At 38.4% G+C, this 72,089-nt stretch overlaps 1 protein-coding gene across 1 annotated transcript; it reads left to right on the top strand.

Moving 5' to 3' along the window:
- The first annotated feature begins 42,720 nt into the window (after positions 1-42,720).
- LOC112770813 (uncharacterized) lies at positions 42,721-47,908 on the top strand. Its single transcript, XM_025815221.2, has 12 exons — positions 42,721-43,119; positions 44,044-44,112; positions 44,759-44,847; positions 45,204-45,250; positions 45,329-45,409; positions 45,507-45,672; positions 45,772-46,000; positions 46,075-46,140; positions 46,234-46,344; positions 46,557-46,620; positions 46,707-46,747; positions 47,509-47,908. The coding sequence occupies exons 1-12, from the start codon at positions 42,896-42,898 to the stop codon at positions 47,576-47,578; spliced, it is 1,257 nt and encodes a 418-aa protein (XP_025671006.1). The 5' UTR covers positions 42,721-42,895; the 3' UTR covers positions 47,579-47,908.
- Positions 47,909-72,089: the final 24,181 nt, after the last annotated feature.

Below are 72,089 nucleotides of genomic sequence, written 5' to 3'. Positions count from 1 at the left end.
TGGACATTCAAGGAACTCCCATAACTCCATGTGGACAATCTAATGAAGAACGTAGCATGAAGCAGATACTAGAACTTCCAGTGGACAGAACAGAGCATGACTTCGTACTGGAACAAGTAGAGGAAGCTGTCATTATAGAAGAAGAAGAGTAGATTGAAGACTTAGGAGACGCTGAACCTCCATGGGAATCCAGAGTTGTGGAGAATTCTGTCAAGAACGTTACAATTGATGCTAAGGAGGATAGTGCGCAACCCCCAAGGCAGATCTTTTATGAAGAACTAGACGGAATAATCCAAGAAGCAAGTTTCCTTGATGATGATAGTCACAAGTCAAGTTCTCCTAGTAATGAACTTGCATCCACAAGTGAATTCTCCGAGATTGAAGAATCCTCCACAAATGAATACGAAGATGATGCTAAGGTAGATTTTTCTCAACCTCCGACTTATGACTTAAGTGATGAGGAAGACATAGAAGACTTTGGTCAGGACGTGGTTGCAGTTGAAGAACCTCGCAGAGAAGTGGAGGAATTCACAGAAGATTACAAGGGAGTAGAACTTACAGAACTACTGAAAACACCCACCCCAAGGCCATTACCACCTAATACAAGCTTCAAATGGGGAATCCTTAACCTTTATCTTCACTTTTCCACTTGAATACGGTTTGCTTGAAACAGATGGCCAGCTTAGAGCTCTCTGCGGCTTTAAGAGTAAGAGGAAAATGGCTCGCACTCAGAGCTGGTGTACAAGATCCAATAAGGTTCCACGCTTCAATTTGAAGTGCAAGGATTGGTATCAAGTTCAATTGAATGGATCACGGATGACGTTTGGTCATCTTGGTGAGAATACAATTTCTAAACCGCCTGGATGGAAGCATATAGATCAAGACAAAGGCGGATTTAAAAGCAAAGTTTGGGATCCTGGAATCTATTCTAATATTCGTCACCCAGGGAATCTGAGAACCTGTCTGAAGCTGCTCAAAAGCTTCACATGCCTAGTTTGGGATCCCGGAGGCTGTTGGCATTTCAAACATTAGTGGAAATTTCTGGATGAATTTAAGCATAAGCCACCATAACAGGAAGCTCACCCAATGTCCAACTTAAGGACTTTAACTAAAAGTGCTAGGTGGGAGACAACCCACCATGGTATGGTCGTTTATTTTTCAATTTTTATTCCGTACTGTTTGATTTTATGTTATATTATTTTTATTGAACCTGGATGTTATTCATAGCATTTGCATTAGCATTGCATACTGCATAATTGCATACTTGCATAAAAAAAAAGAGAAAGAGGAAGGCGTGTGACATGACTGCATCGCTAAAGCGATCGCGTTAGTTACGAAAAACATCTCCCACGCGTCCGCGTCACTCACGCGAACGCGTGATCTGGAAATCGGCGTAAAAATCCAACGCCCAGAAATCTGGGCTGGAATCGTGCGGCTGTTGTGCGTTTAGCACAAAACGACTCACGCGTTCGCGTCCATCACGCGAACGCGTCACTTGCACAAAAACTCATCCCATGCGAAAGCGTGAGCGACGCGTCCGCGTCGCGTGGATATTATGGCACCCCAATGGAGACTGAGAGTTGCACTGAAACGACGCTGGAATTGTGCCTTTAGCACAATTTCCAGCAACACGGTCGCATGCCTCACGCGACCGCGTCATTCATCCTTTCACCCATTCTGTGCGATCGCGTCACTCACGCGATCGCGTCAACCCCATTCCACCCTAGCCACGCGACCGCATGCCTCACGCGTTCGTGTGGATTCGAATTCACTAACCCCTAGTGACGCGAAACCCTACCCATCGCGCCCCCTCATTCCCCTTCTTCTTCCTTTCTTCTCTGCAACCCACCCCCCAACCACCACTACTCCCAGCCGATCACCTCCGACCGCCACAGCACCCTCAACCACCCAGCCACAACCGCGACACCACCCACACCCCCCTCCTTCTCCCCTCCCCTTCTTCTCCCTTTTCTTTCCCCCACTCCGCCACTGCCCCTCACCCCCGCAGCCAGCCACCGCCACCGTGCCATCACCGCCGCGCCTCCCACCACCAACACCCTCACCCCCTCCCTTCCTTCCTCCTTAACCTCCTCTCCACCATCACCCCTGCCCGAAACCCCCACCACCGAACAGCCACCCATCGCCGCGCCAACCACGGTTCGCCGCTGCGCCGCCCTACATCACCGCCGTATTGCCGCCAACACCACCCCACTCCCACCACCTCTCTTCGTTCCATTCTTGTGCCTCTAACCACCAGGTTCCGCCAAACGCCACTTTTCCTCCATTCGTAGTTAGTTGCATATTTTTCAGTTTACATTTAAAATTAGGCTAGTTAGAGATGCATGTTTGTAGTGGATTCTAGGTGGTTAGGTAGCTAGGATGTGGTTAGTGGATTTAGGCCTGATAATTGTGCTGTTCGTGCCTCTTGTTTTATCAATTCCGCAATTCTAATGTTGCTGTGATGTTACTACTGTTCATATGCTGTATTTTTACTGTTTCATGCTACTTTTTACACTGCTTTTTCATGTTCATATTCTGCATATGTAATTGCAGCTTTATTTTAATTTATATGAACTATTCTGCTTGCTGTTTATTTCCCGGGAACATCCAATTTTAGCCGGAATGCTGTCCAATTTTCTGTAAATTGTTTTGATTTTCATTCATGTTTTGGTTTTGGCAATTTGAATTTGGCATTCCTTAGCTTTTCCCAAACCACTTCATGAATGCACGGGCCAGCATTCTTATTCCTTTCGATTTCCTGGTTAATAAATTGCACTTTTGATGATTCGATTTTAATTTTTGCTATTTTTATATCTTTATGAATCATCATCAATAACCTGATATTTTTGAATATGAGTTGACTAATCTTTCAATTTATGAATTTCTTGTTACTTAAGAAATAATTCTCAATGCCACTTACTTTAACTTTCTTTCTCCTCACTCACTGCTTTCCACCTTTTCACTTTGAACCACTTTTAACTTTCTCACTTTTCCCTTTGCCCTTTTTCCTAACTCCTTTAACTTTTTACTTCATGGCATGATTATTGTTTCTCCTAATTAACAGGTGTTCTACTTATTATATATTTTGGATTGTAATTTCTCATCTCAGTTTTTTAACTCTGAAACAATCCAAAATGCACAATTCTTCAACTCATTTCATAATTCTACTGCTCTTTTGCCACTATGTGCTTATCTTGTTATCTGCCTACTTGTTTTCCTATTTTTATTATATCCTAGTTTCTATTTTTCAGGATGTCTGATCCTCAAAGAAAAGGAAAAGGCAAAGCCACAACTGGAAAATGGAAAAGAGGTGAATCCTCTATGTCCATCCTGGACATTATGCATGATGACTCCTGGCGGAAAAAGTACTTTACCCTGCAGGAGAAGGCTGACCATCTCCTCCTTGCCAATGATCCCATTAAATTTGCAAACAGATACTGTGAGCTAAAGTATCCAGTGTTTGCCACCTCCAGGAACCTATACTTGGAGAGGACTCTGAAAATTCCAGAAGAACTACAGTAGTACACTTCCGATCAGATCAAACAAAGAGGCTGGTTCTTCTTGGAGAGAAACCTGACAGATGTCAATGCTTCCTGGGTAAGAAAATTTTACTACAACTATTTCAAGACTTCCATGGATGCAGTGAACCTCAGAGAAAAACAGATACTGGTCACTGAAGAGGCCATTGAGGATATTCTGCGCCTTCAGCCTAAGTCAGATCAGCCTGACGATTACCAAAAGGCTGAAGAGGACATGCGCTTTATGAGATTTGACTGGGATGCTGTCAAGCAGAGGATAGCCCTTGATCCGACTGTCCCATGGGTCATGGGTAAGAACACCACAATGCCTAAAGGAATCAAGCTTTTGTATCTGAATGATGAGGCTCGGCTCTAGCACCAGATCCTGAGCAACTTTGTTATGCCGAGCACTCATGAGACGGAGCTGCCTGCCACTATGATCACTCTTCTCTGGTGTGTGCTGGAGGGTAAGGACCTGTATCTGCCACGATTCATCCGGCACTATATGGCTAGGGCCCATGTCAGAGGCACCCTTCTTTTCCCTTACCTGGTCACCCAGCTAGGCTGTCGAGCTGACATGCCTTGGAAGGATGCCGATGAGAAGCCACCTGTTGCAGACTGTAAGAAGATCATTCCTCACAGCAGGAAGTTTCAGGCCTTGGGTTACAGACCTACATTCCTTACTACTTCTGATGAGACAGCCACACTTTCAGCTGCCCCTTCTTCTTCCACTGCTGCACCAGCCCCACCCATTGCACCCCCACCTGCTCATGAGCCTATTTATCATTTGGTGCATCGACTCTTCGCCCGCTTGGATCGTATGGAGCGTCGCAACAAGCGACGTTATGAGCACGTCAAGTTGATGATCCGATCCGGCGGCGACATCCCCTCCGAGCCTGACACCCCTTCTGATACATCTGAGGTGGAGGAGGACGATCACGTGGAGGAGACACCTACCCAGGCTGCACAGGCAGGACCAGAGCAGGCTGCACCACAGCAGGAGGTGCCACAACAGATTCAGGCCGCAGATGCAGAGATTCATATCCAGTCAGAGCCTCCACTGCAGCAGACAGATCCTCCTACCCTCATCCAGTCTGCAGACCCTCAGGCCACCACAGAGACTCGAGCAGCCCATCCTTCCAGTGATGACACTCCTTCACACCCAGCTTGAGTGAGCATCGAGGACGATGCTTTATTTTAAGTGTGGGGAGGTCGCCATCCCTGGCGTATTTCTTTTTGGTGAACCACTACAAACTCTTTCTATCTTATTTTGTTTATTTTTCTGTACTTTTATCTTTATTTTTATTTCTCAGTACTTATACATTGCTCTTTTGCTGTATTTATACCTTATTTCCGCATTTTGCACTTTAGTTTATATTTTAGCCAGTTAGTTTAGTTGCAATTCTAACTTATTAGTTATAGAATATGTGGATTAATTAGTGTAGTTTACCCTTTTAGCATATGATAAATTAGTTTAATTGAAAATAAAAGGAGTAAAACTAGAGACTTTAGTAATTTAAAACAATCCACACACCTTGTATATATAGCATAACATGTTAGTTAGTTAACAACATTTCATTAAGGAGGAACACTAAAACTTTAAAGGCACCCTAAGATTTACATTGAGAATAATGGGAACTCTTAATTTTTACTTGCATGACATGTATAACTGATATATGATTTTTGAGCTAGAGAACACACAGCATGTGAGTTTTGAGCTTAATTATATGGTTACATTCAAACCATAATTTTTATTCCTGTGTGTTTTGCCCTTCTTTTTTATTCTGGTGTTCTTTACTTTGTTTTAATCTATATGTCCAATTATAGAGTATAGATACATACTAAAAGATGATTGAGGCCATCATTTGAAGTTTTCCTCACTTATCCCAAATTAGCCTACCTTTTACATCACCCTTGTTACCCCCTTGAGCTTTTTAATCCTCTCTTGTTCTATAAACCACATTACTAGCCTTAAGCAGAAAAACAAAATAAAAATCCCAAGTTGAATCCTTGGTTAGCTTAAGATAGAAATTGTGTATTGTTTAAGTGTGGGAAACTTTATGAGAACATGGATGATAGAAACAAAGGTAGAAGGTTAAAAAGAATAAAAATATTCAAAATAAAAATTTTGGGAAACATGCTCATGTGAAATAAAAAATAATTGAATTACCATGTGCATTAAAAAAATTTATTTTCGGTATTTAATTAAGGGGATACAAAAATTCCCCAATTGCAAAATGAAAAGAATCAATGCACATGGGATAAAATTAAAGTTAATGCATGAGCTCGCACTACAAGTGGGAAAATTTGGGTAAATAGGTAAAGAAACTTTAGATCATATAAAGTATGTATGTTAGGTGAGATCTTAGACTAATCAAGGATTTACTTATTAGCTCACTTAGCCTTATACATATACCCTTACCTTTACCTTGGCCCCATTACAACCTTGAAAAGACCTCATGATTTTTGTATGACTGTATTCTATAATTGTTGATTTGTTAGATGAAGAACAAAGTTATAGAAAGTAAGGATGAAAAGAAGAATAGAGTGATTAGCCCAATAAACACTGAGTGACTAGAGAGTAAACACAAAATCCAGTGAGGGTTCAATAGCTCATCACCATATATCTCTGCTTAAATTGTTAATTGTCTTGCAAGTTTGTAAAATATTTTTACCCATCTCAATTGTAAAATGCTTTAACAATATCTAGGATTTGGCTATGCATATATGATTCCTTGAGAATGTGAATTAATTTAACTACATGTAAGTTTTATATACAAGTGAATAACAATTAGAATTGCATGATTCATTTAGGTAATTTGCATTTAGGATAGATTGCATTGCATGAGATTCCACCACTTTAACCTTACCTTACTCTTTATCTTGGACTTAGCATGAGGACATGCTATTGTTTAAGTGTGGGGAGGTTGAAAAACCCATATTTTATGATATATTTTGTGCTCAATTCAAGAGATTTATTCAATCTTTCACCCACTTATTCATGTAAATTGCATGGTTTCACTTTCCGTTCCTTATTATGTGATATGTGTGAAATACATGTTTCCTATGCTTTGAAATTATTTATTTTAATTACCCTTTATTACCATTCGATGCCGTAATTTGTGTGTTGAGTAGTTTCAGATCTTCTAAGGCAGGAATGACTTAAAGGATGGAAAGGAAACATACAAAAATGGAAGGAAAGCACAAAATGGAGTTTTTGAAGAAATTGGCAGCGACGCGAACGCATGGACGACGCGGTCGCATGCCCAGCGCGAAAAGGCAGCAACGCAGACGCACGCCATGAGCAGAACATAGATGACGCATACGCATGACCGAAGCGAACGCATGACAAGGAAAACTCCAGATGACGCGACCGCGTGACCCACACGGAAGCGTGACAGACGCCACGCACCAGAAATTACAGAAAATGCTCCCAGCGATTTCTGAAGCCCTTTTTGGCCCAAATCCAAGTACAGAAAGCACAGATTAGAGGTTATAAAGTGGGGGAATGCATCCATTCAGGATCATGTCTCCAATTAGTTACTCTTCATGATTTAGATGTAGTTTTTAGAGAGAGGTTCTCTCCTCTCTCTCTTAGGACTAGAAATTAGGATTTTTCTCGCCTCCATGATTGTCTCTTTTTATCAGGTTCAATGTTCCTTTTTAATTATTTTCTCAATTTAATTTATGAACTCTTCCATGTTACATATGATTCTCTTAATTAATGTTATTTGAGGTATTTCAGTTTATGATTGCTTTCTTTTATTTATGTTATTGTTGCTTCCAATCTGAAGACATTTTTATTCGAGTAAGTTTACTTTTTCTCTTTTGGCCTTGGTTAAGTAATTGGTAACTCATGAGTTATCAAACTCAACGTGATTAATAATTATTGTCTTTGCTAATTGAATTGAACTTCAATAACTCCAGTCCTTTCTTAGGAATTGACTAGGACCTGAGGATCAAACTAATTGGTCCACTTAACCTTCCTTTGCTTTAGTGAAGGCTAACTAAGTGGGATTAAAACTTAATTCTCATCACCATTGATAAGGATAACTAGGATAGGACTTCCAAATTCTCATACCTTGCCAAGAGTTTATTTTATAGTTATTTATTTATTTTATTTGTCATTTAAATTACTTGTTCCTTACTTTCAAAACTCCCAATTTACAAAATTCATAACCAATAATAAGAACACCTCCCTGCAATTCCTTGAGAAGACGACCCGAGGTTTAAATACTTCGGTTATCAATTTTAAAGGGGTTTGTTACTTGTGACAACCAAAACGTTTGTGAGAAAGGACTTTTGTTGGTTTAGAAGCTATACCTACAACGAGGATTTATTCTGCGAATTTCTAGGCCACGCAAAAGTTCTCTCTTCAATGATCTTCCTTTGAGATAAGTTTGTCATCTTATCTTATCTTTTGTGGGTGAGATCATTATCTTTAGCTAACCGCCTTCTAATGGGCAGTGGTTCTTTTTACTTTGGGCCTTCTTGGGCCTCTATGGCGATTTGTCCTACATCTTTATGAAGAGGTCGACGGTGGGCCAACCTTTCATGAGGTCGGTCCCTTTGTCTTCAGCCAACTCGGCCCTATACCTTGGACCGGTGTATGAACAGTGCCCTGCTTGAGCTTCGATCTTTGAGGAAGTCTTGCTCGAGCATTAGTTCAGTCGGGTTCGAGTAGCTCCTTCCCGTGTGGGTCCAGTGTTGTTCTGCTTAAAATGTGAAGCGTTTTTTAGCTCTTTAATTGCGTTTTTTAGCTCCTTCCCGTGTGGGTCCAGTGTTGTTCTGCTTTTGGGGTATCTTTAATTGTCGTCCTTCTTTGTGCTTTACTGCTGCATACTTTCTTTTTGCGCAAATTTTTTATCTTGCTGAGCTTCTTTTGAAAAGGTTGAAGCTTTCTGGTGATTTATTGCATTTCTTAAAGGTTGCAATTTTTATTTCTGTTGCTTCGTTTGGGGGAATGTAGGTGCTTAGGTGAACCGTTTTTAGTTGCGCTTTTCTCTTTTTGGTGAAGGGGCTAGGGTTTTGATTCCAGCGTGTTTCTTCCTTTCTGTATCTACCTTGCCTCCAAAGGGTGCCCCTGGGTTTTTTGGTGATGGTTTTTCTTGTTGCTTTTATGAATCCTGGGGTGCCCTTTTGCTACTATACCTGTTGTTTGCTAGTTGTTTCTTCATTTTCTGTTTCTGTCCGAGTTGTTTGGTAGTAACCCCTTTTCTTTTTTGTTACTGTAGGTATAGTTGTTCTATGTCTTCACGTAAAAATATTGTCGAGATGTCTACAAAGGTCCCAACGGGTATGGCTGACTGGTTAGATTCCATAGTTTTGATGTGTGTTACTATAGCCGACCCTGAGTACTGTGAGAAGCTTAGGAGATTTCATAGGATCTATAGTAGTAGGGATGATGAGAAGAATTATGAACTGGTATCATCTGATCTTGAGGATAGAGTTAGTTTCCCTCTCTTAGGTCTGGCAGAGCGTCCTTTTTTCTATACCTACGACTACTTCTTTACCCAGGTAGGTATTACCCTTCCTTTTACCAAATTTGAGAATGAGGTTTTGTGAAACTGTAACGTGGTCCCGTCGCAACTTCACCCAAATTCTTAGGCCTTTATGAAGATCTTCTAGCTGCTGTGTCAGGAGCTGGGTATCCGACCTACTTTGCATCTTTTCCTTTTCCTATTTGTGCTGACCAAACTGGGGTGGCCAAGAAGAAGGCTTCTTGGATCTCCTTTAGGGCTACCCAAGGGAGAAAAGTGTTTTCTATGTTTGATGACTTTTTTTGGGACTTTAAGAATTTTTACTTTAAAGTCCTCAGCTTCAGTTATTGCAGCCCCTTCTGCCGAGGTGGTCCCTCCTGGCCTTGAACCTGATTTAGAGATCCTAAATGGGCCTGATGGAGTTGTTAGTGCCACTCCGATCTCAACTGTCCCACCTTCTTCCCATGATGTAGCTACCGGGGCGAACTTGGATCCCTTATGATGTTCTTTTTATATCTTTGTTTTGATTATGTGTTGCCTTTGGTCCGGTTTGTGGACCTTTTAAACTTTGGCTATGTATGTTTTTATAGATGACTCTCTAATACTTGTGCTAGTTGCTTCTTAGCAACTTTTTGCTTTTAATCAAAAACACTTTGAACTCTTAGGTTGCTTTCGAGCAGTCCTTGAGCCTTTAATATTTTTAACCTTTTTGCTTGATATGCGAAGTTGACCTTTGGCGAGATGCCTTTGGTTTTTAGGTTGTTCTTTTAACCCTTACATGGATTTCTGTGTCTTGACGATATGATCCTTTTGTGGGCTCTTTTTGGTTATGTCTCCCCAAGGTTTGCCGTCCGGACTTTTTAGTCAAGTTCCAAACAACTTCGTAGGTAGTGTTCTCATATGGAACCTTTTCTTTTTAGTTTGTTTGGACGATTTTTAACCTTCTTCCAACTTGTGTTTTTGCTTTTAAGTAATGTATTTTTTTTCAAGACTTGTACCTTTCAGCTAAGCACTTCAGGCGTAGGTTTTTCAACCTTTTTTCGGCCTTTGTGTGGTGTTGTTCCCTTTTTAGTGATCTTTTCATTGGGCCGACTTCTCTGTCGGGCCTTCTTCAAGTTATTTTTAGCAATCCCATTTCTAGTCTGACCTTGTCAGGTCGCTTTATATGAGTTACTTTTTATAACTTCTTGCATTAACTCGAGCTTTGTCGCTTCACCTTGCCGACCTCTTTGTTCTTGGTCGGGCGATGAATTTTGTGTTTTTTTAGCGTAAATTAATGCGTCTTGGTTGGAAAAGCTTTTAGGGAATTGGCAAATTTTATTCAAGTAATTAAAAATAGGAATAAGAGTGTGTATATTTTAGTGTTTACCCTTCTATTTCAGGTAGATTTTAGATCTTGGCTTGGAACCTCATTAAAAAACCTTTTAGGAAAAAGAGTGCACCTTGGCCTAAGATCTTTTTTCTAGCTATAATACCTTCTTAGGTTACAATCATGCCATGACCTTGGCAGCTCCCTGATGAGAGAACTTTTGCGTGGTCTAGAAATTTGCGGATAAATCCTCGTTGCAAGTATAGTTTCTAAACCTTCAAAAGTCCTTTCATACAAACGTTTTGGTTGTCACAAGTAACAAACCCCTATAAAATTGATAACCGAGTATTTAAACCTCGGGTCGTCTTCTCAAGGAATTGCAGGGAAGTATGTTCTTATTATTGGTTATGAAGATTGTAAATTGGGGGTTTTGGAAGTAAGGTGGGAATATGTTATATGACAAGTGAATTAAAACAATAATAATAAAATCTCTTGGCAAGGTATAAGAAATTGGAAGTCCAGATTTAGTTATCCTTATCAATAACAATGAAAGTCGAATCTTAATTCTACTTAGTTAACCTTTACTAAAATAAAGGAAAGTCAAGGGACTAATTAGTTTGATCTTCGAATCCTATTTATTTCCTAAGAAAAGGTTGGGATTATTGAAGCTCAATTCAATTAGCAAAGATAACAGTTATCAATTATGCTGTTGAGTTGGATAATTCCTGAGTTACTGATTTCTTAACCAAGACCAAAAGGGGAAAAGTAAATCTACTGGAATAAGAATGCCTTCAGATGGAAAGCGAAAATCATGTAAATAAAAGAGAGCAATAATAACTGAAATACCTCAAATAACATTAATTCAAGTAATCTGGAACAGTTCATAAACTAAATTGGGAAAATAAATAAAAATAAAGAACCTGGGATTAAGAGTTACTCCTAAAACTAAGAGAAGTCCTAAATCCTAATCCAAAGAGAGAGGAGAGAACCTCTCTCTCTAAAAACTACATCTACTCCTAAAATTGTGAATATTGAGAGCCTCCTCATGAATGGATGCATTCCCCCACTTTATAGCCTCTAATCTGTGTGTTCTGGGCTGAAAACTGGGTCAAAAGCAGCCCAGAAATCACCCCTTGCGATTTTTGTTATGTTCAGGTCGCAGAAAGGTGACGCAGCCGCGTCGTCCATGCGGCCGCACGGATTGGGTGTTGGCCAGGTCACGCGTCCTCGTGACCCACGCATTCGCGTCGCCTGGCATCGGGGAAACTATGGCAAATTATATATCAAATCGAAACCTCGGACGTTAGCTTTCCAACGCAACTGGAACCGCGTCATTTGGACCTCTGTAGCTAAAGTTATAGCCGTTTGAGTGCAAAGAGGTCCGGCTGGACAGCTTAGCAATTTCTCCAACTTATTGTATTCCTTCCACTTTTGCATGCTTCCTTTCCATCCTCTGAGCCATTCCTGCCCTATAATCTCTGAAAACACTTAACACACATATCAAGGCATCTAATGGTAATAAGAGAGGATTAATATTAGCAAATATAAGTCCAAAGAAACATGTTTTCAATCAAAGCACATAATTAGGAAGGCAAATGTAAAACCATGCAAATAGTATGAATAAGTGGGTAAAGAGTTGATGAAAACCACTCAATTGAGCACAAGATAAACCATAAAATAGTGGTTTATCAACCTCCCCACACTTAAACACTAGCATGTCCTCATGCTAAGCTTAAGAGAACTATAAAGATGAAGAGGAATGGTAGGATATATGAAATGCAACCTATCTATATGAATGCAACTACATGCAAAAAATGTTCCTACCTACTTAGTTAAAAATAAATAAGTTCCCCCAAGACAAACATAAATCAGATTTCACTAATTAAAATTATACAGTAAAAACAAGTAAACTTGTAAGAAGATAGCTCATGAAAGCAGGAATCATAGAATTAAGCACTGAACCCTTACAGGAAGTGTATATGCACTCTAATCTCTCAAGTGTATAGGGTTAATCACTCTACTCTTCTCTAGTCATGCTTTCTAAACTTTGTTCTTTATCTAACCAATCAACAAATATTTAATGTACCAATGCAAACATCATGAGGTCTTTTCAAGGTTGTAATGGGGCCAAGGTAAGGGTGAGGGTATATATATAAGGCTAAGTGAGCTAGTGAAGTGAATCATTGAGTAGTCTAAGATCTCACCTAACATATACATACTCTATTAAAATTATACTTAGCTACCCAAATTTTCCCACTTTTGTATTACATACTCATGTATCAAACTTATTTTTTTTCTTTTGAATTTTGTCCCATGTGCATTGGTTCTTTTTATTTTGCATTTGGGGTAATATATATATATATATATTTTGTATCCCCTTATTTAATTACTTAATTTTTTTTTTCAATGCACATGGTAATTTGATTATTTTGATTTTACATGAGCATGCTTCCCAAAAACTTTCATTTTGAAATGTCTTTATTCTTTTTAATTTTCTACCTTTGTTTTTATCATCCATGTTCCCATAAGGTTCCCCACACGTAAACAATACACAATTTCTATCTTAAGCTAACCAAGGATTCAACTTGGGATTTTTATTTTGTTTTTCTGCTTAAGGCTAGTAATGTGGTTATTAAAACAAGGAGGGATTTAGAAGCTCAAGGGGGCTAACAAGGGTGATGTAAAAGGTAGGCTAATTTAGAATCAAACAATGGCCTCAATCATATGCAAGCATGTAAATACACTAAATAATGGACAATAGATTGGAATAAAATATAGATTACAATCATAGGGAAGGAAACACACAAGAATAAAAATTTATGGTTAAATAATGTAACCATGTAAATAAGTTCAAAGTCTCACAGGTTGTGTGTTCTTTGGCTCAAAAACCATGTTCCAAATACAACTTCAAACAAGTTTAACACAAAAATTTTCATTTTAAATTAGTGAAATTTTTCAAAAATAGGGTCCTAAAAAGAATTTTATTACTTTAACCAAGTAGTAACTAAATGCACAAAATCAAATAAACATGCAATCAAATATGCAGATGCAACAATGAACAAATTAACTAACCCATGGAGATCGGTATCGACCTCCCCACACTTAAAGATTGCACCGTCCTCGGTGCATGCTAAGATGTGCAGGTGGACGGGTTGCTCCAACTGATGCTTTTCTTCAAAAGATTGTGCAGGTGGACTTGTGTGTCTCTCCCATGTAAACGTCTTCCGGTTCCCTTCCTGGTGGCCATCCTGAAAGAAAAAGGGAAGAAAAGTAACCCAAAAATAAAGATAGGAAATAATTTAAAATATGGGTGTTAATGCCAAATAATAAGGGTCTCAATTATATGGTAGCCACGACATGCAAGTGAGAAAACAGTAGAAGTAAATGGCATATCAATAGTGCAAAAAAAATTTGCAAAAATAGGGAAGAGAGTGTGGGTAAGGAGAGATAATATAAATTCATGTCAATGTAAAAGTAATACAGGTAAAAAAGATTGGTATTGATATAAATAATATTACCTATCTAGAATAAAACAAGTCACTAAGCACCTAAAATAATTCGAGAGAAGATGCAACAGTTAAATAAGAAAATTTTAACACCAAAGGAAAAATAATTAATTTAGAAAAGAAAATAAAAATATGCACAAAATTAAGATGCAATGAATGAAATATGCAAATAAATTAAGTAAAATAAAATAAAAGATAAGAAGAATGACAAGGGAAAGAAGGGAAGAAGAAGTAAGTAAGAAAGGAGGGAGGAAAAATTAGGATTGGGGGAAAAGATAAGATATTTGGCAAATTAGGATAAGCTGTGCGGCGCAAGCGATGCGGTCGCGTCAGGCACGCGGTCGCGCGGCTTGCGCTTAAATTGATTGGCGCGGTCACGTCGGTCACGCGGTCGCGTGACCCGTTTTATGCTACTGGCACAAGGGCAGCCTCGCTCTCGCACAACTCTCTGTTCAAAAATCATTAATTGCCAAATATTGGGTGACGCGATCGCATGGGGCATGCGATCGCGCGAGTGGCCACTTAGTAGGATGTGACGCGGCCGCGTGGAGCACGCGGCCGCGTGGAGCACGCGGTCGCGTGAGATGGACTGCGCGTCCAGCGCCAGTCCAGCACCACTCTAGCACAACTTTCGGCTGTGCACCATTGTTACATCGAAATCCTGGTCACGCGGCCGCGTGGGGCACGCGGTCGCGTGGGAGGCCATTATTCCCATATGACGCGGTCGCGTGGGGTGATTTGTGCCATTGGCATGCCTCCAGCCCTGCTCCTGCGTAACTCTCTGTTCATAGTATTATTGTCTCCCATCTCCTTGCGACGCGGACGCGTCAATGAGGCGGTCGCGTCGTGTGATTTTTTTTTAATCTTAAAAGATGCAGAATGCAGTGTTAGTATGAATGTGATGAAAAACTCCAGGTTCAATATAACAAAATAAAACAAAACTCGAAAACAAATAAAACTAAATAAAAAATGAAAAAGGAACGATCATACCATGGTGGGTTGTCTCCCACCTAGCACTTTTAGTTAAAGTCCTTAAGTTGGACATTTGGTGAGCTTCTTGTTATGGTGGCTTGTGCTTGAATTCATCCAGGAATCTCCACCAATGTTTATGATTCCAGTAACCTCCAGGGTCCCAAACTAGGCACGTAAAGCCTTTGAGCAGCTTCAAACAGATTCTTAGGCTCCCGGGGTGTTGGATGTCAGAACAGATTCCAGGATCCTAAATCTTGCTTTTACACCCATTTTTATCGGGATCTATATTTTTCTAGCCGGGTGATAAGTAATTTAAATTCTCATTGCAGCTACCAAACAGCTTCCTAGACCCATTCAATTGAGCTTTATACCAACCTTTGCGTTTAAACTTGAGGCTTCCAACCATAATGAACCTTGCAGGACAATTCTTACCACTGACCATCTTCCTCTTACTCTTAATACCACAAAGAGCTCTAAGTTGACCATCCGTCTCCAGTAGCCCATATTCAAGTGGAATTAGAAAGCTAAGGGATATGAATTTTACCCACTTGAATGTTGTGAAGGATGATGGCAACTTAGGGGGAGGTATTTTTAATGAAATTGCAAGCTCCACTCCCTTGTGCTCTTCTCTGATAATTACCACCTCTTTGCAAGCTTCTTCAATTTCAACCTCTTCCTCTTGGTAGCTTTCTTCCAATTCAATCTCCTCTTCATTGCTTTCCAAGGGCATGGGAGGTTGTGCTTCTTCTTCTTGAATCTCCATCTCTTGATCAACCTCTTCCAAGTCTTCAACTGTGATATGCCTTGGAGGTTGTACACCCTCCTCAGCATCAATTTCAAACGTCTTGGAAGGGGGTTCTATGACTGGAATTTCCCATGGAGGTTCTGCATCTCCTAAGTCTTCAACCACTTCTTCTTCTTCAATAATTCCGGCTTCCTCTACTTGTTCCAGTACAAAGTCATGCTCCGTACTGTTCATTGGAGTTTCTAGTATCTCCTTCATGCTACGTTCTTCATTAGATTGTCCACATGAAGCCATGGGGGTTTCTTGAGTGTCCGAACGTCGGGAAACTAATTGAATTATCGCTTGCTCCAATTGACGAATGGTTGCATGAAATCAATCCATTGTTTCCTTGAAACGATCCTTTGTCTCTTGATGCACTCAGCTTTCATAAATAGGATCATAGTGCTCTTGGATTGATGGATATGGAGATGGTGAATATTGAAGTGGTGGTTCTTGTGAGTAATTAGGTTGGAATTAGGGTGGTTCTATATATGGTTCATATGGCTCATAAGGTGGTTGGTATGGTGGTTGAGGGTTAGGGTCATATGGAGGTGAATGGCGGAAAGGAGCTTGTGAGTTTGGTGGTCCAAAGTTATGTTGAGGAGAGGATTCATAGGCATATGGTGGTGGTTGTTGATAGTCCATTGGAGGTGGTTGTTGCCATGAGGGTTGATCAAATCCTTGTGGCTCCTCCCATCTTTGATTGTTCCAACCTTGATGCCTGTTCTCATTGTAGTTTCTTCTTCCTGCAACATTATTGTAACCAGACTCATAGCCAAAGGGGTGAGAGTTCATAGTAGGAAATAAAAATTAAAAATGAAAATAAAAATAAATTTAAATTAAAAGGTTATTTAAATTTTGAATTTGAAAATTAAATTTTGAAATTTTTGAAATTTGAAATTTGAAATTTAAAAATTTTTAAATTTTGAAAATTTTTATATTTGAATTTTGAAATTTGATTTTTGAAATAAGATAAGATAAGATAAAAAAAATTTTAAAATAAAAACCAATAACCTCTTAATTTACGAAAAATAAAAATAAAAATAAAATTAAAAACAAATAAACAAGTAAAAAGTAAATATTTACAATAACCAATAATAAGGCACACGTTCGCAATTTTCCGGCAACGGCGCCATTTTGATGAGAGAACTTTTGCGTGGTCTAGAAATTTGCGGATAAATCCTCGTTGCAAGTATAGTTTCTAAACCTTCAAAAGTCCTTTCATACAAACGTTTTGGTTGTCACAAGTAACAAACCCCTATAAAATTGATAACCGAGTATTTAAACCTCGGGTCGTCTTCTCAAGGAATTGCAGGGAAGTATGTTCTTATTATTGGTTATGAAGATTGTAAATTGGGGGTTTTGGAAGTAAGGTGGGAATATGTTATATGACAAGTGAATTAAAACAATAATAATAAAATCTCTTGGCAAGGTATAAGAAATTGGAAGTCCAGATTTAGTTATCCTTATCAATAACAATGAAAGTCGAATCTTAATTCCACTTAGTTAACCTTTACTAAAATAAAGGAAAGTCAAGGGACTAATTAGTTTGATCTTCGAATCCTATTTATTTCCTAAGAAAAGGTTGGGATTATTGAAGCTCAATTCAATTAGCAAAGATAACAGTTATCAATTATGCTGTTGAGTTGGATAATTCCTGAGTTACTGATTTCTTAACCAAGACCAAAAGGGGAAAAGTAAATCTACTGGAATAAGAATGCCTTCAGATGGAAAGCGAAAATCATGTAAATAAAAGAGAGCAATAATAACTGAAATACCTCAAATAACATTAATTCAAGTAATCTGGAACAGTTCATAAACTAAATTGGGAAAATAAATAAAAATAAAGAACCTGGGATTAAGAGTTACTCCTAAAACTAAGAGAAGTCCTAAATCCTAATCCAAAGAGAGAGGAGAGAACCTCTCTCTCTAAAAACTACATCTACTCCTAAAATTGTGAATATTGAGAGCCTCCTCATGAATGGATGCATTCCCCCACTTTATAGCCTCTAATCTGTGTGTTCTGGGCTGAAAACTGGGTCAAAAGCAGCCCAGAAATCACCCCTTGCGATTTTTGTTACGTTCAGGTCGCAGAAAGGTGACGCAGCCGCGTCGTCCATGCGGCCGCACGGATTGGGTGTTGGCCAGGTCACGCGTCCTCGTGACCCACGCATTCGCGTCACCTGGCATCGGGAAAACTATGGCAAATTATATATCAAATCGAAACCTCGGACGTTAGCTTTCCAACGCAACTGGAACCGCGTCATTTGGACCTCTGTAGCTAAAGTTATAGCCGTTTGAGTGCAAAGAGGTCCGGTTGGACAGCTTAGCAATTTCTCCAACTTATTGTATTCCTTCCACTTTTGCATGCTTCCTTTCCATCCTCTGAGCCATTCCTGCCCTATAATCTCTGAAAACACTTAACACACATATCAAGGCATCTAATGGTAATAAGAGAGGATTAATATTAGCAAATATAAGTCCAAAGAAACATGTTTTCAATCAAAGCACATAATTAGGAAGGCAAATGTAAAACCATGCAAATAGTATGAATAAGTGGGTAAAGAGTTGATGAAAACCACTCAATTGAGCACAAGATAAACCATAAAATAGTGGTTTATCATTCTCGCCCTTCGAGGTCGGTCACTCTATAGTAACCCTTTCCTAGTACTTCTGTAACTCGGTATGGCCCTTTCCAGTTGGCTGCTAGCTTCCCTTCCCCTGACCGTCCTGCCCCGATATCATTTCGGATTAAGATAAGATCGTTGGTGGTGAAGCTTCGCTGGATTACCTTTCGATTATATCTTAAAGCCATTCGACGCTTTAGAGCTTCCTCTCTGATCCGGACTCTTTCTCGGACTTCTGGAAGTAGGTCAAGCTCTTTCCTTTGTGTTTGGGAGTTGGTATCTTTATTATAAAGGATCACCCTAAGGGACCTTTCCTCTATCTCTACGGAAATCATTGCCTCCATTCCGTAAGCAAGTCGGAAAGATGACTCCCCGATGGTGGAATGTGGCATTGTCCGATATGCCCATAGGACTTGCGGGAGCTCTTCGATCCAAGCTCCTTTTGCGCTCTATAGCCTCCATTTTAACCCGGCCAATATAACTTTGTTGGCGGCCTCCGCCTGTCCATTGGCTTGTGGGTGTTCTACAGAGGTGAATTGGTGTTTGAATTTTAGGTCGGCTACCATGTCCTGAAGCATGTGTCTATGAACTGAGTGCCATTGTCTGTGGTGTAGAGCATGGAATTTCAAACCTTGTGACAATGTTTCTATACAAGAACTTCCAACTTCTTTGGGCGGTGGCAGTAGCTAGTGGCTCTACTTTAATCCACTTTGTGAAGTAGTCTATACCTACAATGAGGAACTTGACTTGCCTTGATCCCTGGGGGAATGGTCCGAGGAGGTCGAGCCCCCACTTTGCAAATGGCCAGGGTGAAGTAACGCAGATGAGTTCTTCGGGCGGAGCTGTATGGAAGTTGGCGTGCTTCTGACATGGGGGGCATGTCTTGACAAACTCTATTGCATTTTTTTGTAAGGTCGGCCAGTAGAAGCCAGCTCAGAGTACCTTCTTAGAGAGAGCTCGGGCACCAAGGTGATTGCCTCACATGCCACTCTAGACTTCCTCCAGGACCTCCTTTGTGGCAGAGATCGGGACGCACTTGAGGAGGGGTGTTGAGATCCCTCTTCTATATAGGATGTCGCCTACCAAGGTATATTGTTGTGCCTCCTTTATGAGCCTTTTTGCTTCTTTTTTGTCTGTGGGAAGTATTTCAGATTTGAGGTAGTTGATTATGGGATTTATCCATCCTTAGTCTTGGTCCGATATGGTTAGCACCCTCTCTTCTTCTGAGGTTGACGGGTTTTGCAGTGTTTCTTGGATGAGGCTTATATTATTGCCCCCTGGTTTGGTGCTGGCTAGTTTCGAAAGTGCATCAGCTCGGGCATTTTGTTCCCAAGGTATATGTCGAATCTCGTATTCCATGAACTTTCCGAGCTGTTTTTTGGTTTTATCTAGGTATTTCTTCATGGTGGGATCCTTGGCCTAATAGCTCCCTTCTATTTGTGAGGTGACTACTTGCGAGTCGCTGAATATGGAAAGTTTTTGAGCTCCAATTTCCCTAGCCAGTTTCAAACCAGCCAGGAGGGCCTCATACTCGGCTTGGTTGTTAGAGGCAGGAAACTCGAACCTTAAAGAGAGTTCGAGTTGGGTTACCTGGTCACTTTCTAAGATGACACCCGCTCCACTTCCGACTTTATTTGATGAGCCATCAACATAGAGGTTCCAGTTAGCAGGAGTGCCTGGGGTGTTAGTGTATTCTGCGACGAAGTCGGCCAGGTATTGCGACTTAATAGCTGTTCGAGCTTCGTACTTAGGGTTAAATTCGGACAACTCCACTGCCCATTGTAGGATTCTTCCAGCTAAGTCAGTTTTTTGTAGGATACCTCTTATGGGTTAGTTGGTCCGTATTCTGATGGTGTGTGCTTGAAAGTATGGTCGGAGTCGTCGGGAGGTGAGTATGAGCGCATGGGAAAACTTCTCTATCTTTTAGTAGCTTAGTTCAGCTCCTTGTAAAGCCTTACTGATAAAGTAGATAGGCTGTAGTCCGTTTTCATCCTCCCTGACTAGGGCTGACGCTATCGCCCGGTTTCCGACCGCAAGGTAAAGGATTAATCCTCTCCTTGCTGGGGTCGATTTAGGATGGGTGGCTGTCCTAGAAATGTCTTGAAGTCTTGGAAGGCTTGCTCACATTCTAGGGTCCATTCAAACCTCTTTCCTTTCCTTAATGTTGCGTAGAAAGGAAGGGATCTTAAGGCCGATCTAGCTAGGAATCTAGACAGAACTACCAGTCTTCCGTTGAGATGTTGTACCTCCTCGACACAGGTCGGTGATAAACCCATATTTTATGATATATTTTGTGCTCAAATTAAGTGATTTATTCAATCCTTCACTCACTTATTCATGAAAATTGCATGGTTTTACTTTCCTTTCCTTATTATGTGATGTATGTAAAAATAATTATTTTAATTACCCTTTATTTCCATTCGATGTCGTGATTCGTGTGTTGAGTAGTTTTAGATCTTCTAAGGCAGGAATGACTTAAAGGATGGAAAGGAAACATACAAAAATGGAAGGAAAGCACAAAACGGAATTTTTGGAGAAACTGGCAGTGACACGATCGAATGGACGACGCGGCCGCATGCCAGCGCGAAATGGCAGTGACGCGACCGCGTGATAAAGAAAATTCCAGATGACGCGACCGCGTGACCCACGCGGACGCGTGACAGAGGCCACGCACCAGAAATTACGAAAAACGCTCCTAGCGATTTCTGAAGCCCTTTTTGGCCCAAATCCAAGTCCAGAAGGCACAAATCAGAGGTTATGAAGTGGGGGAATGCATCCATTCGAAGAGAGTCTCTAATTAGTCACTATTCATGATTTAGATGTAGTTTTTAGGGAGAGGTTCTCTCCTCTCTCTTTTAGGATTTAGAATTAGGATTTCTTTTGCTTTCAGGATTATCTCTTTTTATCAGGTTCAATATTCCTTTTTAATTACTTATTTTCTCAATTTAATTTATGAATTCTTCTATGTTACAGATTATTCTTTGAATTAATGTTATTCGAGGTATTTCAGTTTATGATTGCTTTCTTTTATTTATGTTATTGTTGCTTCCAATATGAAGACATTTTTATTCAAGTAGATTTACTTTTTTCCGTTTTGGTCTTGGTTAAGAAATCAATAACTCAGGAGTTATCAAACTCAACATGATTGATGATTATTATCTTTGCTAATTGCATTGAACTTCAATAATCCCAATCTTTCCATAGGGATTAACTAGGATTTGAAGATCAAACTAATTAGTCACTTGACCTTTCTTTGCTTTAAGTAAAGGCTAACTAAGTGGAATTAAGATTCAATCTTCATCATCATTGATAAGGATAACTAGGATAGGACTTCCAATTTCTCATACCTTGCCAAAAGTTTATTTTACAGTTATTTATTTATTTTACCTACCATTTAAATTACTTGTTCCTCATCTTCAAAACCCCAATTTACAATCTTCATAACCAATAATAAGAACATACTTCCCTGCAGTTCCTTGAGAAGATGACCCGAGGTTTAAATACTTCGGTTATCAATTTTTAAGGGGTTTGTTACTTGTGACAACCAAAACATTTGTAGGAAGGGATTTCTGTTGGTTTAGAAACTATATCTACAATGCGACTATTTTTATAAAATTCTTTACTAAAAAAAATCTTAACGTCAACCACCGCCGCGCCAACCACCATCAACCGCCGCGTCAGCTTCCACCACCACCATTCCCCAGCCATCTCTCTGCCCCGCTTTCATTCATACGCCTACCAAGTTCCGCCGAAAGCCACCCTTCTTTCAATTCATAGTTAATACCATATTATTTCTGTTTATGTTCATAATTAGGCTAGTTAGATATGCATGTTGTAGTGGATTCTAGGTGGTTAGGTAGCCTAGGATATGGTTAGTAGATTTAGGCCTGATTACTTGCGCTGCTCATGCTACTTGCTTTATACTTTTCGCAATTCTGCTGTTGCTGTGCTCTACGTATTGTTCATATGATGTTCTTACTATTCATGCTGCTACTGCAAATGTTCCTTCATGTTCATCTTATTTATATCTATTTGCAGTTTATTTTAACTTATATGAACTATTCTGTTGCTGTTTATTTCCCGGGAACATCCAATTTTAGCCGGAATGCTGCCCAAATTTCTGTAAACCATTTTGATTTTCATTCATGTCCTGGTTTTGGCAATTTGCACTCTGCTTTACTCTGCTTTTACCAAACTATTGCATGAATGCCAGGGCAAGCTTTCTTATTCTTTTTAATTTCCTGGATAATAATCTGCATTTTTGATGTTTAGATTCCAATTTCCGCTATTTCTATATCCATATGAATCATCATCAACTTCCTTATTTGAATATGAGTTGCCTGTAGCTTATAATTGTGAATCCTTGTTACTTAGACACCAATCATCATGCCGCTTATCTTAACTTTCTTTTTACTAACTCGCTGATTTTTTTTCTAACCTTTTTTTTTTCAATTTCACACCACTTTTAACTTTCTCACAACCCCCTCTGCTTTTTGACTCACTCTTTACTTTTATTTTAACTCAAGGCATGTTTGTGGTTTTCCTAATTAACATGAATTCTATGGATCTTACATTTTGGATTGTGAATTTTTCTTCTCAGTTTTCTAACTCCTATACAATCCCTAATGCACATTTACTTAACTCATTTTCATCATTCTACTGCTCCTTTGCCATTATGTGCTTCTTTTGTTATTTGCCTCCTTGTTTTCCTGTTTTTATTATATCCTTGATTTCTGTTTTTCAGGATGTCTGACACCCAAAGAAAAGGAAAAGGAAAGGCAACAACTGGCAAACGTAAAAGAGGAGAATCCTCTATGTCTATTCTGGACATCATGCATGATGACTCCTGGCGAGAGAAACACTTTACCTTGCAAGAGAAGGATGACCAGCTACTCCCTGCTACTGATCCCATCAAGTTTGCAAACAAATACTGCGAGTTAAAGTATCAGGTGTTTGCAACCTCCAGGAACCTGTACCTGGAGCGAACTCTGAAAATTCCGGAAGAACTCCAGCAATACACCTCTGATCAGATCAAACAAAGAGGCTGGTTCTTCCTGGAGAGAAACCTAACTGAGGTCAATGCTTCTTGGGTAAGAGAGTTTTACTACAATTACTTCAAAACTTCCCTAGATACAGTGAACCTAAGAGGGAAGCAGATACTGGTCACTGAAGAGGCCATTGAGGATATTTTGAAGCTTCTGCCTAAATCTGATCAGCCAGATGGTTATCAAAAGGCTGAGGAGGACATGCGCTTCATGAAATTTGACTGGGATGCCATCAAGGCAAGGATAGCCCTTGACCCGACTGTTCCATGGGTCATGGGTCAGAACACCACCATGCCTAAGGAAATCAAGCGGATTTACTTAAATGATGAGGCTCGGCTATGGCATCAGATCCTGAGCAACTTTGTTATGCCGAGTACCCATGAGACGGAGCTACTTACCGCTATGATCACCCTCCTATGGTGTGTGATGGAGGGTAAGGACCTGTACCTGCCACGCTTCATCTGGTACTACATGGCCAGGGTCCACGTCCGAGACACTCTCCCCTTTCCATATCTGATTACACAGCTAGGCCGTCGAGCTGACGTGCCTTGGGAGGATGCTGATGAGAAGCCACCTGCTGCAGAATGCAAGAAGATTATCCCTCACAGCAGGAACTTTCTGGCTTTGGGCTACAGACCTCCATTCCTCACAGCTCCTGGTGAGACAGCCACACCGTCTGCTGACCCCTCTTCCTCTACAGCTACCCCAGCTACCCCTGCTACCACTACTGCACCTCCACCTGCCTCAGAACTAGTTTATCACCTAGTACACCACCTCTTTCAGCAGCTAGACCAGATGGAGTGCCGCAATCGGCACCGATAAGAGAGATCTGAGTGTCGCAGCAACCGACGCTATGAACACCTGAAGCTGATGATCCGTTCTGGCAACGACATCCCCTCCAAGCCTGACACACCATCAGAGCCATCTGAGGAGGAGGCGGATGATCACGAGACGGAGATCCATCCATAGAGAGAGGCTGCGCAGGCAGGAACAGAGCAGGCTGTATCACAGCAGGAGGCCCCGCCTCAGATTCAGGCTGCAGACCCAGAGATCCCTATTCAGTCAACACCTCCTCTGCAATAGGAAGATCCTCATACCACCACCACAGAGACTCCGGCTACCCATCCTTATAGTGATGACACCCCTTCACACCCTGCTTGAGTGAGCATCAGGGACGATGCTTTATTTTAAGTGTGGGGAGGTCGCCATCTCTGGCGTATTCTTTTGGTGAACCACTACAGACTCTTTTACTTTATTTTGCTACTTTTCTGTATTTTTCTTTTTATTTTTTATTTTCTCAGTACTTATACATTGCTATTTTCATGTATTTTTACTATATTTCTGCATGTTGCACTTTAGTTCATATTTTAGCCATTTAGTTTAGTTGAAATTCTAACTTATTAGTTATAGAAAATGTGGATTAATTAGTATAGTTTACCCTTTTTAGCATAAGATAACTTTGTTTAAATTGAAAATATAAAAAGGAAGTAAACTAGAGACTTTAACATAATAAAAACAATCCACACACCTTGTATATAGCATTACATGTTAGTTAGTTAACAACATTTCATCAAGGAGAAACACTAAAACTTTAAAGCCACCTTAAGATTTACATTGAGAATAATGGGAACTCTTAATTTTTACTTGCATGACATATATAACTGATATATGATTTTTGAGTTAGAGAACACACAGCTTGCGAGTTTTGAGCTTAATTGTATGGTTACATTCAAACCATAATTTTTATTCCTGTGTGTTCCGCCCTTCTTTTTTATTCTAGTGTTCTTTACTTTGTTTTAATCTATATATCCGATTATAGAATATAGATACATACCAAGAAAGTGATTGAGGCCATTATTTGATTCTAGCTCACTTATCCCAAATTAACCTACCTTTTACATCACCTTTGTTAGCCCCCTTGAGCCTTTAAATCCCCTCTTATTCTATAAACCACAATACTAGCCTTAAGCAGAAAAACAAAATAAAAATTCCAAGTTGAATCCTTGGTTAGCTTAAGATAGAAAGTGTGTATTATTTAAGTGTGGAAAACCTATTGGGAACATGGATGATAAAAACAAAGGGTAGAAAGTTAAAAAGACTAAAATAATTCAAAATAAAAAATTTTGGAAAGCATGCTCATGTGAAATCAAAATGATTGAATTACCATGTGCATTAAAAAAAATATTTATTTACAGTATTTGAATAAAAGCGATACAAAAGAATTCCCCAAATGCAAAATAAAGCAATGCACATGGGACAAAATTAAAACTAATGCATGAGCATGTAACATCGAAAGTGGGAAAATTTGGGTGAATAGGTAAAGAAATTCTTGCTTTACAAAGTATGTATGTTAGGTGAGATCTTAGACTAATCAAGGATTCACTTATTAGCTCACTTAACCTTATACATATACCCTTACCTTTACCTTGGCCCCATTACAACCTTAATTAAAGACCTCATGATTTTTGTATGCCTATATTCTATAATTATTGATTGGTCAGATGAAGAACAAAGTTATGGAAAGTAAGGATAAAAAGAAGAATAGAGTGAATAACCCAATAAACACTGAGTGACTAGAGAGCAAACACAAAATCCAGTGAGGGTTCAATAGCTCATCAACATATATCTCTGCTTAAATTGTTAATTGTCTTGCAAGTTTGTAAAATATTTTTCTTTCCCATCTCAATTGTAAAAGTGCTTTATCATTATCTAAGGTTTGGCTATGCATATATGATTCCTTGAGAATGTGGATTAATTTAACTACATGTAAGTTTTATATACAAGTGAATAACAATTAGAATTGCATGATTCATTTAGGTAGTTACATTTAGAATAGATTGCATTGCATGAGATTCCACCACTTCAACCTTACCTTACTCTTTATCTTGGATTTAGCATGAGGACATGCTATTGTTTAAGTGTGGGGAGGTTGAAAAACCCATATTTTATGATATATTTTGTGCTCAAATTAAGTGATTTATTCAATCCTTCACTCACTTATTCATGAAAATTGCATGGTTTTACTTTCCTTTCCTTATTATGTGATGTATGTAAAAATAATTATTTTAATTATCCTTTATTTCCATTCGATGCCGTGATTCGTGTGTTGAGTAGTTTCAGATCTTCTAAGGCAGGAATGACTTAAAGGATGGAAAGGAAACATAAAAAATGGAAGGAAAGCACAAAACGGAATTTTTGGAGAAACTGGCAGTGATGCGATCACATGGACGACGCGGCCGCATGCCAGCGCAAAATGGCAGTGACGCGACCGCGTGATTGACGCGGACGCATGACTGAAGCAACCGCGTGATAAAGAAAACTCCAGATGACGCGACCGCGTGACAGAAGCCACGCACCAGAAATTACGAAAAACGCTCCTAGCGATTTCTGAAGCCCTTTTTGGCCCAAATCCAAGTCCAGAAGGCACAGATCAGAGGTTATGAAGTGGGGGAACGCATCCATTCAAAGAGAGTCTCCAATTATTCACTATTCATGATTTAGATGTAGTTTTTAGGGAGAGGTTCTCTCCTCTCTCTTTTAGGATTTAGAATTAGGATTTCTTTTGCTTTCAGGATTATCTCTTTTTATCAGGTTCAATATTCCTTTTTAATTACTTATTTTCTCAATTTAATTTATGAATTCTTCTATGTTACAGATTATTCTTTGAATTAATGTTATTTGAGGTATTTCAGTTTATGATTGCTTTCTTTTATTTATGTTACTATTGCTTCCAATCTGAAGACATTTTTATTCAAGTAGATTTACTCTTTTCCCTTTTGGTCTTGGTTAAGAAATCAGTAACTCGGGAGTTATCAAACTCAACATGATTGATAATTATTATCTTTGCTAATTGAATTGAACTTCAATAATCCCAATCTTTCCTTAGGGATTAACTAGGATTTGAAGATCAAACTAATTAGTCACTTGACCTTTCTTTGCTTTAAGTAAAGGCTAACTAAGTGAAATTAAGATTCAATCTTCATCATCATTGATAAGGATAACTAGGATAGGACTTCCAATTTCTCATACCTTACCAAAAGTTTATTTTACAGTTATTTATTTATTTTACCTGCCATTTAAATTACTTGTTCCTCATCTTCAAAACCCCAATTTACAATCTTCATAACCAATAATAAGAACATACTTCCCTGCAGTTCCTTGAGAAGACGACCCGAGGTTTAAATACTTCGGTTATCAATTTTTAAGGGGTTTGTTACTTGTGACAACCAAAACGTTTGTACGAAGGGATTTCTATTGGTTTAGAAACTATATCTACAACGCGACTATTTTTATAAAATTCTTTACTAACAAAAATCTTAACGTCAGTCGGGCTTTTCATGCTGAGTATGGCCTGACATTTATTTGGGTTTGCTTCAATCCCTCTCTGGGTGAGCATGAAGACCAAGAATTTGCCAGTGTCTACCACGAAAGTGCACTTTGCGGGATTTAGCCTCATCTCGTGCTTTCTTATAGTGTCAAACACTTCGTCGAGATCGAGTAGTAGTGCTTCTTCTTCTTGTGTCTTTATCAACATGTTGTCGACGTAGACCTTCATCAGTTTTCTTATGTGGTTGGCAACAATTTTGTTCATCAACCTCTGGTATGTAGCCCCTATGTTCTTGAGTCCGAACTGTATAACTACGTAACAGTAGTTTGCTCTTAGAGTTAGGAATGAGGTTTTCTCTTGGTCGGGTTGATACATCGATATTTGGTTATACCATGAGTAGGCATCCATGAAAGAAAGGTATTTGTATCCTGATGAAGCATCGACTAGGGTGTCTATATTCGGGAGTGGATAGGGATCTTTTGGGCAGGCTTTGTTGGGGTCGGTGTAATCAGTGTACATCCGCCACTTCCCATTTGACTTTTTGACCAGTACGACATTGGCCAGCCATAATGGATACTTGACCTCCCTTATGAACCCTGCTTCTAATAAGGCATGTACCTATTCCTCCACAACTTGCAATCTCTTTGGGCCGAGCTTCCTGCATTTCTGTTGTACTGGCCGAGATCCAGGGTATACTGCCAATTTATGGCACATTAGTCTGGGATCAATACCAGGCATGTCAGCGGCCTTCCAAGCGAATAGGTCAGAATTTGCCCTTAAGAACTTTGTCAGCAGCTCCTTTAAGTCTCCTTTTAGGTTCGCCCCTATGTTTATTATTTTGTCTTGGGTATCCCCGATCTGGACTTCTTCGGTCTCGCCTTCTGGTTGGGGCCAAAGTTCTTCGTGAGCTCGAGTTTCCCCGAGTTCAATAGTGTTGGCTTCTTTTCCTCTGGGGTCACCCTTAAGGTTCAGGCTTTCGTTGTAACAGCGTCGCGCGAGTTTTTGGTCTCCTTTACGGTGGCGATCCCTTCTGGTGTTGGGAACTTCATGCATAGGTATGGAGTGGAGACCACTGCGGCGAGATGATTTAGCATTGTCCGACCTAGGGGGCGTTGTATGCTGAGCTCACGTCGACTATGATGTAGTCTATACTTAGTGTTCTAGACCGTGTTCCTTTTTCGAAGGTTGTGTGCAGTGGGATGTACCCAAGTGGTTGGATTAGGGTGTCTCCGAGCCCGAATAGGCTGTTAGGATATGCTCTGAGCTCTTTTTCTTGTAGGCCGAGCTTGTCAAAGGCAGATTTGAACAGGATATCCACAGAGCTTCCTTGGTCTACCAGTGTTTGGTAGAGATTGGCATTGGCGAGTATGATGGTAACAACCACGGGGTCATCATGCCCCGGGATGATGCCTGCGGCGTCGTCTTGAGTGAAGGTAATAGTAGGGAGGTCGGTCGACCTGTCCCCTCCTCCGACATGGTACACCTCTTTAAGGTGTCTTTTGCAGGATGACTTTGAGATCCCTCCTCCTGCGAATCCTCCGTTTATCATGTGAATATGTCTCTCAGGGGTGTGAGGGGGACGTTCAGCTCGTTTGCTCTCTTCATCCCTTCTTCTCTTTTTTGGTTCGTCCGTTCTATTGGCTAAGAATCGATCTAGTCTCCCTTCTCGTGCCAATTTTTCTATGACGTTCTTCAGGTCATAGCACTCGTTGGTAGGATGCTCATAGATTCGGTGGTACTTGCAATACTCTGTTCGACTTCCTCCTTTCTTGTGTTTAATCGGGCAAGGGGGTGGGATCTTTTTAGTGTTGCATATCTCTCGGTAAACATCTACAAGGGACACCCGGAGAGGAGTGTAGTTGTGGTACTTTCTGGGTTTCTCAGTAGGTTGGTCCTCTTTTTTCCTAGATTCTTTATCCTTGTCTCGAGGTGGGTAGGAGAATCCGGTCTTTGAGGCTTCTCCTAATCGGGAGTTTTCCTCCATATTGATGCACTTTTCTACCCGTTCTTGTACCTCGTTAAGAGATGTTGGGTGTTTTTTGGATATGGAGTGGCTAAAGGGTCTTTCCCGCAGACCAATGATGAGTCCCATAATTGCTGCTTCTGTAGGGAGATTCTGTATGTCAAGGCATGCTTTATTGAATCTCTCCATATAACTGCGGAGGCTTTTCCGATCTCCATGTTTAATCCCTAGCAGGCTTGGTGCGTGTTTGGTTTTCTCTTTCTGGATAGAGAACATGGCTAAGAACTTCTAGGTGAGGTCATTAAAGCCTGTGATCTACCTTGTGGCAGGCTATCGAACCACTTTATCGCTGTTTTGGTCAAGGTGGTCGGAAAGGCTTTGCAACGGGTTGCGTCTGAGGCATATGTAAGGTACATCCGGCTTCTGAAGTTGCTGAGGTGATGAATTGGGTCGGACGTACCATCGTATGGGGTCATGTCAGGGGCTTTGAAGTCCTTCGGGACTTTAGTCTTCATGATTTCCTTCGTGAACGGGTCTTGGTCCTTGTGGGGGCTAGCTTCGCGATTAGACTGATTCGTTTTGGTTTTGAGGTCGGCTTTGAGCTTTAAGAGCTTGTCTTCCAACTCTCGACGCCATCTGGTTTCTCTCCGGAGATCTCGCTCGGCCTCTCACTGCCGTTCTGCTTCTTGTTCGAGCTGTTTGAGGCGATCCTGTTACTCACGGAGGGCATCTAATACTTCCGTGTTCTGAGTTTGCTTGTCTCCTTTGGATTGGGGTGTCTTTTGATACGGCATCCGTGTTCTTAAGCAGTGTTCCTTCCTCTAATCCGGAGTTATGGTCGTTGGCAGGGTTGTTTGCCATGGAATGACTTCTAGGTTCCCCAACAACGGCGCCAATGTTCCGAGGGTTACCTGAAACAGAGAGGTCGATCTCGGATGATATCTTCAGATCGGAACTAGGCTGCTGTGTCCGACTTGTTGACGTAGGAGATGCTGCTGGTCCTCAGTCACCGGAGGATGGTGGTACCTGCAAGAGACCCGATGCTTAAGTCAGTACGGGCTTTAGACAGGTTTTTTTATAGAATTAGAGTATGAGTTATACCTGGGTGCTCCAGTGTATTTATAGTAGTGCTTGATGATCTTCCTTTGAGATAAGTTTGTCATCTTATCTTATCTTTTGTGGGTGAGATCATTATCTTTGGCTAACCGCCTTCTAATGGGTGGTGGTTCCTTTTACTTTGGGCCTTCTTGGGCCTCTGTGGCGATTTGTCCGAGCTCTTTATGAAGAGGTCGGCGGTGGGCCAACCTTTCATGAGGTCGGTCCCTTTGTCTTCAGCCAACTCGCCCCTATACCTGGGACCGGTGTATGAAAACTCATCATTAGAGTTAGTCTCTGTTTGTGAAGATGAATCCATAATAATATGTTTCCTCTTTTTGGCTTCCATGCTAGAAAAGTACAAACATACGAGGTAAATAAATACAATAAATATTTACAAATGACGCCCAAAAGTAACACTTACTTCTTTGTCTTTTTCTCTAGTTGTTTGCTTCTCCTCTCAGCTGTGCTCTTCTTATGAGGCCCTAAAACAAAAAAATTATTTAATTGGTACAATATATTTCAAATAATACACCAAAATTTAAGGAAATGATTTCTTTCGAGTAACCATTTCATCTTTCACCTCACGTTCTATCCTCTTAACTAGCATCTCCCTTATCTAAAGTGTCATCCACGGTAGTCTAGAAGTCATATCCGCTAGGTTATTATTATATTTGAATTCATGAAAATATATAATTATGAGTGTAAAGAGACAACCATCAACTGCATATTTATTTTTCAATTTGTGACCTCTGATTCCCTTGATGAGGAAGTTAAGAACATGAGCATCACAATTCCATTCTTATATGGTGTCCACATGAAGAATTAGTGGCATGTGAACCATAGAAATTTTGCTTTATTATTATAAGCAACAAGAAGCACTTGTAGATGAACATGATGAATGTCCTCTTGAATTTCATTTGATTTTTAGGTCCATCCACACTCATTTCAATATGAACCTTTGAAGCTTTCAACAATTTTCTTTTGTTCTTCATTAATTTCTTTATAGACAATTTTCTTTGGAAAGTAATCCCCTATAGCAGTAGTAAAAATATTTTAATAATACAAAAGTAATGTAAAAATAACACCGAAACTAGATTGATAGAATATATTTCAAAATAAAGTTTTACTGGATACATTTAAGCCAAAGGCATCCTTTTTCTTGACAGGGGTGATCTTAATTTCTCCGTATCGTGTGTCCAGAGAGCTATTATACAAATCAAAGGAATGAGCTAGTTTTTTTAGCAGCTTATGTGTGACATTCAAGCTTGGGATATGCTTCATAGCACCAAATCCTAATTCTTTGACAAAAGCTTTCTTCTCATCACTCATTTTGCTAAATATTTCTGATATCGATCTTGTGGAGCACTGCAAATCATGAGTTTTCTATAAATAAACAAAAATTATGTTATATAACTATATTTATACAATAAAAATAAAGTTGTTTTAACATATATATGCTTACATTATATATTATATACTAGTGCCTTCTTTTTTGAGATGCTCTTCTCAACAACTTTTTTTGTTGTCATTTTTGTTATAAAGAATAAAAAATTAGCTTAATAGGTAAGGACACTACATTTGAATGTACTTCTTGATTACTACATACAAACTCAGTTCAAAACATGCAAATCACTCAAACACGAACAAAAATACATGCAAATCACTCAAACATGAATAAAATGACACCAGAAGCACTACAACAACCTAATTACACCAAATACAGAACAACAACACCAATTGTACCTCAATTTACTCAAAATCCACCAAAAGTACTTATTAATTACTAGATACAAAGTCAGTTCAAAATATGCAAATCACTCAAACATGGGCAAAGCACATGCAAATTACTCAAACATATACAAAATGATACCACAAGTACTACAACAACATTCTATGATCTAATTACACCAAATTCAGGACAACAATGATGACAAGTCATCTTAGCCTAGTTTTACTAGTCTTTTTCTTTCTTTTTATTAGGTTTTATGCACTTTCTTGAATTGTAAGTAAGTAATTTGGAGTGGAATTGCAAGTTTTGTTGAATCAACCAACCACCCTTTAATTGATACAAAATCATGAGGTTTAAGTTAAAATTTATTGAATTATGAATGAACTTTAAATCTTGTGAATTTGGTGATACTTTGATTGGTTGTTTTGATTTCTTGTGGGTGAAGAAAAGAAGAAAATAAGAAAAGCGTGGCCTAAGGAGCGTGCACAAAGGAAAAGAAAAACGTGGCATCATCAAAGAAGGATGGAAGCCAAGTTGAGTGAGTGAACCGAGCTCCACAAGGAAAAAAAGGGAGAAAGCAAGGCACAAAGCTCAGTTCACTTAGTTAACTGAGCATCAAAGAAAGCAAGGCAAGGACATAAAGCTCAGTTCACTAAGTGAGCTTTATCGGGGGTTCTCCAAAATTAATTTAAGACACAAGTCTAAGGAATGAAGCCTCAAGGTCTCGAACTCATGACCCAAGGGAAGCAAGGAACGCTCCTTACAAGGAAAACAAGAAGAATTGGCCAAAAAGCCTTCCCCAAGGTTCGAACAAGGAACCTCACGCTACCAAGCTTGCAAGGAAATTAAGCCAAAGTGAGTTGGCTAGGATTCGAACCTGGGAACTCCATGGAGAACAAGGGAGGAGCGTTACTCTTGGTGCAAAGAAAATGAGCCAAGATGGCTCTCCCAAGGTTCAAACTAAGGAGCTTCATGAAAGGCAAGGAAGGAGCGTCCAACCCCTCCAAGGAAATTAGCATCAGTTTGCTTCCACCAGGATTCGAACCTGGGAGCATGAAGCCCAAAGCAAGGCGCTACAATGGGGAGCTCAGTTGGTTTTCCCTACTGAGCGCTACTCTCCCCCACTTCCCACACTTTGGCGCAACAAGAAGCACACCAAGGAGCTTGTCATGCGCACTTTGACACGGCCAGGGAGCTAGGATGCACGCTTGACACACCCAAGGCAAGACATAGAGCTCAGTTCAATTTTCCAACTGAGCTCTATTGAAAAGTAACCTGAACAAGGCTGGACGCACACAAACTGGGCAACACAAAAGCACATTGGGCGCTCAGTTTGGTATTTGAACTGAGCCATCGCCTGGGAGGTGCACCTTGGGCCAAAATCCATCAAAAATCCAATTAATTCATTTCTTCACAAAATTAAAAAGCCCATTCTAAATTCTAAAATCCAAAAATAGGAAGTGTATAAATAGTAGCTAGTTTGAGTTAGAGAGAACCTTTTTTTTACTTTTAGCTAATCTTTTTGCTTACTTTTGAATTTCCAATTTTATTTTCTAGCTTTGGGGAGTTTGGGAATTGGGAAGGAGAATTGATCTCTCTTCTTCTTTGTTCTTGCTTGAGCACTTTTTACTTCTTATCTTGGATCTTGGGTGAAGAATTGAAGAAATTTTGTTTCAATCTCACCTTGAGATCTCTTGTTAATCTTTCTGCATAATTTTAGAAATTTTGATTTACATTTCAAATTCTGTTTACTGCTTTCACTCTTCTACTTCTTCTTTAACTTACCTTTCCATTTCTTTTGCAATTGCTCTTGTTGGATCAAGGAAGGATTTGAGATCTAGACTTGTTTTCTAGTCTCTTCCACTCCTGAGATCTTCATTCTCTCTTTTAATTTCTGCAATTGAGCTCCATTTACTTTCTGTTTTTAATTCTTCAAGCATTTTTACTTTTCTGTTTGAGATCTACTTAAATTCAATTCATCTTTTGCTCTTCTGTTTATTGCAATTTACTTCTGCTTGTTTAATTTGCTGCAATCCCAGCTCCCAATTCCTTTTATAATTCAAGCAATTTACCTTTCTTGCACTTTAAGATTCAGTCATTTACATTTCTTGCAATCTAAGCTTCTGCAATTTAATTTACTTGTTCTTTAAGATTCAGCACTTTTACTTTCTGTTCTCTTTAATTTACTGCAATTCTTCCCTCTTTCTTTACATTTCATGCAATTTAGCTTCTGGCAATCACAAACCACTCAAACCAATACTTGATTCGCTTGACTAAATCAACCACTAAACTAAAATTGCTCAATCCTTCAATCCCTGTGGGATCGACCTCACTCATGTGAGTTATTATTACTTGATGCGAACCGGTACACTTGCCGGTGAGTTTTGTGTTGGATCATTTTCCACCCATCAAGTTTTTGGTGCCGTTGCCGGGGATTGATTAGATTGACAATGATTAAGTGAAGTGGAGATCTAGATCAAGCACTTTTTCTTTTCTGTTTCTTTAATTTTTGACTAACACACTAACTGTTTGAATATTTGCTTAAGATAACTAAAACCCACTTTAGCAATAGAGTGGGAGTTCCCTGGCTTTCTGATTCTATGCGTTTTGTGTAATTCTGCTCACTGAGTAAAGGACAGAAGTAATTTTCTTCTATTGATCTTTCAAGCCTGTTAACTGTTTGATACATTGTGTCAACTAATCCTCTAACCACATTTTGGCATGAGTAGATTTAATCTTCATTCGGACTATTTGTGATTGTGCAGATCATGGAGGGAAACTCAACGAACTCCAGTAATTGTGGGAGTAGTGTCCTCACCTTAGATGACAATGCAACCCATGACTTGAAGCATCCGCTCATCACCATGAACGATATTGCTCAATGGCTTGAAGCCTTCCCACAAGGAAGCATCATCGGATGGGAAGATCTAATGAGTGAATTCCTGGCCAAGTTAAAACCACCCAAGGACATTGGTAAGGTAGAAGCAGAAAGGCAACCATCCACACAAGAGAAAGGAGTTATGGAAACTGAAAGTGTAAATGCAGTCGTGAACCAAAACAAGCAGATGCATCAACAAACTTTGCAACAACTGGAGTTGATGGTCAGAAAAATCAATGAGCTGCAAATTGCTGTAGTAAATGCATACAACCTACCTCAAAATTTACATGGATGGAATCAACCTGAAAAAGGTTTTGGAGCAATTAACTATGAGCAACAAAGTCATGAGCGATTACACTCTCCAAATAGTACCTCAAACCTGTTTCAACACAAGTCTCAGGGTGATGTGTACAACCCACCCTGGAGGACTCATTCCAACTGGAGGAGGGTCGAGCACCAAAATCAAGGACCAATGGACTGCAATTACAACAACCCCAACTCCACAAACTACCAAAAACACTACCATACCAACAACAACCATTACATACCACCACAACACCCACCCTTCCAACCCCCAACACCCCACAACCAACTAATCTCACAAGAATCTCAGAGGATCACCAACTTGGAGATCTTAATAGAGAGAATGATGAAGCACCAAGAGGTGACAACAAAGAACCAGGAAGCCTCAATCGGAAGAATTGAGAGGCAAATGGAACAACTGGCTAAGCACTTTGCAGAAACGGGTGAGAGGAGGGCAAATACTTTCCCCAAAGCCACTGAAGACAACCTGAAAGACAATGAGAAAGTTGCTAGGTGGGAGAAATGGAAAGCAATCATAGAGGGAAATGAGAGGGCTATGGAAAAAGAAACAATCATCAAAGAGAAGCACCACAGAGAAATTCCTCAAGAAGAAATGGAGGAAAGAAAGCCCACAGTAAGAGGAGAAAATCAAAGGCAACAGAATTCTCAACTTCCATGATCAAAAGATGGAGGATGTCAAGCTAGTGACAATAAAGAAGCGCTTGTTGGAAGGCAACCCAACCTGAGGTAGTTTTCTTCTCATAACTATTTTAATAAAAAGGTTAATTAGCTTTATCTATATTGCAAGAAGCTAAGTTTGGTATTGCACACCAAAACAATATAAAGGAGAATGAAGGATTCTAAGTTTGGTGTTCTACCAAAATCTCGTCATAAAATGCATTCTCACTTTCTGCATAATGTTAGCTTCAAACATTTAGATAAACTAGTTAACTATCTGCTGTTTCATAGTCTTTAGTTTTATTACCGTAGCTAGGAAAAAGGATTTCACAGATAGTTAAATTGTTGCATGAGAAATATTGGCAAGGAACTAAGTTTGGTGGTCACACACCAAAGTAAGTTCAAAAGCCCATAAACAAGCTTGGTAGATTAACTGGATACTTAAAGGGCTTGAAAAGCAAGCAACGTTTGAGGAGTATGCAGGAAAACAGCCAATAAATTAAAGAACACTTGCATTATGATTCAGAAGGAGCATAACAGAAGGAAGAATGAAAAGCTGCAATCCAACAGGTTGTATTTATATTTAATCCTTGTAGTTATGAAATGTTTTAATTCAGGGATTCCTTCATGCCTTGCTAGAATGTTCATTTAGTTGCAAGTAAAAATACATGCTAAAGAAAGCTATCTGCAATTTTTCTTTAGCTTAAAAGTTATCTGCATAATAAATGTCATCCTTCATTAGCTTGAGTACTTTGCTTTGTTCCCTTGCTGTTTGAATAAAGGAGAGATGCTTGATTTAGAAAAATAATTGTTCAATGTTGCAAAAGAGAATGAAAGTTAGTGGTGGTATATGTTTGATTCAACTATTAGCTCACAAAATAATTACTGCATAATGACATGTTACTTGAAGCCTAAACTAGTTTGCTACTATGAAGCCTTGAATTAATAAAAAAGTTCCCTTGAAAATAAATCAAAACAGAAAGAAAAAGAAATAGAAAAGCCAAAAAGTGGCAAAGAAACAAACAATAAGGCTAGACACCAATAGCTTGGACCCTAGGACACATGCCTGTGGTGTTTTTGTACTAGGATATGCTTGGACAAGTAAGTTCTAAGGAGTATTTCAAAACTTGGCCACTTAGATCAACTGATTTGGGATTGCCAACTGAAAGTCCACAATAAAGAGCAACCTAGCTACAAAACACTTAGTTATCCAAAGAGATGTTGGGCATCAATGATCCTAGGAAGAAAAAGGTGAGCCATGTGTCTGTGGTGAAGAAATGTTGAGTATAATTAAGCCAAAGGCTGCTGCAACATTTGCCACCAAGCCTTCAATAAGTAATAAGCTCTCTGATGCAAAAGAAAGAAGGAAAAAGCTAATAAGGAAAGTAAGCAAAAAGTAAGGCATTGTAGCAGTAACCTTAGTGAATCTTTGAAGAAACATTGTTTGTTTAACAGCAAGTAATAAATGAGCTACTATTAATCTGCATGAAATCCCATGAACCAAGTTCAACTATATGCTAAATAAGGACATGCATACTTCTCCATTTCATTCTATCTTCTCTTATGTTTAATGCTTGCTTGGGGACAAGCAAGTTTTAAGTTTGGTGTTATGATGACAAGTCATCTTAGCCTAGTTTTACTAGTCTTTTTCTTTGTTTTTATTAGGTTTTATGCACTTTCTTGAATTGTAAGTAAGTAATTTGGAGTGAAATTGCATGTTTTGTTGAATCAACTAACCACCCTTTAATTGATACAAAACCATGAGGTTTAAGCTAAAATTTATTGAATTATGAATGAACTTTAAACGTTGTGAATTTGGTGATACTTTGATTGGTTGTTTTGATTTCTTGTAGGTGAAGAAAAGAAGAAAATAAGAAAAGCGTGGCCTAAGGAGCATGCCCAAAGGAAAAGAAAAGTGTGGCATCATCAAAGAAGGATGGAAGCCAAGTTGAGTGAGTGAACCGAGCTCCACAAGGAAAAAAAGGGAGAAAGCAAGGCACAAAGCTCAGTTCACTTAGTTAACTGAGCATCAAAGAAAGCAAGGCAAGGACATAAAGCTCAGTTCACTAATTGAGCTTTATCGGGGGTTCTCCAAAATTAATTCAAGACATAAGTCTAAGGAATGAAGCCTCAAGGTCTCGAACTCATGACCCAAGGGAAGCAAGGAACGCTCCTTGCAAGGAAAACAAGAAGAATTGGCCAAAAAGCCTTCCCCAAGGTTCGAACAAGGAACCTCACGCTACCAAGCTTGCAAGGAAATTAAGCCAAAGTGAGTTGGCTAGGATTCGAACCTGGGAACTCCATGGAAGGGAGGAGCTCTACTCTTGGTGCAAAGAAAATGAGCCAAGATGGCTCTCCCAAGGTTCGAACTAAGGAGCTTCATGAAAGGCAAGGAAGGAGCGTCCAACCCTTCCAAGGAAATTAGCATCAGTTTGCTTCCACCAGGATTCGAACCTGGGAGCTTGAAGCCCAAAGCAAGGCGCTATAATGGGGAGCTCAGTTGGTTTTTCCAACTGAGCGCTACTCTCCCCCACTTCCCACACTTTGGCGCAACAAGAAGCATACCAAGGAGCTTGTCATGCGCACTTTGACACGACCAGGGAGCTAGGATGCACGCTTGACACACCCAAGGCAAGACATAGAGCTCAGTTCAATTTTCCAACTGAGCTCTATTGAAAAGCAACCTGAACAAGGCTGGACGCACACAAACTGGGCAACACAAAAGCACATTGGGCGCTCAGTTTGGTATTTGAACTGAGCCATCCCCTGGGAGGTGCACCTTGGGCCAAAATCCATCAAAAATCCAATTAATTCATTTTTTCACAAAATTAAAAAGCCCACTCTAAATTCTAAAATCCAAAAATAGGAAGTGTATAAATAGAAGCTAGTTTGAGTTAGAGAGGACCTTTTTTTTTACTTTTAGCTAATCTTTTTGCTTATTTTTGAATTTCCAATTTTATTTTCTAGCTTTGGGGAGTTTGGGAATTGGGAAGGAGAATTGATCTCTCTTCTTTGTTCTTGCTTGAGCACTCTTTACTTCTTATCTTGGATCTTGGGTGAAGAATTGAAGAAATTCTGTTTCAATCTCACCTTGAGATCTCTTGTTAATCTTTCTGCATAATTTTAGAAATTTTGATTTACATTTCGAATTCTGTTTACTACTTTCACTCTTCTACTTCTTCTTCAACTTACCTTTCCATTTCTTTTGCAATTGTTCTTGTTGGATCAAGGAAGGATTTGAGATCTAGACTTGTTTTCTAGTCTCTTCCACTCCTGAGATCTTCATTCTCTCTTTTAGTTTCTGCAATTGAGCTCCATTTACTTTCTGTTTTTAATTCTTTAAGCATTTTTACTCTTCTGTTTGAGATCTACTTAAATTCAATTCATCTTTTGCTCTTCTGTTTATTGCAATTTACTTCTGCTTGTTTAATTTGCTGCAATCCCAGCTCCCAATTCCTTTTATAATTCAAGCAATTTACCTTTCTTGCACTTTAAGATTCAGTCATTTACATTTCTTGCAATCTAAGCTTCTGCAATTTAATTTACTTATTCTTTAAGATTCAGCACTTTTACTTTCTGTTCTCTTTAATTTACTACAATTCTTTCCTCTTCCTTTACATTTCATGCAATTTTGCTTCTGTCAATCACAAACCACTCAAATCAATACTTGATTCGCTTGACTAAATCAACCACTAAACTAAAATTGCTCAATCCTTCAATCCCTGTGGGATCGACCTCACTCATGTGAGTTATTATTACTTGATGTGACCTGGTACACTTGCTGGTGAGTTTTGTGTTGGATCGTTTTCCACCCATCAAACAACACCAATTGCACCTCAATTCATACAAAATACACCGAAAATATTTCTTGATTACTACACACGAACTCATTTCAAAACATGCAAATCACTAAAACATGGACAAAAACACAAGAAAATCACTCAAACATGCACAAAATGACACCAAAAGCACTACAACAATATTCTATGGCCTAATTACACCAAATCTAGGACAACAATACCAATTGCACCTTAATTGACACAAAATGCACCAAAAGTACGTACTGATTACTACACACAAGCTTAGTTCAAAATATGCAAATCACTCAAACATGTACAAAAATACATGCAAATTAATTTTTGGATAAAAAAATGATTAATATAAATTAAATGACAATAAAAGCACCACAACAACATTCTTACACCAACCTAACATAGTTACCACAAAATAAACAATATAAAGAGAGTAGTAATATCTACTTTATCGCGAGAACACATTGAATCTATTAAATACACAGAAATATGACTATTTAGAGTTTTGCGATCGTAAATGCAAAAAAGAAAAGTGAAAAATCATGGACAATTAGTTTCAGAGTACCTTCAATAATCTTTCGTCTTCTCTTTTGGTGTTTTCTATTAAAAATTTTAAATGTAATTCTGAAATTTTCTTGAATTTTTGCAAAATTTTTTTTAGAGATTTTTAAGAAATTTTGAGCATCGTTTGAAGTTTCTACGTTACGATTTTGAAAAAGAGAGAGGAACCGGTTTTATATTGTATATTGGTATGAATTTATAAAAAAAATTATCAAAATAAAACGGATAATATTCATTTCCTATAAAAAAATGAATTATTCTCCATATCTAAGCAATTTTAGCATCCAAGTAATTTAGAGTCACACGCTTCTTTTTTCTGTTTTCTTCTCTCCCCGCGCTTCTTCTTCTTCACTCCTGATGTTACGTCTTCTTCTTCTTCTCCTCCTTTTTTTTTTATTATTTTTCACTTTCATTACCGTTGTCACCACCACCACCTCCTCCTCCTCCTCTTTCTTCTTCCTTTCTCATTTGTTGTTCATGATTCAATTTTTGTTTGGTGCTTGTTTTCGAATTGAGTTTGTGTGTCGCAATCATTTAAATTTCGATTTATTTCTGAATATAATTATAGTTCATTTTTGAGGTGAATTATTTTGTTATAATTCTTCTTGTTTCACTATCTTGAAAGGAATAAAACCAAGAAATAGAGAAGAAAAATCAAACAAAAAAGAAGAAATAACAAGAAAAATTCCTTAAAACTTCTCATCATGTTCTTCTTTTTCTTATTTTGTTCATCTAATCGAACAAAGAAGAAAAAATACATAATGCTGCAAAATCACTTGATGAATTTAGATGTGTTTTTGTTCATAATTCAATTTTGTTTGTGTGTTTATTTTTGAATTAAGTTTGTGTAATGCAATCATTAAGTAATTTTGATTCATTCTGGATTTAAATAAGGTGCATTTGGTCTGTGCTTATTTTGAAATGAGTTTACATTATGAATTTAATTTTAAGTTTATTTTGAATATAATTTTGGTTTATTCTAAATATAATTTCAGTTCATTTTTGAGTGAATTATTTTGTTATGATTATTCTTGAGTGGATGAGATGGAAGATGAACAAAGGGCGAAAGGCAGAGGAAGACTTAAGAAGACCATCCATGAGGTGGTCAAACGAGACCTACATGTAAACGGTCTCTCTGTAGACATGATACATGACAGAGCACAATGGCGTCGTTTGATTCATGTAGCCGACCCCACTTAGTGGGACAAGGCTTTGTTGTTGTTGTTGTTGTATTCTTGTTTCACTATCTTAAGAGGAATAAAACAAAAAAAAGAGAAGAAAAATCAAACAAAAAAGAAGAAACAAGAAGAAAAAATTCCTCAAAACTTCTCATTATGTTCTTCTTTTCTTGTCTTGTTCATCTAATCAAATAAAGAAGAAGAAACACATAATGCTGCAAAATTACTTGATGGATTTGGATGTGTTTTTGTTCATGATTCAATTTTGTTTGTGTTTATTTTCGAATTAAGTTTGTGTGTCGTAATCATTAAGTAATTTCGATTCATTCTGGATTTAAATAAGGTGCGTTTAGTCTGTGCTTATTTTGAAACGAGTTTTCATTATTAATTTAATTTTCAGTTCATTTTGAATATAATTTCGGTTCATTCTGAATACAATTTCGGTTTATTTTGAATTTAATTTTGGTTCATTTCTGTTATGCACAATTCAAAACTCTTCCTCATCTTTTACTGCTTCTTCACTAGGGAGAAAAGGAGGAAAAGAAAGAAAAAAATACAGCAGCAACAATAAAAAATGAGAAAAGAACGTAAAAAAGAATGAGGAGGAGGAGAAACGTCAAGAAAAAGGCGAAGAAGAAAAAGAAGACGCTCTGTGCGTAAATGAGCGTGAGAAGAAGAGGAAGAAGTAGGCGAAAAAGAAAAAAAAGACGCTCTGTACGTAAACGAGTGTGAGAAGAAGAGGAAGAAGTTCTATACGTAAATGAGCGTGGGAAAAAAAAAAGATGTGCCTATAATTAAACTCTTTTAATGAGAGTGATTTTTGTTGGTGTTAGATCCTATTTAAATGAACTTGGAAGAAGTTCCATTTTAATGATTAAAATGGACAGGCTTTCTAAATTTGGACATACCCGGTTGGGACCCGATAAGTAAAGCGGGAATTCGGGTAATAGCTGATATCCAATTAGCCCTTATCCTTGATTCGTTTCTCACTTTTTCCACTCAAATAATCACACGGTTAAATTGAGTCACTACTATCGTGCTAGCCCGACGACGAGCTAGGGTTTATCCAGCGTTCCGTCTTCTCTCCATTTCTCTCTCTCCCGCTTCTTCTTCTGTGTGCCCTAGCAATGGCGAAACCGGGGCGAGGCCATCGCTCTCCGCCCTCGGGCTCCGGCTCCTCCTCCCGCTCCCGTTCCTCTTCCCCTTCAGATTCTCGCTCTTCCTCCCGCTCTCGCTCCCTCTCTCGATCCCGTTCTCCTTCTCGCTCCAGATCCTTCTCTTCCTCCTCCTCCTCCCCGTCTCGCTCCTCCCGAAGCCGAAGCCGAAGCCCTCCCCCTCAGCGCCGAAGAAGGTACGCTTACCGATTTCACAATTTCCCCGTTTTTTCATCGGTTTATGCGACATCTGTAACTTCGTAGTTCTAGTTGAAGAGAGAGGGAGGAAAAAATGGAGCTTCAGTTGGACTTCTCTTTTCTTGTTATTTGTGTGTCTGTGTTGGATGTTGGTTTTTTTCCCTCCAAATAAAACTTCTGGGAGCTGGATGCTGAAAATGTGGGAATTGACTAAGGTTTTGGGTTAGTTGCTAATGTTTTATAAAATGAAGGTGAAAATTGAGGATTGAAATTGAAAGTTATTTGCAAAGAACATTTTTTCCCCTTTGAAATACTGTTGTTTAAAAAGCTACACATTCTTTACTATAATGGTGTAATGTTTTGGAGGTTTCTTGACATTTTTTTTTAATTTTTAATTTTGTTGCGGTGCCCCTTATGGCTTACATTCCCAAACGTACAAAAAGGGACCGATGCTTTGATATCAAACAGACAAAAACTAGTGCCTCAGGTCAAGTGGTTTATCTCTGTGCCTTAAGTTAACAAAAGGGTCTGGTGGATTCTTATTGAGTTGCCAAAATTCTCTTCTCAACATGCGTCTTGATGTAATTTTTATTGCGGGGATAGGTTTTACATTTAGTGGTGATTCTACGGAGGATTGGCTTGATAATCTTTTAGATTATCCTTTCTGTCTCTGTTTCATGAGTTTGTGCCTTGATTGTGAAAGAAGCTGATACGCAAATTCCCTGATGACATACAATAATTGAAACATTGAATGCAGTTAACCCGTTATTAGTTTCACTTCTGTGTTCTCCTATTTCATTGTTTCTACCTTGTATTTCCCTTTCATTCATTGCCATTTTCCTTCAATTCATAGCCAACAATATTGCCGCTTTACTTGTGAACTAGACAGAGTTCCATTTGTTTTTAATCTTTTTTGCTTGTAGCTCCCCTGAAGCAGCCAGGCGAGGTCGATCTCCTCCCCCTCAGTCTAGAAGAGCTTCTCCTCCTCCAAGGTAAATCTTCTTCTTCCTTTTTCCAAGTATACTGCTTTATATGATTCTACTGTTTGTTTTGATCAACCTAGTGATAGAAGACTTGGTTTTTGTTATTGGTCCTACTTCCTTTGTGATATAAATATTTTGTTTTGATTAATATGAATATGTCATCATGTTCTCTTTCAATCTAGTGCATTTTTATATATGTTGTATCTCATAGGCATATGATGTGGTATATCATGGATTTCAGAAAGATATAACTAGTACAGTAGTAGAACACTGTAGTGAGACAGTTTTGTGGTGTTAGGTATTGACAGTTTATTGAGTCTTTAACAAAGTCATGTGTGAAAGATTTCTAGTGAGTACTTAGAGTTCTTATTATTGATTTAGATTATGAATTAACTTTTTCAAAATAACTTTTAGTGCAGGTTGCTTGTTCTAGTTTTCGAATTTCTTTTAATGGATTTGGATCACATATGATTAGATCCTTAATAATGTGTTTATGTTTTCATTTTTATTTTGATGGTAACATCGTAATTTTAAAATCCAACTCAGCGTCCTCTTTTCGAGTAGAGAACTCATCATTTCACAGGCCTTTTTTTCCGTATCTTTTCATGTTTCATATTCGTTTTGCTTGCGTGTTTGCTTTTTATGCTGATCTCAGGAAACCTTCTCCTGTACGTGAATCACTTGTTCTTCATGTAGAAAAGCTCAGCAGGAATGTCAATGAAGACCATTTGAAAGAAATTTTCCGTATGTTCAATTCTTTCCAACTTCTAGTTTCTTTAACATTGTGATTGCAATAGCATAGGTGCTATGTTAAAACCCTCATGGTTGTCAAATTGTTTGATGAAGTTCTTAGTTGTAATTTGCATGTAATTGGCATTGATGCAATGACAATGTAAGAAATATCTTTTCTTGGTGCAATGAGCATCAAGAATTAAACCTAAAATAGCACTATTTGTTCTGTTTCCTATTTATGGCTAAACTGTTACTTCACAACACTTATGAACTGGTAAATGTAACATGTTTGCTGCTATTTATTATTTGAATAATTGAAATTTTATGAAACATTCTAGTGATCTAACCATCATGCATTACCTTTTCAGGTAACTTTGGCGAGGTTGTAAGTGTGGAGTTGGCAATGGACCGAACTGTAAGTTTGATTTTACATTGTTATGACAGGCTTAGGGGATTATTATTACAATTAATTTCACTCTCGTCTCATTTCCAGGTTAATCTTCCAAAAGGATATGGATATGTGCAGTTTAAGACAAGAGCAGATGCTGAAAAAGCTTTATTGTACATGGATGGTGTATGTGTCTCTTGACTGAGTAGGATTAGCTTCTATAATCAACCCTTCTGGATGATGTTTGCATTGGAAGTTGATAGATTTGATTTTTATAATGCAGGCCCAAATAGATGGGAATGTTGTTAAGGCAAGATTTACACTACCTCCTAGACAGAAAGTTTCTTCACCACCAAAAGCTTCTGCTGTTGCTCTGAAGAGAGATGGCCCTAGGACTGATAATGCTAGTGCAGATGTTGAAAAGGACGGGCCAAAGCGGCCAAGAGAATGTATATACCTGATGTTTTGGCATAGTCTTCTGCTTTTTGTTCTTTTTGTTTTTGGTTTTTGGGTCTGGACAAATAGTAACTGTAAATTAATGACACCAGCTCCTCGGAGAAAACCTCCTCCCTCGCCACGAAGGAGATCTCCTGTGCCTCGAAGAGTTGGATCTCCAAGACGACCAGATTCTCCAATTCGCCGTCGTGCAGATTCTCCAATTCGCCGTCGATTAGACTCTCCTCATCGTCGTGGAGACACACCTCCTAGGAGGAGGCCTATATCCCCTGGGAGAGGCCGTTCTCCATCTCCACCAAGGCGTCTTAGATCCCCTGCAAGGTTCATGTGTAACTGTAACTGTTTTGATTTACAGTTTCCTTTGTCAGGTATACTCATAATTAGCATATTTGCAGGGCCTCTCCAAGAAGGTTGCGGGGAAGTCCAGGTCGTAGACGTTCCCCTCCTCCTCTAAGGCGCCGGTAACCTTTTGTCATTACTTTATCTTGATTACGCTTGCATTTAATCATGCATGCTGTCTCTCACCAATTGAACAAATAAACATTTTCATCCAGTTCACCGCCTAGACGAGCTCGTAGTCCTCCTAGAAGGTCTCCAATAAGTCGTAGGCGCAGTCGCTCTCCAATACGTAGACGCTCACGCTCAAGATCATTCTCACCTCGAAGGTAATTTTACAGCATATCTTGGTTCACTGGAATGAGTCATTACTCTTTTTCTACCCATGTTATGGCCTGTTATGCAGTTCCTTTAGTGTTTTTATTGCATTATAATATTTGGATAGAAGCCTTAAGAAAGGCCTGGGTACCAATGAGCTTTTGAATGTATGAAGGCTACCACTTTAAAAATGTCAAATCCTTAAAAATTTACTTTTCAACAGAGGTCGACCACCTGTAAGACGTGGGAGGTCTTCATCCTACTCTGACTCGCCAAGTCCACGCAAGGTCTGTTCCTATTTTTTAATTTGGATGATGTTATTTATTTATTTTTCTTGTATTGTATATGGCTAAATCCTTCATAACCTAAATAGGTATCCCGGAGATCGAAGAGTCGCAGTCGCAGCCCAAGAAGGTAATGTACAGTATGCCAAAATCCCCCCCCCCCACCTATGTTTGACTTTTTCCAGAAGTCCATTTATTTATTTATCTTTCTGTCGGTAACTTTTAAAGTTTTTTCTATTCCTGGCATTCACCCCTCATCTTCAATTTTGATAATATATTTATATGGTCTAAAACTCAAATAGTATAAACTCTTTTGGAAAATGCTATTTGTACACCAAAATCAGCTACTAAAATCAGCCACCAATGTATTTTTGTATAAATACATCTGTAGTTTAATTTATTTTCAATGTGTATTTGTATTCCAACATGTATTTTATACTGGTGGCTAACTTTGGTGGCTAATTTTGGTATACATGTAGCATAACCCAACTTTTTTTGGCTGATAAATTATGTGGTAGATTTTCTGTTCAATTTAGCAAAGTGAAGTATTTGTTCTTACTTTATATAAGCCTTTAAATTTGCTACCCTGCTTCTCTGGTTCACACATGCCACAAGGTTGCAATATTGAGTGGGTGCAGAAATATAATTGGTTATCTTATCAGTGTTCATTGACCATTTTTATATCTTTTGTGCAATGGATATTGGGCACCACAGATATTTTGGCGATGTTTCCATATCGTATTTGAGTCCCCAATAGTTTCTGCCTTGATGATAATGATAATAATGGTCAATTTATGCATCTTCTAAGTTTAGCAGGTTACATCCCATTTTGACTTCATTTTTAGATCTCTATACGACATTACTATCATTTTGTTTTTTTATAATTTGTAGGCCTTTGAGAGGAAGAGGCAGTAGCAACAGCAGCAGCAGCAGTTCACCACCCCCACCTCGCAAACCCTAGATATAATTCGTGTACATCTGTTGTCTGTTTTTGTTCATGTATTTGTCAAGACTTAATATTATGGAAGTTACTCTACCGGCAATGTCTTTGGGGGATATGTTTCTATGACTGTCTACTCTCCAACAGATGCTTTCTTATTAGCACTTGAAAATGTTTTTGGAGATTTGCTGTTCCATTAGTTTTCATTCGGGAACCCTTAGCTTTGTCATTTTGATCCAAAATGATGAGTTTCGGAGATGGGGATTTCTTGTATCGAATGAGTGAAAATCTAAACTTAGTTGAATCCTATTAGAATTTCAGTGGAATGCTATGTCACTGATATTTCAGAAATTTGAGGATGGCATATGGTACTCGTTATATCGCACTAAATAGTGAAACTTTATTACTGAATACTTACGGTAATCTGCCCGATGGATTAGGATCATTGAGGTATAGTTTGCTTGGTTCATCCTTTTGAAATGCGAAGATTCATAAGTCGTTGTTTAATGATACCCCGTCGTCGAAGTATGCTGAGATGTTCTCCACTCACCATGAAATTAAATGGGTTAGAATGTTGGATTAGGGACCATCTATAAGCTAAAGGTGAGTTCTATGGTGTAGAAAGAAAAAAATTTCTACACTTATAGATATGTGTTGGCTGATTAGAGAGCTTGACAAGTGTTTAGAGAAAGAGCCAAAGTCTGTGCTCTTTGCAGGAATGAGATAGAAAAACTCTTTTTTGGCATAGAGTTTAGGTGAGTAATTATTTTCATTATGACTAATTATATTGACATAATAATAGACCTCATCATAAATTGGATTTCTTTTTTATTATTGTTCGAAAAATAACGACTCTAGCTGTGATTTGTTATACTAAAAAAATCACAAATTGCCAAACCAATAAAAGAAACACATGTATCAAGTATTAACCATTTAATCCAAATTTATTTTTTATTTACAAAATATATAGTAAATTAGTTTATATGGCAATATTGTTTAAAAATAAACGGTTGTATGATATATCTAATAAAAAAATATTTGTGTCATAAGTTTTATATTATTAAATTGTCTTAGAGGATTTAGATTGTCTAAAGTTTAAATTTCACTTTAGAAAGTAAAGTGTGATCTCTCACCATTTATTTTATAGGTGAGACCAAGAATAAATATGATAGAGAAATCATTCAAAGGTAGAAGATCACACTTTATCCTCTAAAGTACAAATTTAAAATTTAGAAGATCCAAATTCGTCTTAAAAGTATGTTGACCGTCACAAAATGTATTGTATATAACAATATAATAAGTGATATTTTTTATTGTTAACTATTAATTTAATTAAACGTATTTAGTGAATTTAGATGCTAGCAAAAATTAGTGTAATTTATTTTATTTTAATAATAAAAAGATCATTCAGTATGCATTGCTCATAATATAAAAAAAAAGAAAAAAATTAATTACAAATGGATATTGTTAGTATGACTAATTATGTAATATGTGAGCTTTATATTTGTGGAATACATTACAATTGTATTTTGGCTTACAATATAATATAATGAATATGTCTTTTATTTGAGGCTTATTTACTCTATTGGTTTCTATAGTTTTACAAAATTTTTAATTAGGTCTTTATATTTTTTTTCTTTTTAATTGAGTATTTGCTCCAAAAAAAATTTTTAATTGAGTTCCTACACTTTATTTTTTCTTTTATTGGATTCTTACACCAAATTTTTTTTAGTTGAGTCCCTATACAATTAAACCAATTACTGTTAAGAAAGACCTAATTAAAAAAAATTTAGTGCAGAGACCAAATTAAAAAAAATATATATATAAAAACTTAATTAAAAATTTTGTAAAACTATAAAAACCAACAAAATAATTAAACCTTTATTTGGATTTAACAAAATTTACTATAATAGTAATAACAATAATAAATATGGATTAAAAATAAAAATAATAAGTTAGTTTATTAAAAGATTAAAATGATTCAAAGTTCAAACAAAATAAAATATATAAACTGAAGCCTTTTTTTTGTAGTTGTTAAAGATCGATAAAAAAAATAATTTTGTGGTGAGGTTTATCATCATCTTACTAAATTTAATTTTAATTAGTATAATTAGTCAATCAAAATTTTGAACTAACCACTTGTAGAAAAAATAATATCCTTGTACTTTTCTTGCAAAGAGTTCAGATTTTGTCTCCCTCTAAACACTTGTCAATCTCTCCAATGAACCAAACACATATCTATAGGTGTAGAAATTTTTTTCTTTCTACAGCATAGAACTCACCTAAGCTAAATATACATCTAGTTCAATGAATAAATGTAGAAAAAGTTGATAAAATTCACCAAATTCAATACAAGATAAACTATAAAATTGTGGGTTATCAACCTCTCCACACTTAAACAATAGCATGTCCTCATGCTAAACCCAAAAAAGACAAGAAAGAATATCAACATTTATTGAAAGAAAACTACCTATATGCAATTTATCTGGATGTATGCAACTATTTGGTCAAAATAAATTAATTTTCAATAATACATATATAAATACAAGGGCTAAAACAATCACAACCAAGTCAAATCCACAATAGATTAGAGTTATTGAAAAGAATTTACAACTTGCAAGATAAGAAATAATAACCGGTGGAAACATAGAATTGGGCAATCGAATCCCTCACCGGATGTGCATACTCTTTAGTCGCTCAAGTGTTTAGGGTTGATTCACTCAATTCTCCTCTAATCATACTTTCTAAGATTTTTTTTTCATCTAACAATCAATAATTATTCAATGCATGCATACAAATCTCATGAGGACTTTTCATGGGTTGTAATGGGGCTAGATCAAGGTAAGATTATATTTGGCTAAGTGGACTTGAAATTGAATCTTTGATTAACTTAAACTCTCACCTAACCTATGACAACCTATTTAACTCTAATGCAAAACGTAACTACCCATTATTCATTTTTTCACACACTCATGCATTCTTTTCAATTCACATCACATATGCATTTTTATTTCTCAAACTTTTCTTTTTGGAGTAACATTTATCCCTTTTTTTAATTATTTTTCTCATTTCCTTTTTCTTTTCTTTTCTTTTTCTTTTTTCTTTTTATTTTTTTTCTTTATATAACATAATATATACACAAAAGACTAATGCATATGGTTTAAGTATTAAATGCATGAATGTGTATCCAATTTCTAAGATTTTTAATGAAAATTTAAAATACACTTTTACCTCAACTAGTGTTCTCAAACTTCTCCACACTTGAATGATACACACTCTCACTAGCCTAAACTAATCAAGGATCCAAATTAAGGACATTTATTGTTTTTCGCTTAGGGGTAGTGATGTGCTAAAATTGAGAACAAAAGGAGATTAAAATAGGCTCAAAATTGGCTAACAATGGTGGATAAAATGGTAAGGCCATTTGAGTAAGTGACCTCAAATAAAATGAAGGCCTCAATCATATAAATGCATTCATACACAAAATAATAGACATAAAGAATCAAACAAATCAAATATTACAATCATAAAAAGAAAATAACACACACAAGAATGAAAAAGTGGTTATATGATGCAACCACACAATTATGCTCAAAACTCACAAGGTTGTGTGTTCTTAGCTCAAAAACCATATTCCACAATGTATAATTCAAGCAAGTTTTTAATGAAAAATATTTTAACTCAAATCAAGTTGGGATGTCAATGCCCTATATAATAGACAGTTTTCTTGAAAATTTTATTAAATTAACTAAACTTATTATATATATGCATATGTTAAAAATGATGCAATTAATTAAGAAAAATACAATTGAAACTCTAAAATATATACAAACTAAGAAAAATACAACTAAGAATTTAAAATATATGAAAGTATTTGGGATTAGAACTTTTCACCAAAGATTGGCCGATTGGTCAGATGATCTCCCCACACTTAAAAGTTGGCATAGTCCTCCGTGTATTCAAAGATGAGTAAGGGGGTACGACGACTTCACGGATTGCCACCTTCAGCTGGTGGATCATCCGGCTGCTGCATATTCTTACTTTTGCTTTCCTTGTTGCTTATGATGATCATACTGAAGAATATAAAACAAAATATAGTAAGACGTAAATTTGAAAACAGGGAAGCATATATTGTTGGAATGAGATAATGATCATTAAAATGAAGTGAGTTAATCAGTTTGTGACATTAAGGAAAATAGTGCGTGAATTCTAAGTTGTGCGCAGTTTAGAACACACACACACTAGCATTGAAAGCTATGTCACAATTACACAAAAGAAGTATGCATTTCACTCATTCTAGTGTGCTTGAGATACTTTAAAGAAAACCTGTAGGTTAAGATAAACAAACAAGTAATAAAGAAGCATGAAAGTATTCAAGCAAGAATCAAGTGATTGCGAAATGGATAATGAATGGACATTGGTTAATATGCAAGAGAGTTTAATGAACCAAATGAAATATAGAACTCACACATCAAACAATGACACACCTCGAATTTTTGTTCACATAACCTAATTGACACAAAGTGAGAAACATGGGTGCTATGCAATCTAGGAGAAGAGAGATATACAGTGAGATCAATCACATAGCAAGTATGGTCCACAAAGCTTAAAAAGCTCAAAAAGATGTCACTAGGTAAGCTTACGATCCAATTTCACAATTCCACAATCTCAATGCATCAACTAGGTGACGTAAATAAAAATCAATCATAAACAAGCGTCACCTAACAAAAATGCATCAACTACATACAATGGATATATAATAGATGGTGAATTCAAATTACATAGTGGCTAGCTACAACATGCAACTTAAAAATCCAAAAACATTCTTGAAGGCAATGTCATAAGTACTTGGTATACGCAAAATTAAGCATGTAGAATTCGATATCAAGCAACAAAGTATAACAATCCAACAATGAATAATTCAACAGCAAGAAATAGCAAATCAGATTAATAATCCAACACCTTCTACCTAACCTAACCTATACTAACAACTTAATCCACTAAAACAAAAATTCAAACAAACTAACTAACTAATGGAGATGGTGGTGGATGGTGAATGATGATAAGGGATGATGGTTGAATGAGGAAAAGAAGAGCGAAGAAAAAAAAAGTGGAAAGAAAAGAAGAAAATAAGAATATTGGAACGGGGGTCATGCATACGCGAAAGCCATACGTACGCATGACATGAATTTTTTTAAGGTTGTGTGTATATTGTGCATGAGCACAACACTCGCACAATTCTCTTTTAGTTCGGGAATGGGGTCATGCATACTCATGGGGTATGCGTACGCATGACTTGGTAAACTCGTGGAGTTCATGCGTATGCATGAGGCATGCGTACGCATGACAGGTGCTCTGTTTTCAAAAAATTTCCAACTTCTTGCACCAAACTAAGCATTCCAAACATTAAAAAGGTTACCAAAACATCACCAAACCTTATTAAACATACTAGACTACCAAATAAACTCAACAAACTAAACTAAATATGGAATTAAACTTATTTACCAATTATATACAAAAGAAAAAGTGGAAAGAATTTACCATGGTGGGGTGTCTCTGACGTGGCGAAAATTGGCGAGTCAAGAATTGTTATAAAATATACTTGCAAGTATAGTTCTTAACCAACCAGAAATCCGCTTATCAATTTAGAAGGGTTGTCACAAAAATTAAAATTAAAATACTGGGAGTATGAATCCCAGGTCGTCCCCCAACGAGTTGCAGAAATGTGTGCTATTTTATTAATCAGATGTTTTCAAAAAGAGTTTGAGTTGAATAAACAGAAAATTAAATTAGAGAAATTAAATAATTTAAATAGAAGCCTTGACTGGGAGTAGATTAGTTGGAAGCCCTATTCTTGTTGTAGTACTCTCAAGATTAATTGATAATTGAAGGTTGTTCTGTTTAGTTATCCCTTACTAGGTAAGGGAAAGTCAAACAAGTTGGAATGCTGTTTCTATTCACAAGTCCCAATCCGCTTACTTGGAAGGACTGGCGTTAGTGACTAGAGAGCAATCCAACAATAAACCCAATTACAATTTCTCCTTTGAGCATTCCAACTCAAGGGTTCCTTTCAATCAACTCCCCATCAAGTTAGGGAACTACTCGCTCATTGTGAATATGGAATTGATAACATAGAAAAGAGAATTAAAGAAAGACATGATAAATAAAACTCAAAGGAATCAATTAAAAATAAAAGTAATTCTTGTATTAATAAATTCTAAAATAATCCAATAGTAAAATTGAGTAAATTAAAGGTCATGGAAGAGTAAATCCAAGTTAAGAAAATGAACTAGAATGACGAAGTCTTGATGATGTAATAACTCTTCTCAATAGCCCAATGCAAAGAGCAAAATAAAATCCTAAGAACTATGAATGTATAGAGAGAAAAAAAACTAGAGGAGGAGTAAAAACTAGATCTAAAATCTAAAACTGTGTAGAATGAATGTTGTTGTTGGTTTCTGCATGTCCTCTGGCTCTAGTCTGCTTTCCCAGGCCGAAAACTGGGTCAAAACAGGGCCCAAAATTGCCCCCAGCGATTCTGCAGATTATGCAGATCGTGCACGTCACGCAATCGCGTCATTCATGCGGACGCGTCATTCGGCGTTTTGCTTTTCCACGCGGGCACGTCGTCAACGCCTCCGCGTCACTTGTGCTATTCCAATCCGCGCGGTCGCGTGAGCCATGCGGCCGCGTCACTTCTCGCTGGTCATCTCCTCAATTTCTTGTGTTCCTTCTATTTTTGCAAGCTTCCTTTCCAATCTCTAATTCATTCATGCCCTATAAAGCCTGAAACACTTAACACACAGATCACGGCATCGAATGGAATAAAGGAGAATCAAAATACATAATTAAAAGTCTCTAGGAAGCAAGTTTTCAATCATAAAGCATCTTTAGGAAGGAATTACAAATGCATGCTTATTTAATGAATAAGTGGGTAAAGATCATGATAAAACCACACAATTAAACACAATGTAAACCATAAAATAGTGGTTTATCAACCTCCCCACACTTAAACATTAGCATGTCCTCATGCTTAGTTGAAGGAAATAAAATAAATGAGTAGGAACATATAAAACTCATGCAATGCAATACAATGCAACTTATATATGTGAATGCAACTATATGATTCTTGTCCACTTGATCAATAGTAAATAAGCTCTTCAAAATAAACATAAATCAAATTCCACTAATTCAATTCTCATGCAGTAAGAACAGATAAAAATGCAAGAAGGTAGCTCATGAAAGCAGAGAACATAGAATTTTAAGCATTGAACCCTCACTGATGATGTATGTACGCTCTAATCTCTCTAGTGTATAGGGCAATCACTTTATCCTTCTCTAATCGTGCTCTCTAATTTTTGTTCTTCTCCTAATCAATCAACAACATTTAATATACCAATGCAAACATCATGAGATCTTTTCAAGGTTGTAATAGGGCCAAGGTAATGGTAAGGATACACATATGGCTAAGTAAGCTTATAAACTGAATCTTTAATTAACCCAAGCTTTAACATAACCTATATATATATATTCTATATAACTTTAGAATTCATACCTAGCTACCCAGAATTTCCCTTTCACATTCCATACTCATGTATCAACTTTTTATTTTTAATTTTATCATACATGCATTGATCTTTGAATTCTTAACTTTACATTGGGGTAATTTTGTCCCCTTATTTATTTATTGAATATTTTTGGTTTTTTTTTTTCATAAACATAAAAATAAACATAGCTTTTCAATGCACATAGATTTTTAATTTTTATAGTTTCACATGAGTAGGTCTCCAAATTTCCATTATATTATCATGACACATTCCCTTATTATCTTTTGTTCCCACAATTTCCCATATTAATTAGCACACACAATTCTATCTTAAGCTAACCAAAGATTCAATTTGGGATATATAATTGTTTTTCCGCTTAAGGCTAGTAATGTGGTGAAATATAGAACAAATGGGATTTAAAGGCTCAAAGTGGCTAACAAAGGTAATTGAAAGGGTAGGCTTAATTTGGATAAGTGAGCTAAACAAATAATGGCCTCAATCATATGCAAACATATAAATATAATAAACATTGGACATATAGGATGAAACAAAATATAGATTACAATCATATAGAAGTAAACACACAAGAATAAAATAATTATGGTTAAATAATGTAACCATGCATAAAGGCTCAAATCTCACAGGTTGTGTGTTCTTTAACTAAAAAATTATGTTCCAAATACAACTTCAAGCAAATTTAACATAAAAGTTTTAATTAAAATTAGTAAAATTTTGTTCAAAAAATAGAGTCTTAGAAGAAACTTATTGTCTTTTCAATCAAGTAGAACATGCATGCAACTAATCTATTACTATGCAATTTATCCTATTCTACAAAAGAAAAACTAACTAAATATCCTAATTTATTGGTGTTTAGGGAAGAGGAATTACCTCCGGAAGTCAGGTACTGACCGACCTCCCCACACTTAAGGCTTTGCACCATCCTCGGTGCCATATGTTAGAAACAAAGGTGGGCTGGTAGCAGTATCTCCACAGTCTGGGCCATCATGGCTTCCTATGCTGGTAAAGGAAGTGGAATCCGGGGTGTCTGAGTCCTTGAATTTTCCCATAATTAGCTCCTTGAGGTATGTGAATCGGCGCTTGTTACGGCGCTCTCTCTTCTTAGCTTTGTGGTCCTGCCGATCCAACCTTTCGAGTATCTGATGGAGTAGTTGGTCTGTTGTAGGTGCTTGTGGTGTTGAAGAAGGAATATCTTCAACCGGTTCAGTAGGATGGCTAGTAGTGGCTAGTGGAGGTCTGATGTATTTCCTGTTAGGGACATACTGATCATCCCGTGGAAGCATGGCTCTGGTGTCCCCAGCTCTGTAGGAGACTCCGGCTGCTGAGACAAGATCTGAGACCAAGGTGGGAAAAGGTAAGTTGCCCGCAATTTGTACGTGTCCCATGGTATTCCGGATGTGTCTTGGTAGGTTCAGAGGTTGGTCTGTAAGGATGCACCATAGTAGAACGGCCATGTCTGCAGTGAAGGAGGACTCGTGAGTGCTCGGGAAGACGTAATGGGACATGATCTGTGCCCATACGCGAGCCTCCAAGGTAAGTGTTGAAGCCGATATTCCCTTAGGGCGGGTACGATGGTATCCGTAGATCCAGCGGCTGCCAGGTAGTGTGATAACTCTGAGAACGGCGTCCCAGTCAAATTGGTACAACTGGCGCTTGAGTGCGGCTTCTTGAAAGGCGTCCAAACCTTCTCTGTAGGAAATCCCATTGTCTTTGTGCAATTTGCAGATCAACAAAGGTAGCAATATGGTTTGGGAGGAGAAGAAGGTATTCATTGTTGTAACTCCTTTCTGCCAGGATGGGGAACATCTGCTCACAATAGCGATTGGGAAATTGCACAGCGTCCTTTGCTGGGAAGGCTTTTTCCTTATAATCAACCTTTATGATCCTCTTAATTTTCTTTGTTGAGGGCTTTACTGCAGTGGAAGAGGGTTCTGCCACTAATGCTCTCTTTGTTCCTCTTCTTGCTGGTGGTTTGGGAGTAGCTTTCTCTTTTCCTTTCTTGGTGGCCATCCTGAAAAAGGAAAGGGAAAGTAAATTAAGTTCAAAGAGATAGAGCAAGGAAGAGGGTTGTATACGTGATAATAAATGCACGGTAAAGAGGATGTCGTTAACACATGGTCATGACTACATGTGAAAAGGTCATCAATGGAAATATAGCAAGTGCATATGAAGACAATTAAATGCAAGGGATTTATTGGCATGCTGGCAAAGGCATGAGTAGCATAGATCAAACATTCAATGTCCAAGTTAGATTACCAAGTCTTTCAAACTAACAATTTGTTTGTAATAACAATTATATTCAAGTAATAAAATATAATAAGGGTTTTGTGAAAAGCAAGCATTGAATAGTAGAATAACGTAGAAGAATGCATAATGCCATATAGGCTTTTTCACAAACACATAGCATGCATGAAAATTAAGGTACACAAAGTAATAAATTGAACATGCAAGCAACCCTTGGAAAAGTAATATATAATTGCCAAACAAATTTACAATAATCCACAAGCATATAATGAGAAATAATGACTCAATTAATTTTCTAACACCAAGTAAAAAGGAAAAAGAAAGAAAAAGAAAATAAGAATAATAAAAGTGAAAAGAAAAGAAAAAAATAAGAAGAATAATAGAAAAGTAAGGAGGGAAGAAGAAAAAGAAAAACCTTGTTAATGGGGGTGAGAGAGAGAGAGTAGAAAGTGAAAAAGAAGGAAGAAGGAAGAAGGAAGAAATAAGGAATAAGGATGGAAAAAGAGATAATAGGATTTGGGTAGAAAAAGATAAGATAAGTGGCAAATCAGGGAAGCTGTGCGGCGCAAGCGACGCGGCCGCGTGGGGCACGCGGTCGCGTGAATTGCGCTTATGATAATTGACGCGGTCGCGTGACCCGTTTCATGCTACTGGCGCGAGGGTAGCCTTGCACTCGCACAACCCTCTGTTTGAAAGTTTATTTTTACCAAATCTGGGGTGATGAGATCGCGTGGGGCATGCGATCGTGTGAGTAGCCATTAGAAGGATATGACGCGGTCGCGTCAGTCACGCGGCCGCGTGGGAAGTATTATGCGTTCAGCACCAATCCAGCACCACTCTAGCACAACTTTCGGTCGTGCACCCTTTTGACGTCGAATTCCAGGGCACGCGGCCGCGTGGGGCACGTGGTCGCGTGGGAGGCCAATGTTCCCTAGTGACGCGGACGCGTCGGTGACGCGGTCACGTGGGGCGTTTTGTGCCACTGGCACGCCTCCAGCCACGCTCTTGCGGGACACTGTTTGTTTTATTAGTCTCTCCCAACACCTGCGACGCGGACGCGTCAATGAGGCGGTCGCGTCGCGTGAACTTTTTTTTTTTAAATAAAAGTATGTAAATGCAGATGCACGAAATGTATTAATAAAGAGAAGAGTTATTGAATAGAAAAAAACTAAGAATAAAGAAAAGAACGATCATACCATGGTGGGTTGTCTCCCACCTAGCACTTTGCTTTAACGTCTGTAAGTTGGACGCTCCACTAGCTCAGGCTTCGGCTATGTGGGGATCTTCCAAGAGGAAGATCTCAAGCTCCTTGTTTTTCTTCAGCTTCTCGCCATGGTACAGCTTTAAACGATGTCCATTAACTTTGATAAGTTCAGAGCTTGAAGGGTGGCTTAGGTGATAAACTCCGTATGGTTCGGCCTTCTCTACTCTGTATGGGCCTTCCTATCTTGATCTCAACTTGCCTGGCATGAGCGTTAGTCGAGACTTGTAAAGGAGGACTAAGTCCCCAGGTTGGAACTCTTTTCTCTTGATGTGCTGATCATGTACAACCTTTATCTTCTCCTTGTATAGTCTTGAGTTCTCATAAGCTTCTAGGCGAAGGTTTTACAGTTCTTGCAGTTACAATTTCCTTTCAACTCCGGCTTTCTCAATTCCCATGTTGCACTCCTTTACTGCCCAAAAGGCTTTGTGCTCTATTTCAATAGGGAGATGACAAGCTTTTCCATAAACTAAGCGGAAAGGACTCATCCCAATGGGTGTTTTGTATGCTGTTCTGTATGCCCAGGGTGCATCTTGTAGCCTGGTGCTCCAGTCTCTTCTATGAGGTTTGACTATCTTCTGTAAGATACGCTTTATCTCTCGGTTTGACACCTCGGCTTGCCTATTAGTCTGAGGATGGTAGGCTGTTGCAACCTTATGAATTATCCCATGCTTCTTCATTAATCCTGTTAGTCTCCTGTTACAAAAATGGGTGCCTTGATCGCTCACGATTGCTCGTGGTGATCCAAAGCGACAAATAATGTGGTTTCTCACAAAGGAAACAACAGTGTTAGCATCATCAGTGCGGGTAGGAATTGCTTCCACCCATTTGGAAACGTAATCCACAACTAACAATATATAAAAATAACCATTAGAATTTGGAAATGGACCCATGAAGTCAATGCCCCAAACATAAAAAATTTCACAGAAAAGCATAATTTGTTGAGGCATCTCATTCCTCTTGGATATATTACCAAATTTTTGGCATGGAAAACAAGATCTACAAAATTCAGCAGCGTCTCTAAAAAGTGTAGGCCACCAGAATCCACAGTCTAAGATTTTTCTAGCTGTTCTTTGAGGGCCAAAATGTCCTCCACTCTCAGATGAGTGACATGCCTCTAAGATTGACTGGAATTCTGATTGAGGCACACACCGTCTAATTACCTGGTCAGCGCCACATCTCCATAAATATGGGTCATCCCATATATAATATTTAAACTCGCTTTTCATCTTGTCTCTTTGATGCTTAGAAAAGTTTGGAGGAAAGGTGCGGCTAACTAGATAATTAGCTACAGGTGCATACCAAGGGACTACCTCAGATACTGCTTGCAGGTTATCAAATGGGAAATTATCAGCTATAGGAGTGGGGTCATCTGTAATGTGCTCAAGGCGACTCAAATGGTCTGCCACTAAATTCTAGTTACTACTCCTATCCATAATTTCTAAATCAAATTCTTGTAATAGCAGTATCCAACGTATAAGCCTTGGTTTGGACTCCTTTTTAGCTAATAGATACTTTAGAGCTGCGTGGTCTGAGTACACTATTACCTTCGTACCAAGTAAATAGGCTCAGAATTTATCCAGAGCAAAAACAATAGCAAGAAGCTCTTTCTCAGTAGTAGTGTAATTGGACTGTGCGGCATCTAAAGTTTTAGACGCATAAGCAATAACAAAGGGGTCCTTACCTTCACGCTGAGCCAGTGCTGCTCCTACTGCATGATTGGAGGCGTCGCACATTATTTCAAATGGCTGGCTCCAGTCTGGTCCTCTCACAATTGGTGCTTGAGTCAGGGCGGTCTTCAGCTTATCAAATGCTTGTTTGCAATCCTCACTGAACTCGAACTCAATATCCTTCTGCAGTAGCCTGGATAAGGGAAGTGCTACCTTACTGAAGTCCTTAATGAATCTCTTGTAAAAACCTGCATGGCCAAGGAACGAACGGACTTCCCTCACAGAAGAGGGGTAAGGTAAACTAGAAATAACATCCACCTTTGCTGGATCTACAGAAATGCCAGTATTAGACACAACATGTCCTAGTACAATACCTTGTTTTACCATAAAGTGACATTTTTCAAAATTTAATACAAGGTTTGTATTGACACATCTATCTAATACTCTAGATAATCCATCTAAGAAAAGGCTAAAGGAATCGCCATACACACTAAAATCATCCATAAAAACTTCCATACAGTCCTCAATAAGATAAGAGAAAAGACTCATCATGCACCTTTGGAAGGTAGCTGGTGCATTGCACAAGCCAAAGGGCATTCTCTTGTAAGCATAAGTCCCAAAAGGACATGTAAAAGTGGTCTTTTCCTGATCCTCAGGAGCTATATGAATCTGGAAATAACCTGTGTAACCATCTAAAAAACAATAATGTGATTTACCTGACAGGCGATCCAGCATTTGATCAATGAATGGAAGAGGATAGTGATCCTTACGAGTGGCTTGGTCGCCTGTAATCAATGCAGACCCTCCAGGCGTTCTGAACTCTGGTTGCCATGAGCTCTCCATGCTCATTCTTCACTGTAGTGACTCCAGACTTCTTGGGCACCACTTTTACTGGGCTTACCCATTCACTGTCTGAAATGGGGTAGATGATGTCTGCCTCCAGTAGTCTGGTCACTTCCTTCTTGACAATCTCTAAGATAGTGGGGTTCAGTCTTCTCTAGGGTTGACGGACAGGTCTTGCTCCCTCTTCTAAAAATATCCTATTCTCATAGACTTGAGGGTTGATGCCTACTATGTCTGCCAAACTCCAACCAATTGCCTTCTTGTGCTTCCTCAGCACACTAAGTAACTGCTCTTCCTGTTGAGAAGTGAGTTCCCTTGCAATGATAACTGGAAACTTCTGCTCGTCTTCAAGGTAAGCATATTTGAGGTGTGGAGGAAGGGGTTTTAATTCTAACTTCTGATCATGGTGAGGCTCTGGGTTATCTGGAGCTGGCAACAATGGTAAAGCACTGTCATTGTCCTCTGAGAATATCCCCACACTTGGACCTTGTCCTATGTACTTCTCTTCAAATTCCTCCTGGTGAACTTGAGCCACGGTTTCATCAATAATGTAACACTGGAGGATAGAATGATCCTCCGGAGGATGCTTCATAACTCCATTCAGATTGAAGATTACTACTCGGCCATCTATTTCAAAAGAGTATGTTCCTGAAAAAGCATCTAATTTGAACTTCGAGGTCTTCAGGAATGGTCTTCCGAGTAGGATTGATGATGGCTTCTCTGAGTCATTTTGGGGCATCTCCAGGATATAAAAATCAATGGGAAATGTGAGCCCCTTAATGCCCACTAATACATCTTCAGCAACTCCAGCCACTGTAATAATGCTTTTATCTGCTTACACAAAACGAGCTGCCGACCTTTTTGAGAGAGGGAGCCTCAAAATATCATATATAGACAAAGGCATTATACTCACACATGCTCCTAAATCACACATGCAGTCAGAAATACCACACCACCAATAGTACAATTAATCATACATGGACCTGGGTCACTACACTTTTCAGGTAAACCTCTCGTTAAAGCAGATATGGAACTATCTAAAGGAATAGTTTCTAATTCATTAATTTTGTCTTTATGTATACATAAATCTTTTAGAAACTTTGCATATTTAGGTACCTGTTGAATAACATCAAAAAGAGGAACAGTTACCTCAACCTTTTTGAATATCTCTACCATTTTGGGATCAGGTTCCAGCTGCTTCCTGGGCTTTCTTGCAAGTTGTGGAAATGGAATGGGAGTGGTGTCTTCTGCAGTGTCTGCGCCCTTTGGTGCTTCCTCCTATGGTTAAACTTTTTCTTTTTCATCTATGTCCTGCATGTCTTCTTCCTCTTTAACATCTTCTATTTCCACTACCTCTTCAGCTGAGGCGTGTTCTGGTGGGCTTGGCTCCTCCTAATTCCTCTCTTGCAGTGTGGTTCCAGACCATAGGGTGATGGCATTAATGCCACCCTTTGGATTGGGTAATGGTTGAGAGGGGATTCCACTGGAGCTCAAGGGCTGGTTATTGGAGTTATTCATTGATCCAATCTGTGAGACAAGAGCTTGCAGGGTAGAGTTCAGACCATTTAGTGTAGCATAAAGGTTATTTTCCATGGTCTGTTGTCTCTGATCAATAGATTGTAGTAAGTCATCATTAAAAGATGAGAAAGGATAAGTAAGTTGAGAGGTCTGCTATTGGTTATTCTGTGGTCCTTGGGATTGCCTCAGGTGAGGTGCTCTGTAGGGCTGGTTCTGGTTCTGCTACCTGTTGTTATTATTATTCTACCTCTAATTTCCCTGATTGTCTCTGCCTCCTCTGTTGTTGTTGTCCCTCAAATTCTGGTTAGAATTGTCCTACCATCCATGGCTGTAATTGCCTCCTTGATTGTACCCTTGGTTGGGGCGGTCATAGAAGTTATGAGTGGCTGCCACGGTGTTGTCTTCCTATTGGAGCTGTGGACATTCATCAGTATAATGGCTATAATCAGCACAGATTCCGCAAACTCTCTGTGGGACTAACTATTGGCTTTGCTGTGGTGGAGAAGGTTGAGCTTGCTGAACTTGTTGCTGATTCAATTGCATCTGCTTCAGCAAGTTGGTCATTTCACAGATACTCTGAGTTAGAGCAGCAGTCTCTCTGCTAGAGGATACTTCTGCAATGGCTTTTGAACGGCCTTGTTTCTGCCTGTGATTCCGAGTAGATTTAGCTAAGTCGCTGATCAATTGCCATGCCTCATCAATGGTCTTGTACTTTTTCATAGACCCATTGCTAGCACTTTCCAATGTGGTCTTATCTTGGGGCCTCATGCCCTGTGTGTCGTAACCGAGCAACACTATCTTGTCAATCATATAGTGGGGGCATGCTTCCAGAAGATTATTGAAGCGCTCCCAGTATTCATAGAGAGTCTCAGATTCGTCCTGAACAATCATGGAAATATCTTTCCTCAGTTTATCAGTAACTTCAGCTGGAAAGAATTTTTCCAAGAATTCTCTTCTAAGTGTATCCCAGTTGGATACAGTTGCTGCGGGTTGAGTGTAGTACCACTCTCTTGCCTTTCCCTCAAGAGAAAACGGGAAAGCTTTCAGCAAAATTGAAGTTTCATCTGCACCATCACGCCTGACAGTAGAACAGGTTGCTTGAAAATCTCTCAGGTGCTTGATAGGCTCTTGAGTAGGTAAGCCATGTAACTTGGGTATCAAATTGAGCAGTGCAGTCTTTATTTCAAAGTCTGTAGCCACCGCTGGGTGATGCGCTTGAAACGGTTGCATTGTAAAATCAGGGGCTCCAGCCTCCTGGATAGTAACTCTCCTAGGTTCTGCCATGTCACCTACACATAAATCAACCGAATCAGTAGAACGGGGGCTGGTTTCTTCCTCAAATGACGTTTCAGATCTGCCCTTAGAGAGGACTAACCGACGCCGAGCTTGTCTTATTCGTGAAATAGTTCTTTCAATCTCAGGATCGAATACTGGCAAGCTTGGATCAGGAAGTGAACGCGTCATCTAGCGAAAGAAACAAGCAGCTCATAGTAGCAAGATAAAATAAAATGCAAATAAATAAATTCCAATTAATAACTTTAGCACTCTATTGCAACTCCCCGGCAACGGCGCCAAAAATTGACGTGGCAAAAATTGGCGAGTCAAGAATTGTTATAAAATATGCGTTGCAAGTATAGTCCTTAACCAACCAGAAATTCGCTTATCAATTTATAAGGGTTGTCACAAAAATTAAAATTAAAATACTGGGAGTATGAATCCCAGGTCGTCTCCCAACGAGTTGCAGAAAGGTGTACTATTTTATTAATCAGATGTTTTCAAAAAGAGTTTGAGTTGAATAAACAGGAAATTAAATTAGAGAAATTAAATAATTTAAATAGAAGCCTTGACTGGGAGTAGATTAGTTGGAAGCCCTATTCTTGTTGCAGTACTCTCAAGATTAATTGATAATTGAAGTTTGTTCTGTTTAGTTATCCCTTACTAGGTAAAGGAAAGTCAAACAAGTTGGAATGCTGTTTCTATTCACAAGTCCCAATCCGCTTACTTGGAAGGACTGGCGTTAGTGAGTAGGGAGCAATCCAACAATAAACCCAATTACAATTTCTCCTTTAAGCATTCCAACTCAAGGGTTCCTTTCAATCAACTCCCCATCAAGTTAGGGAACTACTCGCTCATTGTGAATGTGGAATTCATAACATAGAAAAAAGAATTAAAGAAAGACATGATAAATAAAACTCAAAGGAATCAATAAAAAATAAAAATAATTCTTGTATTAATAAATTCTAAAATAATCCAATAGTAAAATTGAGTAAATTAAAGGACATGGAAGAGTAAAGCCAAGTAAGAAAATGAACTAGAATGACGAAGTCTTGATGATGTAATAACTCTTCTCAATAGCCCAATGCAAAGAGCAAAATAAAATCCTAAGAACTATGAATGTGTAGAGAGAAAAAAAAACTAGAGGAGGAGTAAAAACTAGATCTAAAAACTAAAACTGTATAGAATGAATGTTGTTGTTGGTTTCTGCATGTCCTCTGGGTCTAGTCTGCTTTCCCGGGCCGAAAACTGGGTCAAAACAGGGCCCAAAATTGCCCCCAGCGATTCTGCAGATTATGCAGATCGCGCACGTCACGCGATCGTGTCATTCATGCAGACGCATCATTCGGCATTTTGCTTTTCCACGCGGGCACGTCGTCCACGCCTCCGCGTCACTTGTGCTATTCCAATCCGCGCGGTCGCGTGAGCCATGCGGCCGCGTCACTTCTCGCTGGTCATCTCCTCAATTTCTTGTGTTCCTTCCATTTTTGCAAGCTTCCTTTCCAATCTCCAATTCATTCATGCCCTATAAAGCCTGAAACACTTAACACACAGATTACGACATCGAATGGAATAAATGAGAATCAAAATACATAATTAAAAGTATCTAGGAAGCAAGTTTTCAATCATAAAGCATCTTTAGGAAGGAATTACAAATGCATGCTTATTTAATGAATAAGTGGGTAAAGATCATGATAAAACCACACAATTAAACACAATATAAACCATAAAATAGTAGTTTATCAGTCTCCCAGCTAACACTTTTGTTTATTGTCCTTAACTTGGACAAGATGCCCTTGCTTTGGTGGCTTATACTTGAATTCTTCCTTGAATCTCCACCAATGTTTACATTTCCAATAGTCACTGGGATCCCAAATTATGCGCACCAAGCTTCCAAGAAATCTCAAGCAAGCAGTAAGACCCCACGATTAATGATCGTTGATGTGTATTCCGAGATCCCAAATTTTGTTTGTCAACACCCTTTCTTCTTGATCTTCATGCTTTCATTCGGGTGACAAAATTCTTGAATTCTCCTAAGAACTCCTAATCCTCATCCTAAATCCATTGAATTAAGCTTCACTCCACCTTCGGACCCCAATGTTTGAGCTTCTCTCCACCATGCACCTTGATTTTAGTTGCCAACCAATATCCAACTCTTTATTATTTTCTAACCCAAAAAGAGCTCTAATTTAACCACCCGTTTCCAACAAAGCATATTGCTATGGGCCAAGGAAATTAAAAGATGAAATGATTACCCACTCAATTTGTAATATGGATGGTGGCTTAGCAATGGAGATATCCAATGGCTTTGGCAATGTAAGCTTCACTCCCTTTGACTCCTCTTTGATTACCTCCACATCTTGACAAGCTTCCTCAATTTTAATTCTGTAAGAACTAGATTTTCGGTACATAGCCTTTTCTGGCTGAAAAAAAAAACGAAAATTAAAAAGAAAAAAGAGAGTTACGAGGTCAAACTTGGATTTATGAGGGTAATTAATCCTTCTAAGTCAAATTTTACTAATGGATATTAAATACTATCTTTCCATTGGGTTAGTTACCACCCCAGAAACCTTTGAGTTGCAAAAATTCTTTTAGTGACGATTGTGTGTGCACCGAGAAAAATTCTAGTAACTGAAAACCTTAGAACCAGTGGTAAAAGTAATTTCTATTCAAGTAAATGTGTCTCTAGATTTATATTGGCTATCTCTTCATAATTTAATTCTTTGATAATAGTTATTAGCCATTAATTGTTTTACTGCCCGGTAAAAGTTATCTGAACCCAATTTCTGCCCAGTATTCCGCAAATGACTCCTAGAGGCCCCGAATCTCTTGCTTGCTACCCAAGTAACTTGGCCTCCCTCTCTTAGCCTCTGGGCCGAGATTATCTCAGCCTCTCACCCCTCTTTGCTGTGTTTTTAACCACAAGTAATTTACCGCGGTTAACTACAGATAAACACGTCATTATGACACTGATTGTATTTCCTTGAAATCACGCCCCTTCTCTCTTTCCATCAGCCCATTTCTTTCTAATTTTCCAGCCCTATTTTACCACATTTAATTAAGCTAGACTTCAAAATTTTAATTAAGAAAATTACCAAGCAAAAATTCAATAACATTTTACCATAACGAGAGAGAGATAATAACCGTGAGTGAGAGAGGAGGAACAGAGAAAATTCTGCACATACTACCTGTGGTTTCAGTCCCTTATCTCACCATTCATACACTATTCTTCAAGTGTTCTTCAGGGATTTAAACCATACAAGCACAAATTCTTGTCCGTTTTCGCCAATCTTTGCGTTTATACCGAATTTCAGCTAGGTAAACTCTTGTTCTTTCTCCTTTTCTTTTTCTAAAAAAAAAATAGTATCCATGATGAATCCTTACTCTCCTCCATGTATATAGAACTCCTCTCTAAGCACCCATGGAGCACGCCTAAAGGAGTTTTGAGCTCACATAGGTTGAATTTCGACGTTTGCGACACTTTAAGCCCAAAAACGAAACTCACCACCACTAGTTGCGTTTCTGCCCTTGTATGCATGTTTTCTAGTGTGAGAAAGGTTTACTAACTGAATTACATAAGAGGTAAGGGTTATGATTAGTTAGAGTATGGTTGTGCTTGTTTTTAGTGCTTATATGAGCCACTTTGTGGTGAATTTATGCTTGTTTTGAATTTCTGGAAATTTTGTGAGCTACTAATATTTTGGCTTGTTAAATATATATAACATACTGTTGTATTGTCTCTGGATTTTGTGTAAAAAATAGTCGGAAGCATAAAAGTGCTTGGGGTTTAAGTTTCAAACTTTAAACATCACAAAAAGTGAAGAAAAATATAAAAACTGTACCTCTATGTCTGGTGTTAACAGGACCTCAATGTCTGCAAACAGGCGTAGCCCCCGTCAAGCGAGTCCGAGTTCAGAGCTGGCATTTGACCTAGCCGCCTTGCTAGAATCTATGAATGCAATGGTTGCAACTGTGCGCAATTTTGTCGCTGTAACTAATAGAGCGGTAGAAAGAATGGAACAACAGCAGGGGAACGGTAATGGGAATGGCCACGGTAGTAGAAACGGCTCAGAAAATAGTGTACCCAAGGGGAAAAGGCCAATGACTTTGGCATCTTTTCTTAAAGTTAATCCACCCAATTTCTCTAGAACCACCAATCTGACTGGGACAAATGATTGGTTACGCACTATGGAGCGGGCTCTACAGGTACAACATGTCCCTGAAAGACAACAAGTGGAGTTTGCCACTTACATGCTGAAAGGGGATGCACAATATTGGTGGCAAGGAGTGAGCCAGTTGTTGAAGCAAGGAGGCACTGAGATCACTTGGGCTGACTTTTGTACTGAGTTCTATAAGAAGTATTTTGCTCCGTCTGCTCGTACCACCAAGGAGTTGGAATTGCTACAGTTAAGGTAGGGAAGCATGACGATGGCTGAGTACACCCGGAAGTTTGAAGACTTGTGTCGATTTTTGAAGGTGTGGTAGGAAAATCTTGCGGAATATGAAGAGTGGAAGTGTATTAAGTATGAAGGAGGTCTTAGGGAGGAACTGATGGCTTCTGTGGGACCAATAGAGATTAGGAACTTTACAGAGCTGGTAAATAAGAGTCAGTTGGATGAGGAATGCACCAAGAAGTTGGCAGTGGCCCGAGCTAACAGTCGGAATTTTTCCTCTAGAAATTTCAACAGAAACCTGGCACAACAGGGAAGAAATTTTAAAAGAAATGGTTAGCCACAGCGTCGAGATCCACCCAACGAAAACTCTAACCCTCGATTCAACTCAAAAAACCATAATTAGAGACTTGGGAAGGTAGCCACAGCGAGCTCAGGCAGGTCTTACTTGTGCTAAGTGTGGGAAGGACCATGGAAGTAGGCCATGCCAGCTTGGAACGGGTGTTTGTTATAATTGTGGTAGGCCAGGACACATAGTGAAAGGTTGTCGCGTTAAGTAAAATAGACCAGTCCCCCCTCGACCTCAATAATAGGGAAGGGTTTTTGCAATGACCCCTGAAGATGCTTCTGCGTCAGGTTACCTCATCCAAGGTGAGTGCTCTGTTAACGGCAAGAGCCAAACTGTACTGTACGATTTAGGAACATCTCATTCTTTTATATCCATAGAATGTGCACGCAAGCTAGTACTAGGAACCTCTCAACTTGAATATGATCTAATTGTCCACACACCCACCACACAAAATGCTGTGAATAGCTTGGTTTGTAGATGTGTGCCCTTCATCATTAAAGAGAAATCATTTACACATAACCTAATTTGTTTGCCTTTGCATGGTATGGATATCATCCTAGGACTAGATTTGTTGTCTGTGCATCATGTCCTTCTTGATTGCTTTAAGAAAACCGCTTTAATTTCGTCTGTTAGTATGCCTGTTACTTCCCATAGTTACTATCTAAACTCAGTAATAGTAAACCTTAGTTGAAGAGAGTGTGGAGGTTTTGTTCGCTTAGCGGCTAGCTCGACTAAAAATAAACAGAATATGGAGCAAATTCCGATAGTAAAGGAGTTTCTTGAAGTTTTTCTAGACGATATTCCCGAGTTTCCTCCACAGCGCGAGATAGAGTTTACCATTAAACTGGTATTAGGAGTGGGATTGATCTCGATTGCATCTTACAAAATGTCACCTCTAGAATTTAAAGAATTGAAGTCACAACTAGAAGAATTGATGGAGAAGAAATTTATCCGACCGAGTGCGTTACCATGGGGAGCACCAGTACTACTAGTAAAGAAGAAGGATGGTAGTATGAGGTTGTGCGTTGACTATCGGCACTGAATAAGATCACTATCAAGAATAAGTACCCCCTTCCAAGGAGCTTCAGTTTTCTCCAAGATTGATTTAAGGTCAGGATACCATCAGATCCGAGTCTGAGAATCAGATATACCAAAGACTGCTTTCAGAACCAGATATGGTCACTATGAGTATACCGTTATGTCTTTCGAACTGACGAATTCTCCTACCGTATTCATGGACTATATGAATAGAATCTTCCACCCGTACTTGGAGAAGTTTGTAGTAGTTTTCATCGATGATATTCTGATTTACTCAAGGACAGAGGAAGAGCACGGGGAACACCTAAGAAGGGTATTACAAATTCTGAAAGAAAAGAGACTGTATGCCAAACTCTCTAAGTGTGAGTTTTAGGTAAAAAAGTCAAGTTTCCGAGACATGTAGTATCAAATGGAGGTATAGAAGTGGATCCTGCTAAGATAAAAGCAGTTTTAGAGTGGGAGCAACCTAAGACATTCATCGAGATTCAAAGTTTCCTTGGACTAGCTGGATATTACCGAAGATTCATTAAAGGATTTTCACAATTGGCTTTACCACTAACTCAAGTCACTAGGAAGGAGGTACCTTTTGTTTGGACGAATGATTGTGAAGAAAACTTCAAGACCCTCAAGGAAAGGTTAACAATAGCACCGGTGTTAATTCTGCCAGATTTTGAAGGACCATTTGAAGTTTTCTGCGTTGTTTTGCTTAAAGGCTTAGGGTGTGTCCTGATGCAAAATTGGAACGTGGTAGCCTATGCGTCAAGACAGCTCAGACCTCACGAGCGAAACTATCCAACCCACGACCTAGAACTGGCAGCTATAGTATTGCTCCAAGATCTGGAGGCACCACTTGTATAGAGTCAAGTTTGAGGTTTTCTCCGACCACAAGAGCTTGAAGTACATTTATGACCAAAAGGAACTCAACATGAGGCAAAGAAGATAGATGGAATTCTTAAAGGACTACGACTTTAAACTAAACTATCATCCTGGGAAGGCAAATGTGGTCGCAGACACTTTTAGTGTAAACACCGTAAAATTAGCGAATAATTAGTCAATATATTAATTTTTAATAAAAGAAATTAAAAATATGAATTTTATATTTTAATAAGGTAGAGCTAATTAAAATAAAAATTTTGACAATAATTTTAAAGAATTTGGCCCAAGATTGGGCCAAACAGACCGAACCGGGCCCAAATTGGTCCAAGCACATAACCACAACCCACATATAAGCTGAATATTCAACCTCCTTCCCCATTATTCATTTCAGTTCACGGTGAGAGAGGGAGCAAGAAACACAAACCCTTTGTTCACTATTGACTCCAATATTCAATCTTCTGTAACTTTCAATCCAAAGCTCCGATTGACGAGTCGTTTGCGGCCACGCGTTCATCTCAGAGTTCTCTTCAATTCTATCCAAATAAAGTGGTAATTCTCTCTGTAATTCACACCCAGTCCTCTGTGCCCCCTCTCTCAACGAAATTGGTTTGAGTTTTGAGTGATTTTGATGATTTTGGTAGTTTAGGTACAATCTAACATTAGATAATTGTTGGATTATACTCCAATCATCAATGGGTAAGGTAAGAGAACTCTAAACCCTTGTGGTTTGTCCAATTTTGTATACCCTAGTGCTAATTTAGTAAATTATATGAATTTGATTGAACTTATGTTAAATTGAAGTTTGAGTGGGTGAATTGGATCTCTTGGAGCAACCCTTGGTGGATGGAATCATTGGAGTTGATTAGGAATCTTGAAGCTTGAATTTTGGTGGTTTTGAGCTTAGGAGAGAAATCGGCCAAAGTATGGTGTAGGTTTCTCGTATTTAATATATAATGTCTTGCGAAAACTTAGGCTAGATGACCACAGGATAGGTTGGAATGTATGAGTACGTGAATGCTTAGTGCCTTTGGTGATATTGCTGTTATTGATTGAGTATATTTTTTGGATGACTATTGTTTACGATGATAATAGGTTGTTAGGTGATGAGCTAATGATGGTGATATGAATGGATAACAATGGGTGGTATTTTATTGAGGATTTTGTTGACATTATTGAGAAATTTATATGGTTGTTTAAAATTGAGGAATGGTTATGTATGCTACCATGTGGAGATTTTAGTGCTGTGTTAGTGTGATATGGTTTGTTGCTGTGATGAATATGTGTATAGAAGGTCAGGATTGAGTTTGGTTTTAATGAAACTTGAGGTTTAAGGTTTTTGTGTAAAATTAATTTTGGGCTGAACTTCGGTGAGCCATAACTCGGCTTTAGGACCCTTAAATTCTTTCAAACTTGTTTCATATAGAAATTGGGTCCGTGAAGTTTACACCGTTTGAAGAATGGATGAAAAATATTTTAAAACAAAAAAGTTATGTACGTCGGAA

This window comes from Arachis hypogaea, chromosome 18 (genome assembly GCF_003086295.3).
Source record: "Arachis hypogaea cultivar Tifrunner chromosome 18, arahy.Tifrunner.gnm2.J5K5, whole genome shotgun sequence".
NCBI lineage: Eukaryota > Viridiplantae > Streptophyta > Magnoliopsida > Fabales > Fabaceae > Arachis > Arachis hypogaea.
Note: the sequence above shows the minus strand (reverse complement) of the source record. Positions and strands in the feature narration are given on the sequence as shown.

Bases quoted from the DNA above. Each gene is read 5' to 3' on its own strand.
- LOC112770813 (XM_025815221.2), top strand. From the start codon at position 42,896: ATGGCGAAACCGGGGCGAGGCCATCGCTCTCCGCCCTCGGGCTCCGGC. The intron at 45,410-45,506 runs GTATGTGTCTCT...TTTATAATGCAG, and splicing joins CTTTATTGTACATGGATGGT to GCCCAAATAGATGGGAATGT. The intron at 46,001-46,074 runs GTTCATGTGTAA...GCATATTTGCAG, and splicing joins CGTCTTAGATCCCCTGCAAG to GGCCTCTCCAAGAAGGTTGC.